Here is a 72,089-nt window from a genome sequence, read left to right on the forward strand (position 1 = left end):
CAATTTACAGAAGTACATTTTACATACAACACATTTTCATAATTATAAATCACAAATGCCACAAAAAATTGGAAATTAAAACAAATTGTAGCACACATATATTGTCAATTTTGTAGCATTATTAACATCATGACAAAAATAAAACTGAGTGTAGGGGCGCCTGGGTGGCTCAGTGGGTTAAAGCCTCTGCTTTCGGCTTGGGTCATGATCCAAGGGTCCTGGGATCGAGCCCCACATTGGGCAGGCTCAGCAGGGAGCCTGTTTCCTCCTCTCTCTCTACCTGCCTCTCTGCCTACATGTGATCTCTATCTGTCAAATAAATAAATAAAATCTTTAAAAAAAAAAATAAAACTGAGTGTAAAATATCCAAAGGGATATAAAGTGGGTTATCATTTAAATATTACCGTGATAAAAGTAATGAAAACAAAAACAAAACTTACTGATTTTGGCAATGTAGTCATTGAGTATTTACGGCTTTTAGAAATTTATAAACTGATTAGTAAGCAAAAATTTGAAAAGTAATGTACTAAGCTTCCAACTAAAAAAATAAGAAAGGAAACAAAATAATATTAACTAATAAACTGATAAAATTAAAAAAACAAACAATGCAGGGATATAACTTTAAAAAAAAACTAAAAGCTAGTTCTTGAAGACAAAAAAAAAACATTTGGGAAGTAAGGTCAAGGTAAAAAGACACAGTGTACAAATAAAAACTTCAGAAATTTTAAAAAAATCAAATTGTAAATGCAAAAGAAATCAAATTTATATTAAAATACATTATAGGGGTGCCTGTGTGGCTAAATTGCTTAAGCATCTGCCTTTGACTCAGGTCATGATTTCAGGGTCCTGGGATTGAGCCCTGCATTGAGCTCAGTGTGGAGTCTGCTTCTCCCTCTCCCTCTGCTTCCCCTCTTTGTGCTCTCTCTTACTCTATCTCTCTCAAATAAATAAATAAAATATTTTAAAAAATAAAATAAAATACATTATAAATAACCTTAAAACAGTAGAATTAAAAACCTATATGAAATTGATAATTATATGGGAAAAATAAGGAAGCATCAAAATTCTTGAAAGAAAAATATGAAACCCTCTTCATAAAAACCAATAAATTATCTCAACCCCAAAATATGCCACCAATATTAATCAGATTAAAATGAATGTTATACATGTATCCAGATCAAAGAAGAGTTTACCATGATCTGTGCAAAAATGTGTGTTTTACAACAAGAGGTTGTAAGTTTGTCATTATTTTCTTAGCCTTATCCTTTCATACTACCTCATGTTTGTACAAAATTGTAATAAAAACTTGTCTTTAGGCTTGTGAGGAAAGAAAATTCTCCTTAAACCTCTTAAGGCTCGTGGTTCTTTCCAAAGTTAAACTGACGAAGACAGATTGGCCAAAAAATTTTTGCAAATTTATTTAATAAAAGTTAATGTGGCATGGGAGACTTGATAAATGGAAACCTGAACAAACAGAGCTGAGTATTGTATCTTTATACTAGGTTTGATGAAGAATGGGTAGTCACGGAGAAATATGATAGAGAACATGAGATTGGGGTTGTAAACTGAAGGAGACATTGCAAGACCTTTTGTTAGGAGACAGGGATCCTCCTTTTCCCCAGGTATAGAGAGACCCCTCTCCCATGAAGGTTTCAGGAGAGAAAGATAAGGGAATGACCAAAATGGTCTTCCTGCTTCTGCTGTTTTGTCAGTTTTTTTTCTGATTAAAGTGTTTGGTGTGCCAAGGTGCCATAGTTTGGGGTAGTATGTTCTAAATCCCATCAGGCAGCTTTATAAAAATGTTTTATAGTGAGGCAACTGTAGATACATGGAGACCAGTTAGAAGGCCTCAGTGTAGTTTGTTACAGAGTTTTAAATCTATTTGCCCTTTCCTACAAACCTTTTTTTTTTTTTAAGTTTTTATTTAAATTCTGGTTAGTCAACATTCAATGTAATATTAGTTTCAGGTGTACAATACAGTGATTCAACACTTATATACATCACCAGGTGCTCATCACAACAATTGCACTTCTTAATCTCCATCACCTATTTAACCCATCTTCCCAAACATGTCACCTGTGGTAACTATCAGTTTATTCTCTATAGTTAAAAGTTTGTTTCTTAATTTGCCTCTCTTTACCTCTTTTTTTTTTTTTCTGTTTGCTCATTTGTTTTGTTTCTTAAATTCCGTGTATGAATGAAATTGCATAGTATTTACCTTTCTTTGACTTATTTCATGTAGCGTAATACTCTTTAGCTCCATTCAAGTCCTTAAAAATGGCAGAATTTCATTCTTTTTCATAGCTGAGTAATAGTCCACTCCCCCCCATAGCTGTTTCCATGATTTGGCTATTTTGGCTATTGTAGATAATGCTGCTATATACATCAGGATGCATGTATCCCTTTGAATTAGTATTTCTGTATTCTTTGGGTAAATATCTAGTAGTGCAATTCCTAGATTGTAGGGTAATTCTATTTTTAACTTTTAAGCAACCTCCATACTGTTTTCCATAGTAGCTGCACCAGTTTGCATTCTCACCAACAGTGCAAGAAATTTCCTTTTTCTCCACATCCTTACCAACACCTGTTTCTTGTGTTGATTTTAGCCCTTCCGACTGGTGTGAGGTGTAGTTTTGATTTAAATTTTCCTCAAGATCAGTGATGTTGAGCATCTCTTCTTGTGGCCATCTACAAGTCTTTGGAAAATTTTCTATTCATATCTTCTGCCCATTTTTTAACTGGATTACTTGTTTTGGGGGGTGTTGAGTTTTTTAAGTACTTTACATATTTTGGAAACTAACCCTTTATCAGATATGTCATTTGCAGATATCTTCTTCCCTTCAGTAGTTTGCCTTTAGTTCTGTTGTTTATAACATTTCCTGTGCAGAAGCTTTTTGTTTTGATGCCATTCCAATAGGTTATTTTCGCTTTTGTTTCCCTTTCCTCAGGAGACATATCTAGAAAGAAGTTGCTATGGCCAATGTCAAAGAAGTTCCTACCTATGTTCTCCTCTGGGATTTTTAGTTTCAAAATCCTCTGGGATTTTGTCTTTCATCTATTTTGTATTTATTTTTTTATATGGTGCAAGAGAGCAGTCCAATTTTGTTCTTCTGTGTTTTGCTGTCAAGTTTTCTCAATACCATTTGTTGAAGAGACTTTCTCATTGGATATTCTTTTCTGCTATGTTGAAGATTAATTGACCATATAGTTGTGAGTTCTATTCTGTTCTATTGATCTATGTGTCAGCTTTTGTGCCAGCACTCAACTATTTTGATTGCTACATCTTTGTAATATAAGTTGAAGCCTGGAGCTGTGATGTCTCCAGCTTTCCTTCTCTTTTTCAACATTGCTTTCGCGACTTGGGATCTTTTGTAGCTCCACACAAACTTTAAGATTTTTGCTTTAGCTCTGTGAAAAATGTTGTTGGTATAGAGATTGTGTTAAATGTGTAGATTGCTTTGGGTAGTATAGACATTTTAACAATATTTGTTCCTCCAACCCATGAACATGGAAAGAAATATTTCTATTTCTTTGTGTCATCTTCAATTTCTTTCATCATTGTTTTATATTTTTCAGAATACAAGTCTTTCACATCTTTGGTTAGGTTTATTCCCAGGTACCTTATTGTTTTGGTGCAACTATAAATGGGATTTGCTCCTTAAATTATCTTTCTGCTGCTTTATGGTTGGTATATAGAAATGCAACAGATTTCTGTATGTTGATTTTGTATCCTGCAACTTTGCTGAATTTGTTTATTTATCAGTTCTAGCAGTTTCTTGGTATAGGTTATCATGTCATCTTCAAATAGTGAAAGTTTTACTTGTTCCTTGACAATTTGGATACCTTTTATTTCTTTTTGTTGTCTGATTGTTGTGGCTTGGAATTTCATTATGATGTTGAATAACAGTGGTGAGAGTGGATATCCCTGTCTTGTTCCTGACTGTAGAGGAAAAGCTCTCAGTTCCTCATTGAGGATGATATATTGACCATATAAGGCCTTATGCTGATGAATCTTCCCTCTAATTGTACCTTGTTGAGGATTTTTTTTTTTAAATCATGAATGGATGTTGTATTTTGTCAAATGCTTTTTCTGCATCTATTGAAAGGGTGATATGGTTCTTATCCTTTCTTTTATTAATGGGATATATCATTTACATTGATTTGCTAACATTGAACCACCTTATAACCCAGGAATAAATCCCATTTGATCATGGTGAATGACTTTTTTAATGCATGTTGGGTTCAGTTTGCTAGTACTTTATTGTGAATTTTGGCATCTGTGTTCATTAGGGATATTGGCCTCTAGTTCTCTTTTTTAGTGGAGCCTTCTGGCAAACCTTTGAGAAAATGTTGTTTTCTTAATTTTATCCATCCTAACCACTAGATTTAATGCTGCAGACTGCAGGCCCCCACACACTATAATCAAACAACCCCTCCAGCTGAGTTACATGCCAAGATACTGTATCCTTCTAACATATCAATCACTTTCTGAATGTATGTATTTAAGAGACTCTGCTATCGTACCTCTTATTATAGTATAGTCTCTATAACACTAAGGATCATTTTCTTTTTATTAATAAAATAGGCATACTACAAATTCTTCTTGAGTAAAGTCAATATCAAACTCTGTAATATTCATAATTTATTTTCTAATTCTTCTTGTTTCCACCCTCACTGCCCTTTCATTATATATATCATACTTAAGGACTAAGCTGCGTATCAGTTTTGTGTGTTTTTTTTTTTTCCCCCATTTTCAGATAATTAAACGACATGTTGGAAAGAAAACAAAAAATGATCCAAATTTGAAATACATCTATTTGGTAATTTTAAAAATGTAAAATGAATGTGATGGGTGAAGGATAGTTAACCACAAGATAAAGTGAATGAACAACTGCTATCTTTCTGCAGATTGAAGAGATATAGTGATTTATTTATTTCTATCACATCTTTCATCATAGTCCAAATTATTGACATTTTAAGAAATAGTGTAATTAGAAATTGAATTTCTAAGGAGATAAGAGCTCAGAATGAAATTGGTCTTTCCTCTAAGACAAAGATTCTCTCCTTGATCAAGCTCTAGTCAGGCTCCTCTGAGCTCTTTTTCCAAGAAGCCCCATCCTTAGGTATGTCTTTAAGAGCTTATTTTTAGTAAGAATCCTGGTAAATCAGTTTAGCCAGAATACCCCATTCACAATATCTGATTTACCCTGGTATTCTAACCAAACTTCTCATCCCCAACTGGAATCACTCCAGCATTCAGTAAGAATCCTGTTAGATGGGTTTAACCAGAATGCTCCCCTTCACCCTGATGTCTCCTCTTAGTAATTCTCCATCCACTGGCCACGTCACAGCATAACCCTGCCCCCTGACTATAAAGTCTTAATCTTCCTTGTTGAGGAAGGAAATCAGAGTTGAGCCTAATCTTCTCTATTCAAAACTGTATTGTAGTAAGTCCCTTATCTAGTGCAGCAGCCTCCCCAAATAAAGTCAACCTTATTGTTTTTAACAAAGCAGCCTCCCCAAATAAAGTCAACCTTATTGTTTTTAACAAATGTCATGAGTAATATTTTCTTTAACATCTCCAAAGCTAGAAAAATACTGGTAAACCTCCAGATGCCTCATTAAGGCCAGATATATCCCAGGCTTAATTTAATGCCAGGCATATTCAGAACTGGCAGAGCCTGAGAGTACAAATTATGGACTCAGCACCTGCAGTAGCGATGGGACCAGGGGGGCAAGAGCAGCGATTAGTACCATGGCATTGATCGATACTTATCTTTGTGCCTTTGTCTAACTTTAAAAATGTTTCAGTGTGAAGAGTTGTCTGAACTAATTTATAAATCACTTTCAGTGCTTAAATAAAATTATGATTGGTAAACAAAACTAAATTAATATACTAACCTTGTCCTCTGTTCATAATAAAGAGACAGTGGTGTATATGTTTTCAAGAATTAAAATGTCTTTGAAATTGTTCCAATGCTTCTCATTTTATGGAGTTTAATATACATCAAGAGCCATATGTCTCTTCTCATTTGAAAGTCAGATAGAATGTGTTGAATTAAAAAAGGTTTTGGCATTTAGATGATTATCTGCATATAAATTAATGTGTTAATTACACATTCCTGAATCACAGATGAAGGGACTTGCCCATGAATCAGTGTTAATTTTGGACAGTGGACATTATTATTGAGTGTTAAAATCTCACCTGAGTATATTTGTGAGAATTGCTTGTGGATAGGCGATGCAAATAATAAAAATAGTTCAAATTTTCCTATCAAAGAATAGACTGATAAAAGAGAATAAAGAGCTCAGAGACAAATGCAAGAGTACTTGGAAAACCTATCTTACAAATGTGTTATATTCATAAAACAAAATTATTTAATCATAAATCTTACACTTCGATCAAGCTGGCTCTTAAGTTTAAACATTAGTCTCCAATTTGCCTCTTCCACCTTGTCAATGGCACAAAAGTAAGTCCATCTATTATATAAATATCATTTATGTTCAAGCTAATGCTCATTGCTCTTAATTCATTTGCTTTTTCCCTAAGCTTCATCTTACTTTGAAAAGACTCAGTAACAAAAGACATTTGTTTCATGAAATTTCTAGCTGTATTTGAATGGGAAGGATTTCAACACTATGTAATCTGCCATTCTGGCAGAAGCAGAAATCCTAGCTTCATTTCTTTAGTTCTCATCTCTTTACATACCCTATTCTGTTACCTGAGGAGAAACCAGATGAAATCCAGAAATGAGATTTACTAGTTTAATTTCAAGGATTAAATTTCCAACAAGATAGTGTTGGCTTCTTTTGATGTTAAATTACAAACAAGAATAGTGAGTATAGGCAGTGAACAAAGTTACAGTGTAAATAGCATGTTTATCAGAGTAAAATAGCATGTTTATGTCTTGTACTATATAAACATTTAAATATTATAAAAATATTTGATTTTTGTTATTTTTGAAAGAATTAACAACTTGTTAAAAACCAGAAGGTGTCTGGGCTATAAAATGCTGTTCTTTTCAAAAACCAGTACAGGAGGTAATAAATCTGAAATTTTCTATTGTTTTTCATGTAATAGATAACAAATGATCAAGATTTTATCAAAATGCTGCTCTCATTCTTTATGCATACTATTATTATATATCATTACACTAAGTATTAGAATCTGTTGGGGTTTTTTTGCTATTTTTGTTAAAAAGAAATGATTTACCTATATCATGTGGTTAAATTACTGTCCCCTATTTCTGATTCTAGCACATTCTTATTACTATTGCTTATCATTCAATAAGAGGTTGAATTTTGAAATATATTAGCTCTGTTGTGTCAAGTTAATGATTATTTTCCCAGAGGAATATTTTCATAGTAATTTATTTAATTTACCTATATATCTGTATTTAATTATTTACCTATTTATTTAAAATCTACTTATTTTTAAAATATAAGAATATTTCTTAAGGGGCAACTGGGTGGCTCAGTCTGTTAAGCAGCTGCCTTCAGCTCCGGTCATGATCTCAGGATCCTGGGATAAAGCCCCCTGTCAAGCTTGATGCTCAGTGGGGAGCCTGCTTTTCCCTCAGTCTGCCCTCCCCCCACTCATGCTCTCTATCTTGCTCTCTTAAATAAACAAATAAGATCTTAAAAAAAAATACTTCTTAAATTTAGATATACATTGAGATCTTTAAGCATTATACTGAATTTTATTTTAATTTGAATTTAGCTTCCCCCTTTAAATATAATTTTGTAGATTCTTTTAAATTGATATATTCCTAAAACCTTGCTTTAAAACTATTGAGCTTTTAATAGTTCATTTTTTTCTTTTAGCCATTTACTTTTTAGGACCTTATGTCCTCCTCATATCTTATAAATCAAAGATTAACTGGCACCTCTCTCCACCAACTTCAATAACACTATGTAGTATTTAAAACTTATTAACATATATGTGCCATCTGTTCCCAATTTAAATATCACACATTGAGGTTTCTAAATTTGTACATCTTACGATATTCTTTTTTTTTTAATTTTTCTAGAATTTTCTTCATGATCTTACAATTGCCTAAAGAGAAGACAACGATTTTATTTTTCAGATCTGAGCTGCAATTTAAGTGAAATTATGTTACGAGTGTGGGACAATGTGATTGCAGTGGTACAGTAAAAAGAGCAGAGATGGAGTCAGGCAGAATGTGAATTTGAATCTTGGCTCTGTCACTTACAGTTTTGTGATGGTATTTACATAAATGTGTATATATATGTGTGTGTGTGAGTATATATACATATAATATTCAAATGACACATATTCTTTGAATATAAGGTTATTTCTGCCACTCACGTTATTTATAAAGGAGAAAATAAATACCTAACTGGCAAAGTTGCTGTGAAGATTAATACTAATAAATAATAATAACAGTATTGTTATTGCAAGCAATCTAAATGTTTTAAATCCTTCCTCATAACAATGCAATGATGTAGATAACAGTTGTTATTTCCATTGTATAGAAGACAAAAGTGAAACAAGACAGAGAACTATCTGATGTGACTTAGTGAAAGAAAAATGGGATTTCAATCCCATTTGAAAGTGTAGATCCTGGGTCTCAATTATCTCATTGTTACAGAAGATAAAATATGCCTGTGCATTGCATGCTTTCCATTGGTAGCTAATATTATTAATCTTCATGAAGAAGAAAAATATTAAATTCACAATTATGAAAATGTAGGTTTTCTAATAATAAGAATTTTGTATTTTCATTCTAAAAGTGACTTTATGTGTATTGGAATTTGGGTTAGCTTTCCTGCCACCAGCTAATTCTTATGTTTCCAAGTCAATGGCAGAAAAAAGAAATGTATTTTGGATTTAAGATTCTAAAAGGAAGAAGTTTAGCAAATGCAAACCCAAATGTCATTTTAGGCAAAAATTCTGTCACAGAATCTCATTTTCCTCATTTTGTTTTCATTTCTACTAAACATTTTGATGGCATTTAACTTTCCTGAGAAACTAGAACAAATGCAAAATTAACTGTACAACAACAACAAAGGAACTTCATTTTTGTTGTATGTTTGTGTATTGGTGTCTGTATGCTTATGACATTAAATAGTTATGTCTTAGAACCACATTCATTCCCCATACTTAGCTGATTAATTAGATTAACTCAGTAATTGTAACAGAAGTATGTATACTAGAAGGCCATTGGTATATATATGAATGAATCATTTAAGGTACATATTAAAAATGTAAATTTTCATTCTTTATCTACAAAGAAATCCATGATTCATGAAATTAATACTACTATCTTTGATATCATTTATACAAAGCATGTATTCAATAACCTCATTATTTGAAAATTTTAGATGTCATATCTCAAAACTTATTTTTGTCATAATTCACATTTGTTTCAATACTGATGAGTCTATTAATATATGAACTCCTCTGTTCTTGATGTACTCTCATATAATAATCTCCTCTGCCCTGATTATCCACAACAGCATAATGTCAATTTCTCCATAATATTAATTTCTGGTATATCTCCTTTCAACCAGTATAATTTATTTTTCCAGATCACCCCTCTTTTTCTCTGATTTCAAAAATTTCAGTACACTGGGACCTTCAGTCCATGACTCGATCTTTAACTTTATTTCTTCCTCTCCCTGCACGCTTTCTCACTTCCTGCCTTTCTTTCTTTTTTCCTTCTCTCTAGAGAGAGAGTATGTGTGAAGGTAGGGAGGGGCTGAGGGAGGAGGGAGAACAGGCTCCATGCTCAGCACAGAACATAATGTGGGCTTCGATCTCATGATCCTGAAATCATGACCTGAGCTGAAATCAAGAGTCTGATGCATAACTGACTAAGCCACCCAGGTGTCCCATCTCTGCCTCCACTTGGAATCCGCTGTTTCTTATCTATTTTATCTCTCATGATGCATCAGTAGAATCCAGATATGTACCCTTTTACTATCAAACAGTTGCAAAATTATTATCATCAGTATATTCTTATCCCTGGAATTTACCTCAAAATCAACCTTTCTGCACTTTGTTTATCAAAATAATTTTTAAAGATCACCTGTAATCATAATATTGTTAAATTCAATGGTTAATTATTAGGACATATTTTACTGGACCTATAAGGATCATTTATCACAGTTGATCACTCCGTCTATCTTAAATTGTTTTCTTCATTAGTTTCCACTTTGTTTTGATTTTCCACTTAATTTATTGCCCATTTTTTATGTTATTTTTACAGATTTTTCCTCACCTCTCTGATATTAGAGCTCAGTTCTGACTCCTCTATATTCTTATCATATGTGTTACCATTCCTTTGGATGACTTTTAAATACCATCTTATGCTGATGAATCTCAAATACTACTTCTACTCCATACTTCTTCTGTGAGCTCTATATCAGAATAGGCAAATGTCCATGGGATGTCTCCACTCAGATCTAAAAAGGACATCCAAAACATGAAGTATCTAAAAAAGATCTCCTTATTTTCATCTAAAGCATGGTTTTCCTGAAGTCTTTTTCAACTCAGAAATTACGACTCTATTCTTTCAGGCCAAAACTTAATCCTCTTCAACACTTGTTTTCTTTTATACAATACAGTATCTCTGTGTCTTTAAATTGGTGCATGTGTTTGTGTGTGTGTGTGACATTGACCACTGATCACCATTTCTACCATTAACATTTTAGGCAAGATAACCAGTAACGCTCCCTGGATACTATTATAGACTTATAACATGTATCTATTTTATTTTTTACTTCTATTCTCTATGTTCAACAAAACAATCAGAGTTATCCTTACCAATAAATAAAGATCAAATTAATTATCTTTTCAAAGCTGTTTCATTGCTTTCCAATTCAGTGAAAGTAAAATATAGTCCTCATTGGGCCATACTTCTGTCCCTGGTACTTCACCTACATGTTTTATATCTACTTTCTCCTTTGCCTGCTCCAGACAAACTAGTGTCCTTGTTACATTGCAACATGTGGGGCATGCCGTGGAGCCAGGCCTTTTACACTAGTTCCATTTCACCAGAATGCGCTTAACCAATATTTGTGTGAACTGCTCCTTTATTTCCTTTAGGTTCTCTGCTTTTCCTCCCTCTCTGACATATATCCTGAATCATTTATTGCCTCTGGGTTCCAAATCAACATTTATTGCCTGAACTGTGCCAATGGATCTTGTCCCTTTAACTACTTTCCTTTGTCCAGCTAGAAATCTGTTGAACTTTGTCCGTAAGGAACACTGGAATGAAGTGCAAAGGAGATTGTCTCCCTAGTTCTGGTGTGCTCTGCTCTCTTCTTCAGGATGCTTGTGTGCTTCCTGGGTCTATTGTGCTATATGAGAAAGCACAGAGCTTCCATATCACATGCAGCATCTCCATTACACCAGCATGGGGGCCAGCACAACTCAATAGCAAGCAACTTCCTCCTGAACTCCCCTAAGGTGATTTTGTAGTAAAATATCTTCAGTGAGGCATGTCTTAATGAATAGCTTTCCCCAGAACTCTAGAGGACAGATTTCCAGGAAGTTCCACTGGTGTGGCGCCAGAGGGATCCATTCACCATCCAGTGAGCCATAGCCATTACCCGTCCAACATGGACTGGATCTGGGTCCTGAGTGATGTGGGAGAATCCACTTCCTTTTGTGCTCCATCTCAGTCCTAGAGATCAAGTGGTTGCTCCCAAAATCTACAATCCCTATATTCTTTAGTTTCCTTTACTTCCTAGCCACTAGTTCTCAGTTACTTTAACCTCTTCTTATAATTAATAATTCTTAAGGTTGAATTTTTCCCTTCTCAAATTACTATATGGTTTCTGTCTCCTAATCAGAGAGATTTTTCTTGAACACATTATGTAAAATATCAATCTCGATTCATATGGTTATTTTAAATCTAATTCCCTTGTTTTATTTGTCTTTAAGACAATTACCACCATGTGACATTCTAGATATCTGTATATTGTCTCCCTCCCCTCCCACATAGTAGAAGATCCATAGGGCATAGGCATTTTGTAGTTCTCATCGCTGTACCTAGAAGAGTACCTGAATTTACTAGGTATTCAAAGTAAATTTGGATAATGAGTGAATCAGTCACATCATAACCCTATTCTGGTGGACATTAGTGATAATGACACATGCAAAAATATTCTATATTTAAAAATCTATATAGTGAAAAATGTATTTTATGGAATACTAACATTTTTCTTAATGTGTACAAGATGATTACTTTGAAGTGGGAATAATTTTTCCCATTTTATAATGGAAAACCTCTTGGTAGAAACAAATTTAATTTGTAGCACATTTTAAGATGTCAACTTTTATTTTTCAAATTATAAATGCATTGAGCACTTACTATTTCTAGGATTTATGCTGATTTTCATTACTGAGAAGTGTTAACTGAGAAAAAGATGACTTAGTGGTCACTATAATTTCACATCCATTTGTTAATATAGAAAACATTTCTTAGAAAATTTGGTTTATGATTAGATCTTGTAATGTGATGATGAGCCAATGTCATTATGAGTTCCCAACTCTTAGTGGTTGGTACTGGTAAAAATGTTTCCTGATTCTTGATGCGAGTTTAACCACATCCACCATGGGTGAGGAAGATAACCCTTTCTTATCCCTCACATTTATCAGACTCTTTCTATACAATTATATAAAAGAGATCACTTAAATAAACAATTTCATATAGACAAAGTGCAGTCTTCTATGAATATAAATTAAAAATAAGTCAGCACATTTGTCTTATATTCGACAACCTACTTTTTAAAAAAAAAGACACGTTTCTTAATTGGTTATTTTGTTTATAATGTCAAAGTAACTGAGTTTTGGCACTCTCTAGATTACTAAAAGTTTTAGGTTCTTTTCTTTTTTCTGTTTGACTCTATGTAGAAGCAAATTGAGAAGTCAGTCACTTTTGAGGATTCATCGTACGTGTTTATGCACAGCATTGATGAGCTGAATCATCTCACAAGAATATATAAATGTATATTTATTTCTGACACTTCTGGTTCATGGAGTTTAAATCTCAAGTTTAAAAACAAATTAACTTTCAAAGCTTCAAAGGCAGAATGACATTCATTCTCACTCTACTGAAGCTACATCCGTAGTAATTGAAGAAGAAAATGGTAATGCAGATGTCAAGGCCCCCTGAGCAATAAGGATTCAGCAGGCTACTTAGTGGAAAAAGACTATTGGGTCATAACTTTAATAACTTACACATATCTAGTTTTAATTAGTCCTTGGCAGATTCGATGACCTCTATAAAGCAGTTAAGGAATATTTCTATGCTGTCAGGCCATTGAATAGTGCCCATGAGCGACACACCACTGCCTCTTTTCCTGGAAAAACACACCTTATTCCAGGATGTACAAGGAAAAGCCCAATTAATCTCTGGCCTTGGTATTTACAGGCTTTAGCCAATTTGCTCAAGTTCAGTTACTTCTAAGCAAATCATCTGTATATTCATTACCTCAATTAATATTTCAGTTTCTAAATAGCTTTTCCATCACATGTCACTTTGGTAATCTTCTCTTTATTATTTCTGTAACTATAAAAATAATAAAAATAAAGTTATTATTTCTTTTACCAAATCATATTTCCATCTTCATCATATAAATTTTGAAGGTTAAAATTATTGAATTTATATGAAATATAGCTAGGTTTTCATATGTGTAGAATTGATTCTCTGATTTTTTTTATCATAACAGTAATAGCAGTTTCATGCATTTTTTAAAAACAGCATTTGTAATAAATGCCCTTGCCAAGTTTAATATCTATCTCTTTACCATTCCTGAAAATAAAGGTTAATGCATAAGTAAAAGTAAACAAAAATAATACAAATAAGAAAGAACCATAGAAAAATATCTTGCTACAAATATCTTTACTAAAACTTTTCTCCATGTATTTTTTGATACTCTTTTCCAGTCTCTAAGGAACATTTCTGAAGTTACCCTAAATTCTGTAGGACAAATTTTAAAAAGAACACCTCTCCAAAGTCCTTTAAAATAAGTATGCACTTCTAGAACAGCTCTATATTTTCTGAATGGATACTTTAATTACGTGGCTATAAGACTCTTTAGTTTTATCTCCACATGCAGCTTGGATCCTCAACAGGGCTGCCTGCTGATTTTTTCTTTATAGTACATTTTGTTCACTTTAATTTATTTCTGTGGATATGAAGTACAAAAAGGAGAACATTTCATAAGGAAATAGTATTTTTGAGACTATTTGAGAAATGGCAAAGAAGGAAGAGCATAAGTGTCAACAAAACATTTCGGTTGAACATATTATTGTTAATATTGAATAGTCAGATAATATTCTCTAGTCAGCGATGTTTCTTACTCTATTTGCTATTTAATGACATTAATATCACACATCTCTGCCTGTCTCTTATAATTATGCCTATGAGTTAAAAACTAACATGGTCACTTCAATATAGAAAACTCCACACATCAAATATAATTTAACATGGATGATTATACATTGTAGGCACATTTCTACTAAAAATACATGCTAAATAACCATATATATGATATGTGAACTTTATGCCAATTAATGTATATAATATTAAACTTTCCATGAAAAACTTTGTATCAAGATGTATTGAGAGAGATTTTGTTTTGTTTTGATTTGTATTTAATATTACGTAGATATATCTGTAAATAATAAGTAAAACCATCTAGAAAAGAACCATGAAACAAGGCCAGAACAGCAGCCACAAAACTGTGATATATAGAATGTACATTTTTAATTCTTAGAGTTAACATACAGAAAGCCTCTGAAATTTTATGGAAAACAAAATTGGGTACGAAATATCAAGCTTATCATTAAAGTTCGCATTAAGGTTGTTTTATATGCATCTTTATCATTTTTGTTATAAGCTCATGTCATTGTGATTTGAATTACATAATAAATAATAATGAATAACAATTACAAAGCCCAGAAGAATATTTGATATTTTGGAAAAATGTAACCTTGTAGGTCTCAAGGCTAGTTGAGGATTTGGTCCTAGATTTTATGGAACTATAGGACAAATCAGTAAAAATAGAAGATAGTTCTTAACAAGGACATGAGTGATTTGTGTGACTTTCGTTTAAAGTGATAGGGGTTTAATGCCCAGGAGGATTTTAATTTAGCTGAATAGTCAGAGTGGATACTTTGGAGAAATAAAGGTAAGGACCAGAACTTGAAATAGATCAAAAAGAAGGAAAGACATCCTAGAAGAGCTGAACAAGAAGAATGCGAGAATCCATTCCTTCTAGGAATCTGGGAGCAACGTCAGTACAGCCACTTATGAAAGCATCCCCTCCCCAAACAAGGGGCTAAATACTCACTTTGGAAACTCTAGTATTAATTTCAGACAAAATGGTTACTTTTATGTCTCTAAAGAGACAAGAAAAGAAGGAATATATTTGAGGCTTCTTTTTAGACACTGGTAAATTTACACCTGATGCCTGCCTTCTTTTAAAATTTGAGATCAAGTAGAACACTTTGCTTTCTTTTGATAATTACTTATACATATTGCTGAATAAATGAAATCCCTGACTATCCTGAGGTATCCCTTATATTAATGATGATATTGGGAATAATGAAAATGATAAGGATAGTCAAGAGGAGGAGGAGGTCTTGGTAGAAGAGAAAGGAGAGAAGAGATCTGCAGGAAGAAGAGATGTGGAGAAAGAAATAATGAGAAGGATCACAATCACCATACATTGCACACCCTGCTGTGTCTCCACAATGATGATTTAATTCTCTGAAAAATCCTATGAAGAGAGTGCTACAGTTATCCTTATTTTACCAATGAATAAATCAAGATAGTATTTTAAAGTAAATCAGATGAGTTAAAATTGAGTTAAAAAACAGAACGTTAATCTGATTCTACAAACCTTACTTTTAACAATTATACTATACACTTTTTTTGTAGAATATGATCAATCATATTATTCAGTCATGTTCAGGAAAAATACATGACCTCAAGTACTTTCTTTTGGCCCTCAAATGTAAAACAAAATGAAACCACAAACATAAAATTACAAATGAATGCCTACCTTCTCCCATGTAAAAAAAAAAAAGAAAAGAAAAGAAAAAACTAAGCAAAATAAAATAACAGCAAACAATCTCACGGAAAAATGCTAAAAAATGTGTTTCGAGTCCATAAGGAGTACCAGAGAAAGTCAATTTTAATAGCAACTTTATAAAACAAAAGGCTAGATTATGGAAAACATATAATGATGAAGCATGATAATTTCCCTTATTCCTATCTTAGATACATTAAGTAATCTAATAAGTGGTATTTTTTTCACAACTTTTTAAAATTATTATCATGAGCATGTGAGAGAATTTAAAGATTGAGTCAATAAAAATAAATAGCATTACCAAATACACCTTTCTTATTTCAAAATATAACAGAAATATAAGGCAATAATTATAAACTAGCAGTAGGAAAATAATGATATAATACATACATACTTCCTGAAACAAATTGTTTGCTGAATCTGTCTTACCAATAAAGGGTTTAGATGTCTGGTTACAATGTGGTCTATAGTTTTACTCTAGGTGAGTAAAAGCATTATACATTCAAAAAATATATCACTCAGGGGCGCCTGGGTGGCTCAGTTGGTTAAGCATCTGCCTTCGGCTCAGGTCATATTCCCAAGTCTGGGGATCAAGTCCCACGTTGGGCTCCCCACTCAGCAAGGAGTCTGCTTCTCCCTCTGCCTGCTGCTCCCCCTGCTTGTGCTCTCTCTTTCTCTCTCTGACAAATAAATAAATAAATAAAATCTTTAAACTTCAGAGTTTTCTTTAACATAATGACATAAAAGCCTTAGATTAAAATAATTTTGAGTTGGAGAATTAGATCTGTTGATTAGGCTCATTTAAACCTGTCACTAATTCTGGGCATCTTTCTTCAAATACAGACAAAATTAAACATTGTGAAGGTAATTTAAATCTTGTAGCTTCTTTATATTCCTCACTGCAGCTGATGCTCCCTGTTCTGAAATTTCTGAAATCGACCCTGGTGTACTATATGCATTCAAAGATGAAGAAGCAGTCAACTCCCATCAGATAACACTACTTTTACCATAATTTGGATATATATTCCTCCTTAAATTTGCCAGTTGTCAATACAGAGTTATTGTGATTGTGTTTCTATTATAGAAAAAACTAAAATTGATCAAATTATATTTTAAAAACTCATTTATCCTGTCTTATTTTATTTTAGAACACTTAAAATTACTGAATATTATATGACATATTCTTATATATTGTTTATTTCTCTCTTCCTCATAATCTCATCTCTTTGAGATGAGATTCTGTTTTCTGTTTACTGTTGTAACCAAGAAGCTCAAATGTAGCTGAGATAAATAAGCTTTCAATAACTATTTGGTATTAAATTAAATTTGATATTTAGTTTGCTTCCAGTGTTTACTGTATAAATAATACTATAACAATATCCTACAGTAAGCATCCTTTTCTAAACTTCTTTATAACAATTCAGATCATTTTCTTTAAAAGTGTAAATATTGTATCAATGTATTTAAACAAAATATATTATATATACATATATATTTTATATAATCATTAAATGATCTAGGGTCTCTAAATTGAAGGACTCTATGTAAGATATAGTTATTTTTCTTACCCAGCGAAATATTAAATCTCAAGCTATACCTTGATAACTGACACAAAACAGAATGATACTATGAACTTTGATTATGTGTTAAGACTTTTTTATGACAAGATTTTACAATCTAAACAAATGATAAATAATAATTCTATCCTTATTTCCATCTTCGTAGAGTACAATATCAAGCAAATTGAGTTCAAGAAAGAAGTTACTGGTTTTTCCTTGTCTTTTGCATAATGTGCTCCTCTACTTGCAAGATGATAAATTACTAGTAATATAAAAATACTGAAAATAGCACAGTTAGAGGCTCTGATACAAATAAAAGCCAACGAAATATTGTTGACAGTGGAGAATAAAAATTCACACAGAAAAGACAAATTAGCTTTGAATCATTGAGCTTCAAATGGTATAACTAAACAAATTCTAGCAAGTCACAGTAGTGGAGTGTGACAACAGATGCAAACATAATTGTGCAGGTGACAGTGCAGGTACCAGCTTCACATTCATAATTCATATGGTACAGGGTGAATTTAAGTTTCATGGTGTTTCTCCACCCTCACAAAGCTATATAAGGTATCAACATATACCTAGTATAGAAAGTCCAGGAGTATGGATAATCTAAATATTTGACTTGACCATTTAAAAGTATTCTCTAATCTTCTCAGATTACAAATTCCCTCTTTTCTATTCTTGTAAATGATTATTTTAGGTAAAGAGAGAGGGAAGAAGCTCTCCTCAAAGCTAAGGAATAGATCCTTCCATCAATATGAATGATCCATTTAGGTCAAATGCTCATCCTTGGACTAATAATAGTCACCTGGGATTCCACAAACTGGCTGCTTTAGCCTAAACAGAATCTGGAACTGTGTGGGGGTGACTCCTATAGGAAGGAAAAAAATCAGAAATTGAAGTCAGATAAACAAACTATCCCAGGGCACTCTATTCACTCTGGGGTGGGAGAGGAGCTTGACACCCTTTTCTTTTTAATAATAAGAGAGGCTGACTACAGATTCTTAGCATAAATATCACTTTTTCAAAAATACCTTCCCTAAAAACTTTCTGGAAGATATTACTCTCTAGTTAGACCTCCTGATATTTCTTCTCCCCCCCCCCCTTTTTTTTTTTTGAGAGAGAGGGAGAGAGTACATGCTTATTTGCTTATTCAAGCAGGTGGGGAAGGGGCAGAGCCAGAGAGAGAATCTCAAGCAGGTTCCACACCCAGTGCTGAGTTGGAGATGGCGGTTTGGTCTTATGATCCTGAGATTGTGACCTCAGCCGAAATCAAGAGTCTGACTCTTAACCTACTGAGCATCCAAGGTGGATTTTTCTTCTTGAGGAGTAATTTAAACATTAACTTAATTTTACCATTTTTCAATTATTTAATGATTTTTCTCATTTACTCAAGTGTAATCTTCATGACAGCAGACACGTTAGTCCTTTTGGCCACTACTTCACTTCTCGTTTTAGTACCTGACTTTTGAAAAATATTTGTTGACTGAGTAAGCAGGTGAGAAAATACTTGAATAAATATATTCAATGGGTGGTAATGTATGTAGTTTGCAACTAAATATAATAAGAGCTATTTATTGCCATTAATAGTGCCTCTTAGGAAACCAACCTCAACTCAGTGGCTTGTTACTGAGTAACAACCGTTACTCAGTTTCATCAATCTGTGCATTAATTGGCCAATGGTAAACATATCTACTTTAAGCCATAGCTTCTGAAATGACTGTGCTTCTTGGGGCATCTGGGTGGCCCAGTCCATTAAGCGTCAGTCAGCTCTGGTTATGATCCCAGGGTCCTGTGATCCAGTCTGGCACTGGACTTCTTGCTCAGTGGGGAGCCTGCTTATCCTACAGCCTGCTGCTCTCCTTGCTTTTGTGCTCTTTCTTGCTCTCTCTCGCTCTCTCTGACAAATAAATAAATAAATAAATAAATAAATAAAATCTTTAAAAAAGGAAAAGAACCTCAATTACAGTTTCCTTAAGGAAGATAATTTTTCTATTACAGACCTTGTCTTCTTTGTCATGGTTGGTACCTCATGTTGCTCAGGCTGCAGTATGATCTCTTGTAGTACATTGAGTGATCCTGTTGCAAGAACAGAGATCAGATGGAGGAAATCTTGGAAATGTAGTTTTTAGTTTCCTATCCAGTAGGAAAACTTTAGAAAGTTATTTCACTGCCTATCGATGAGTCAATCAACATTGATCCACAGAGTCAACGTTCGATTTTCCCTTTTCCTGACCAGTCTATTTGTAAAAGTGGCCAGTTTTACCTACAAAATCAATCTTGAGAATGACAAACGTCTATACTTCTCACTGCTGCATTCTCATCCAATCATGATGATTTGAACTAAATTACTATAATATTTCTCAAAATCATCTACTGTCTTACTCTCTTGATCTTTTGTATACATTCTCCTTCATCAGCCAGAATGATTTCTTAAAATGTTAAATCATGGTACAGAACATGGTTGTGGTGGGAGTCACATCTGCCAAAACTCATTGATTAATAAATTTTAAATAGGTGAATGTTATTGTATACAAAATACACCTCAGTAAAAGTGATCGAAATACAAGGATTGCTAAGATTCTTCCATGCCAAGAACCCTCGAAGGGGCTTTCATTTTAGGTGGTTCAAATCCAAACTTACTGCCTTAACCTTCGGAGTAGTACATGGTCCTGTGGTCTCTTACTACTTGACGGACTTTTGCTCCTTGTACCTAGCTCCTACATATTTTTTGCTATTGTTGTGCAAACACAAATATCTGGCCTGCCCTTACATTTTTGCTATTCCTTTTATTTTTAACTGGCTCTGAATTTTCATACAGCATTCATATTTCAGATCTCCAATGAGGTCTTTCCTGTCCACCTCATTAACAGACTTTCTCTCCTTCCTCCAGGATTTCTCAATAATCAGGGCACTCATCACTATATTTATTCATTTGCAACATTATTTGTGTCTTCAATCATTATTTGTTTTTTCCTCAGAAAAAAGCAAGTTTCTTCAATGCTTTTTATTTTCTATCTGTATGATTTACAAGAGCTTATGGTACATAATAGGTACTAAATAAGAATTTTCTGGGAAAAATATAATCATAAAATAATGGCCCTTATTTTAGGGAAGGGGGAAGCTTTCTCCAGAAATGAAATCATCTGTTTCATACCCATCACCTTTAGGAGCCACAAACAGTCTTTTTGCTTTTGGAAAACATTTAAAAGGCCTTGCTCTAGTCCAAAAAGAAAGGGTGGTGGTATGAGATTTTCTTTAAATGTTGGTAATGGTTTCACGCATGGCTTTTACAAATTTCAAGTGCAGTTGAGCTTTTTTTCTTATTGCCCACAAAGGATTTTTATAAAGTCAACAAATGGAATAAGGGAGGTGTAGACAAGAATCTACAGGATTGAAATTTTACAGAAATTTCAGCAGCAAAAGAGAAGATAGCTTAATGTCAAGGACTTGAGACCACAGAAGTGCTCCCAGAAAGAACGTGGTTAGGGTCATGGTTTGAGTACTTAGGGACTGTGGTGAATCAGTCTCTTCTACAGCTGGAGCCAGTCTTTGGGGAATTTCATAATGTCAGTACCCACAGCCTATACCAGCCAGCAGCAGACTCTCTATGAAGGTGAGGATTGTTCTTTAGTCAGCAGCAACCACACTCAGCAGTCCAGTAGGGGAAACCCCACCGAGGACCTCCTTATGGTACTTTTTGCTGATATTCCAGAACTCTCGTATCTGCATTTAAGATCTCTACTGTGTATACATAGTTGGAAGACAGTGGATTTTAACATTACAAAATAATTTCTAGATGTCATAAAGGGGTATTTGGGGGGTTCTATAAAAATTCTCAAAGCTATTCACTCAATCTATAGTTTTTGAATTATTTATAATGCACAGACTTTCTAATTACATAATTGTGCTAATAAAAAAAATGTGTGGTTGATTTGAGAATATAGAAAAGGGTGCCACAAATTAAAAGGGGGAAAAGAAACAAGCAGAAAAATAGTAAACATATCTTTATTTGCTATAAAAGAGGTTATCCAGGAAGTCAAAAGTTTATTTTTAAAATACCTGTCATCCTCTGTGTATCTAGAATAAAAAGGATCTTTTACTGCTATCTCTCTTTTGTGCACATTGTAGATACCCAAGGTTTCTTGACTCCACCAAGTACTGAATCAAAACAAAAGTTCCAGGGGTGCCTGGGTGGCTCAGTCAGTTAAGTGTCTACCTTCAGCTCAGATCATGATCCTGGGATCCTGGAATCGAGTCTTGCATCAGGCTCCCTGCTCAGCAGGGAGCCTGCTTCTCCCTCTCCCTCTGCTGCTCCCCCTGCTTGTGCTCTCTTGCTCTCTCTGTTGAATAAATAAATAACTAAAATCTTTAAAAAAACAAAAGTTCCATTTTATTATGACCTGTCAGTATATAGAATTTTCAGAACTTATAAATTTACAAATTCTATGACTGAAACCTTTAGTTTATGTTTTCTGGCTTGTAGATTTAAGTTAAATTTACTTAATATTTCACAATCTGTTTACCAAAAAGTTAAAAAAAAAAAAAAGAGGCTACTGACTTTCCATTTGTGCCTGACCCCTTGAAACATTTTCTTTCTCCATAATACTGCTGACTGCTGTTATTTTTTAAAGGATTTTATTTATTTCATATAGACAGAGAGAAGGGTTGGGGAGAGAGAGGGAAAGAGATAATCTCAAACAGACCCCATACTGAGCATGAAGCCAGACACAGGGCTAGATTCTATGACCCCGGAATCATGACTGGACCTAAAGTCAAGAGTCACACACTTAACTGACTGAGCCAACCAGGTGCCCCTGACTGCTGCATTTTAAAAAATCTCTCCTTTTTATATAGTTCTCTCCACAGACCCACTATTACCTAGGTAATTTCCAGTTTTAATGGCTGCTTATTCTCAGGATGTCTTGTGTTTTGATCTTTCTTCTCTTAGATCCTAATTGGTGGTCTTCCCTGGTGGACCATCCTCCATTTTCCATACACTCCTCCATTTTTGATACATTTTCTAAAATTTCACCCATGTAAAGCATTTAATTCTCATCTATATTGTGACTCTATACTTAATCTTTATCAACAATCTATATTTCTGCCCCAGAATGCTCTTCGACCCTGAGACGTGTATATAATGCATTATATATAATGGTGTATATAATTATATAATGCATTATATATATGGTGTATATAATACAAAATAGTTGTTCCTGGACATTTTTAGTGATATGCCCTACCAGCATCACAAATATAGTGGTTTTGCAAATGATTTTTTTTTTTTTTTGTATTCTCAAACTTCGTGAATGGACTTTCTATGTTTTCATTTATCCTAGTTAAGAAACTGATTTGTTGAAGATATCTTCCCTCTCTTATTCACCAGAACCTATCACCAACCCTTATTATGGGTGCCTTATTTCGGGTCAGTGCTCTTCTCTTTATCTAAACCACTGTTGATATTATTCAAGCACATTTCTGTCTACCTCAATAGTCTCCAGGTCATTTCTCTCCCTTTACTCAAACCTTGTGATCCTACAATCCAACCCTTCCACTGCTTCTGAAGGTATCTATTTGTAATACAATTCTGAACATGTTGATCTGCACAGTATCCCCCTGGATTTCCATAAGATGGTTTCTAAATTCATTTCTACATAAAAACTCTTTTTCAGTCTGAGCTTTTATTTTCTCTTCCTTCCACATTTTACACCCATGTACCCATGTACACAGAGACAGACAGAAACACACATACACACACACACACACAGTTTTTGATCCAGGAACACTGAACTCCTTCAGTTACTCCACACCTTTGCCAGTGCTTTTCCGTCTGCTTTGTCAATCTGGCCATCAAGAGTGTGAAGAACTTCCCTGACTCTTCATCACATATTTAAGTACACCTTTATGCAATCACTGCCTACATGTAATTTCCTGTGCACGTAACAATTATAGCCTTTCAGCTCACTGTTTCTTATTTCCACAAATCTGTCTTGACACTCTAACATTTTGAATACAAGAACCACTTTTTTTTTTCCCTCTCTCTCTTTCTTAGAATCTAGTAAAATATCTGGAAGATATAAAAGCCTCAGGGCTACCTGGGTGGCTCAGCCAGTTAAGCGTCTGCCTTTGGCTCAGGTTATGATCTCAGGGTCCTGGGGTCCAGTGATGGTGAGGCTCCCAACTGCCTCTCCCTTTTCCTCTGTGCTTTCTCTCTCACTCTCTCTCTCTTTCTCTCTCCCTCAAATAAATAAATAAAATCTTAAAAATAAATAAAAAATAAGAGTCTCACTAATAAATTGTTGGTAAAACACTGAATATATCTTAGATGACATAAAATTATTATATTTTACATTTAATTCTATTAATATACTTTTATACAGCTTTAAAATATTTTGTACTATTTTATAATCAATGTTAACTTTTCTGTGTGTATGACTTCTTTTGTGTGTGTGTGTGTGTGTGTGTTCGTTAAATCTCATCATGCAGCATTTCCTATACTACTGAGTTTATGCATTCTCATAGAGTTCTCTGGCAAGGACACTTTTTCTTCTTCTATTCAGGTGAGTGTTCTTGATAAACTGAAAAGTAGTTTATTTTAATAATTCACTTAGCATATATTCTACCACATTATAAATTCATGAGACAGCAACATGAATGTCATAAGTTTTTTTTACATGATTTTTATTGTAATGTGGTGTATTTATGATACCATTGAACTAATAACCTGAGCTATGCACTACTGAAAGGTTAGAACTCCCTTGAAGTATGTCCTTGGTTGAGGTGTTTTTGAAACTAATGGATAAGAACAGCATAATATTTAAGTATTGTGAGTCATTTGTTCACTGGAAAAAAATATATTTCAAGGTTAAATTTTATACTGAAGAATTTTGTTTTTTAAATATGACTAAGACATTTGTTTTTTTTATTTTATAAATGAATAATTATATATGTGATAAAATGGAGAGATAAAGAAATTTAGATATAGATGTGTGTGTATGTGTGTCTATCAAATCTGTAAAATGATTGAAAGCCAATTGATGAATAAAGGTAAAGAAATATCTCAAACTTAATGTAATATTGTAGAGAACCTCTAATTTTATTAAAAATAATAGTATATAACAATATATTTATATATTGCATAAATTTCACTATATAATAAATATTTCAAACTCATTCTTAACTTTTTTCAATAAGAAATATACATATATACATAAACTAGAAACGATTAGAAATCAATTGATAAAACACTGATCTCAGGAAATCAATTTCTTCTTTTTTTAAATATTTTATTTATTATTTCTTTGAGCAAGAGAGAGCACGAGTGGTGGGAGTGGCAGAGCAAGAGGAAAAATCAGGTTCCTGGCAGAGAGCCAGCCCCAGGGCTAAATCCCAGGACTTTGGGATTATAACCTGAGCCTGAGCCAAAGGCAGATGCTTAACTGACTGAGCCACCTAGGTGCCCCCAGGGAAATCAATTTCTTCTAACAGTATCCCCTACCTCCAACCTCTCATTATGAAAATTAGGTAATTTTATATTTATGTTACCTTCTAAAATAAAATCTCCACCATAAGGACCCCTGCCTGGCTCAGTGGGTAGAACATGCAACTCTCAATCTTGGGGTTGTAAGTTTGAGCCCTATGTTGGATATAGAAATTACTTGAAAATAAAATATTTAAAATAAAACCTCTACCATTTAGATAGAGGATGTTCAATATTTTTAACAAACTTTCTCTCAGATGATTCCATACTAAAACCATTCTTTTATTCCAATCTCAGAGTCTATCAGTATATTTAACAAACTTTAAAATGTTTAAGTTTTCTTGTTTTTCAATAGTTTGTGTTGGAGTCACTCAAAGTAAATTTGTAGGCATTAAGGGACATTAAGGCCCTTGACCCAAAGCTTAGAAATTTCCAGAATTCTCTAGTGACAAGATTGAAAAATTATATAACATTTATGGAGAAGCACCATCCTGCAGCCTTATTCACACATTACAATAGCCCTAAAAAGCAAATGATTTTTTCTATTTTATAGATGAAAGGCAAGCTGCATTTTGGAGTTTGCATTTTTTTCTGATTGTTTAAAGTTGTTTTAGGTTAGTTGCAATATTCCTCAAAATAACTCTTCAGCAGAAATAAGAATGTCATTGCCATGTTAGCTGTCTTTCAGCAGCAATTATGTAAATTATCTAATTTACACATAATCTAACTCTTGCAAGTAAGTTTAATGAGAAGTATCTGATGGCTTTTCCATTCTATTTTTCTCTTTCATATAACTTAAAATGTAGATATTTTATTCTTGAAAGTGTTGACATATTTTAATAAATATCCTACTATTTTTATGGTAAGCTCTATACTTCTTATATCTTCCATGTATTCATTTAAATTTATGTTCTGGTATGCTTATGATCTGTTCTTATTCCAGCCTGCAGATATAAGCCATGATTCTTAAAGTAGTAATAGTTAAAAACGGGCCTCAAGTTACAATAAAATGGAAACTGCAAAACTATATGCCCTTGATCTTTAGGAAAAGTTAAAAAGCTTTGAGAATAAATCTGAATGCCAGTATCAAAGAGATGTCATTTTGATAAAAAATTTAGACCAGTGAGCTTAATCTAGTATTAAGGTAATTCTGATTACCTCTTTAAATATAATGTTTCTAATTATCAGTAATTGAAACTAATTTTGGTACACACCTCTTATTAAATAAGACAAATGCTGCATGAGAAATGGCATGACCTTCCCATTATTGCTTTGTCAGAACATTTCTCTAGAGATATTTATTCATTTCCAAAGCTTTCTATGTCTTCAAAGAGCTCGGTAAGGTCTAGCTTGTTCTTGGTGTGACTTCCAACTTGTACATTCAAAAGGAATACTTATAATTTACCACAGACAGCAAGACATTGTAGTGTGAGTTAAATATCAAAACAGAATTTTGATTGTAGAAAACCAAACCATACATTTTTGAGTAGGACATCCTTAAAGCTTTGATGCAGGCTGGTTGGGTCTGAGGACCCAGAGTGTGTGTGTGGGGATGTGGTCCCATGGAACCAGCCAAGAGGGCCCTTGGCTTCCCGCAGCATAGAAATCAAACACAAGCTGAGAGGAAGTGAGAGCAGAATTTATTAAAAACATACAGAGAGTGAGTGTGTATGGACAGAGTCTTCAGGATACTCAGAAAGGAAAGGAGAGTCAGTCTTAGGTTGCTTGGGGCCTAGAGTTTTACTGAAGATGGAGGTCTGGTTTTTATGTCTTCTGAGTAATCCAGGAACAAAGCCAAGGGCTTAGATATTCTCCCTAAGTCACTTACACCGGGGAGCCAGGGGTCTTGATGAGTTGGTCTTGGAAAACCTTCACAACACCCCATCCAGTCACTCCTTGGATGTTTTCTATTGTGCTGAAAGTCTCCCCCCACTGCTGCCTCTTGGCAGATAGTCTCTGCTTTGCTCTCCTGCCTGCTTGTGATGTATTCCATACACTTTTATCACCACCCACACCACCTGCTTCCACCCAGTCCAGTCACCCCCCATCTGGGAGCACCCCTCCAATTGGGAGAGAGACCACATAGAGAGGTATATATCTCTACATAGCTCTATATCTTAAAGGAGTTTCTTTTATTTAAGATGAGAATTGTATGATTAACTTCAAAATAGAGTTTGCTTCTTTTGATGATATATCTTCCATGCATAGAAATAAATAGTGTGGCTTTAATTAGAAAATTTTTGCACAGCTTCATTACTCAAAAAACTAAGTGACATGAGGAACCTATCCAATAATATAGCACTAAATAACAGACAACTGCAAGAAGGTGAATACCCTTAAAATCAGTATTTTTAACTGGACAACAATGACAAGAAAAAAGAGTGCCCAAAGCCCTTCTCTAAAGAAATAAAAATCTACCTAACAGTATCCCACCATTTTTCTGAGAAAGTTAATACTCACCAATAGTAAAATAAGTAATGTAGAGTGTGTGTGTGTGTGTGTGTGTGTGTGTGTGTGTGTGTTTGGTTAGAATTCAAAGAAAATAGATTCCACAAAATAGATTCAGGTCATTTTTATTTTTAATTCCTCTACCTATGAAGCCTTTATATCAGTATTCTGGTTGATTTTTCAAGTCCTTCTCATATTAGTTTTGTTTTTTGAGGTTAAAGAATTGTGAAGCCTGAAACAGATGCAGTTCATTAGCACTGAATTTGATTTGTTACCTACACTTATATCTGAGAGATAAGAGATCCAAAACACTGTATATCAATACTTTGGCTCTGGTTTCAGAGAGCACAGCTGAAGTACAGTCCTACCTAGACATGCAAATAGCCATGGTTTATTTTCAATGTTTCTGTGTCTACACCTAATTTTGATAATTAGATTTTTTAATTAACCTTATTTTTAAGGACTCAGTTTTACATAGCGTTTGTTTAATATACTTTTAATTGAAGACTATATGTGCTTTTGTAATTGAACTAACATGAGTTCATTCATTACTGAGCCACAGGTAGAAACTACACCAGGTGGAATTGTCACACAAAGAAGATTTTATTTGCAGCAAGTGAAGAGATCATGGGGAATAACTTCCAAAGCTGTGACTCTCCAAGCAAGGGTGAATGGGTTCCTTTTATTTGGGATTAGGATGAATATTTAGATAGGGGTACCATGTCATCATATGTAGAGGTGGGTGTAAAGTGGCACATGGACCTTAAGGAAACATGCCCATACATACATGGCAGGTTATGTAAATGAGGCTTATGCTCCTCCTTGGGTGGGGATTTTGGTATTATAATGAAGTAAAGGTAACTGTCAGTCATTGAAGAGGTCACGCCATCGTCTCCTTCCATAGGTGTGAATCCAGGGTTTACCTTAAATTGGTCTGAGTGGTCTGGGCCACTAGGGCTCTTCTTCCAGGCAGTCATTATTACTTGAGGGGTAGCTTTGGCTTCCATCACTGGAATATTATGCCCATGGGTCTTTGGCTTGAGTTATGAGATAAAGTGGAAAGAAGAGTTTAAGAAAAAATGTGGGATGAAAGTTGGTGAACACAAGAAAGGCAGTAAAGCTCAGGTCTAAGGTCTAACTTTTTTTTTTTTTTAAATTTAGAAAACAAATATTTAAAATAAAAAAAGATGAAATTTCATTTTATCCAATTAAATTTCACGTTCTTCCCAGAGATATGAGCTAGGTGTTATGTGTTCCTATAGATTTTTTCCTGTGTGTTTCCATGACCAACCAAAATGCTTATTTTCATAAATGTCATCATCTGTACAAACTACTGTTATGTTGCCCTTTTTTAAATGATAATAATAATAATTACACAGTGTTTTAACTTCATAGAAAAAGTGAAGGTACATGATATTGAAGTTAAGACATTCTGGTATTTTTATTTTTATTTTTATTTTTATTTATTTATTTATTTATTTTTTAAGATTTTATTTATTTATTCGACAGAGAGAGGTCACAAGTAGGCAGAGAGGCAGGCAGAGAGAGAGAGGAGGAAGCAGACTCCCCACCAAGGAGAGAGCCCAATGCGGGACTTGATCCCAGGACTCTGGGATCGTGACTTGAGCTGAAGACAGAGGCTTTAACCCTCTGAGCCACCCAGGCGCCCCTTATTTTATTTTATTTTAAGATTTATTTATTCATTCAAAAGAGAGAGAAAGCATATGGGAGGGGCACAGAGAATCTCAAACAGACTTCACACTGAGCATGAAGCCTGATGCCAGGCCCGAGATGACAGGCCCGAGATGACAACCCTGACTGAGATCATGACCAGAGCCTCAACCAATAGTCCCTCAACTGTGCTGCCCAGGTACCACACGGCTTTCTGATATTTTAAAATGCAATAAAAGTAAGGCCAATAGGAAAGGATTCTGGAGATTCAGAGCAGGGGCCCTGCCCTGGAGGCTGGGTTTGGATGATGTCCCCAGGCAGAAATGGATACTATCTATCCTTAGAAGAATAGTCGTTCTTATGATGGAGATCAGAGATCAGGGAAAGAAGATGAAACCCATACCTTTTTCTTGAATGTATTCAGTGAGGACTGTCTTTATATATGGCATATTGATTTGAAAGCCTTTTACAAGGTGGTAGGCACTGGATTCTTTGTTTTTGCTGGTTTTGCTTACTTTTCTGTTAATGCCAAAAAATGTCAGTGAAGCAGTCTCTATAAAAAAAAGCACAAGGTGACAAAATTGACTCTTGTTTCTTCTCAGTCCTCTTTTCTCCCATTTAAGAACACTGTTCCATAATTTCTACAGGTAAAGATTCACTTGACTTGATAGTCTTGGGTAAGAACACAAGTAGTCATTCATATAATTAAATGAAAAAAATTAACGCAGACCATTTAAATTCAAACCATTTCCGATTAAGTAATTTACTTTATTTTACACATAGTTTTTAAATTAAATTATCATCACAAATTAGGTTACAATGAAAGACAAGAAGTAGAAAGGATTAAATATGCTGAAGAAGACACTACCTCTACAGGTCTGAGGTGTAATCAAGAAGGCAAAAAATTAAGCAGTTGCTCCTGGGGGGCACTCCCATCAGATGGGGAACCACCAAAATGTGGGGCATCCCATTTGGGTGGGGGCTGGCAGTGTGGGTGGTGAAAGAATTCATCCAAGGAAGAACAAAAGAGATAGAATTATTGAATACATTGCAAGGGAGCATCAGGCAAGACAGCAAAGGAGAGACTGTGACAAAGTGGAGGAGAGGGACCACATAGTGAGGGTGAATGGGGATGTATGGTCTTTTCCCTTTTTCAGTAATCTTAGGAACTATGTTTGGTTGTAACTGATCAGTTAGGGCCTATGGCTATTTCCAGGTGGGTTGCTTAGTGAGCCTGTTTGCTTTCAGCTTGGTAGCCACTGTGGGATCTTTTGCCTTGATAAATTTCCATTGCTGAAGCCTGTTACCTAAAAGCAGCCTCTACACTATATATCTGAAGAAATAATATACACATTTGTCTCATTATTTCTACATCTACATCTAAATCTGTTTATTTCTTTACATGCCCTAAAGAGGAAAGACCATTGAAGGCATATGTTTGAAGTTATTTTTAGCTTTATATAATATCAGGAAGTTACTGAGTGTCTCATGTCTCTCAGAATACCTACTCTTATGTACTGGACAAAATCAGACTTTTTACCTTTAGGTCTATATTCAGTGAAATAATCTTGATATATATATATATCTGTACTATATTTAGATAGATAGATGATAGATTTTTTAATGCCAATTTTCATCACATATTCTTTAGTGTAAACAGTTGGAGACATTATCTTAAAGGTTAAAGCAGAAAGATGAATCCAATGTCCAAATTCAAACCGTATAAGAAGCAACATCAGGAAGGCATGAAAAGAAAAAAAAAAAAAAAAAAGATGAGGATATTGAGACCCCAAAGCACATCGTATAGTTTCAATGAGGATATATCTTATTACAAATTTTTAATTTTGCTCTAAATGTTTAAAATTATCCTTGTGAATGAAGAGAAATTCAACATCATTATGATGGTCTTTTACAATCTTTACACTGGGGAGTTCATATATATATATATACACACACACACACACACATACACACACACACACACATATTTTTTTTTCTTTCTCAGAAGAGTGACAAGGAATTTTTACAAGAGGCACTTCTATTTTAATCATAAAATGAAATATAAGTAATTTAACCCATGGTGAAGTGAGCAATGATTTAAGTTGCATATCTCCCTGATATTGATCTCTTTCTCTCTGAATGGTTTATCCTCTAAACTGTCTGTTTTCCTCCTACCTCTATCTTCAGCCTCAAATGTAAGTGTGAGTTCAGATATTATTATGTGGCATAGTGGAAGAAGCATTTATTTTGGTGTCTCAGAGTAAGTAAATCCCAGTATTATTATTTAATAGACATGTGAATGTTATGGGCTTGTGTTCTCCTAAATATTCTTTTATTGAAGTCCTAACCCCTAATCTGTTTGAATGTAACTATTTTGTAACAGGGCCTTTTGCAATCAAATAGCTAATTAAGGTTAAACGAGGTCACATACGTGGGCTCTGATCCAACATGGCTGCTAAGAGGAGGAAGAGACACCAGGGATGTTTGCACACAGAGAAAAATCCATAGGAGCACACATGAGAAAATAGCATCTCTAAGCCATGGAGGGAGGGCTTAGTAGAAACTAACCCTGCTGGCATCTTGATCTTGGACTTTCAGCCTCCAAACTGACAAATTTGTTGCTTACCCTACACAGGATGTGACATTTTTATTATGGCAGACTTAGCAAACTAAGACAATAACCTTAAAAGAGTTTATATAAGTTTTTGAATCTTAATTTCCTTTTCTATTTATAATGGACTAAATTGAGGAATAAATAAAATAATCTAAAAGGTGCAATGATGTACATTACATATTCATCAATCTTATTTTCTCCTTATGTGATTTTGTTCTGACTTCTAACTCTAGTTACTGCTCATTAAACCCATGCCCACCAGTAGTTCATGGTATGAATCTAAGGGCAGAGAAAAAGGAAGAAGTTAATAGGCAAAAGCATTTAAAGTAAGTTCATTTGCATAAAATTCACAAAATTTTATTCAAATAATATTTTATTTTATTTCTAAGGGCAGAGAAAATGGAAGAAGTTAATAGGCAACAGGATTTAAGTAAGTTCATTTGCATAAAGTACAAAAAATATTATTTAACTATAATTTTATTTTATTTCTTCAGGTTCCAGGTAATCTTATCCTTTTTTATTTTTTAATTTTTTAAAAGATAGTACTTATTTATTTGAGAGAGAGCAGGAGCTGGGGGAGGGGCAGAGGGAGAGGGAGAAGCCAACTCTCTGCCTCTCTGGGGCACGATCCCAGGACTCTGAGATCATGACATGAGCCAAAGGCAGACTCTTAACCAACTGAGCCACCCGGTTGTGCATTTTTTTTTATTTATTTAATTTTTTTTTTACTTTAGAGAGAGAGAGTGAGAAAGCAAGCAAGCTTGGGGGAGGGAACAGAGGGAGGGAATATCCAAGCAGACTCCTGCTGAGCACAGAGCCCAACTTGGGGTTCAATCCCATGGCCCATGAGATCTGGACCAGAGCTGAAACCAAGAGTTGGACACTTAAGCAACTGAGCCACCCAGACCGCCCTCCCCATAACCTTATTCTTGACAAATACATCTGTTAGCACTTTCTTTTCTCTTAAGATCATAATCCCAAAATTAATAACACCCTTAGAATTCTTAAATTTACCCTGAGTCTAATATAAAATGAGGATTTCATCTTATTGTATAAGCAATTAATGCAATTTTTTTTTTTTTTTTTGCTTTAGAGCTTTAAATACCAATTTATTTGGGTTCCTGAATGTATATCTTCTCCAAATTTTTGAATCATATTCAACTGTCTGCTCAACAGAAGGGCTCTTTCCCTTCCCTAATCTGCTCCATTACCTTGGGGCTATTAGCTCCTGCCTTGGCAAAGATGACACTGTTCTGGCAGTGGAGAAAGTCCTACAGTTGCCTGTCAAAGATCATTTTGCCCCTCAACACCAGCACCCTTGTTACCTAGCAAGATGCTCTGGCAACATGGGACTTTTATTTCTGCACTGGCTACTGTACGGCAGCTCTGAATCGTGAAACGGTCTCTCCCGAGTAGCAACTCCCAAAAAGGTACACTCACCTAAATTTGAACTTCATTCATTTCCTCTTGCCTGGAACAATAGTACAATGAATCTAACATTGGTATGGAGTATATTATTTTGAAACCTCTTAAAAGCATAAAGTTGAACAAAAATCAAAATGGCTGCACTAATGCTTCAGCAAAGATCAATTTTAAGGTAACCTTTTTCCTCTCTTCTGCAAAACTCCCCTCCTCCCTTCTTAGCCTTCTGCTTTAGGAATCCAGTGCCACCCTGACAACAAGGCTGGAAGAACAAACACAATTCCTGTCAAAACTGGCTGGATCCTGTATTTCCCCATAAACCCTGCCAGCCCCTTCCTCTAGGCAGGTTCACAAGATTTTTTGAGGTCCATAGCCTGCTGCAGCCTCCTTTGCCCAGAAAGACAATAAAGCTGTTGCTCCTCTTTATCCAACACTTTTTGTGTTATATTTTAGCTCTGAAGCACAGGGGTTGGTTTTCGACAACAATTTCTTTTTTAGTTAATCAGAGACATTATCCTGTATAATTTTGGTTTGTGAAATTACCACCATACATCTGTGTTTAAATAAACTGTGGAAAAGACAAACTCAGTCTCTGAGCAGAATTTGCATCCCAAATAATACACCTATGAAGTAAAAAATACCCTCTCTTTAGTAAAACATTTTTTTTTTAGAAAGAAGAATTTATAAGGGATTATCTTCTGAGTGCAGAAGAAAATTTTTCCTCACATAACCACAACCAAAATGAGCATTATTGAAGGCAAAAACCATTACTCAGTGTAATGAATATAAGGCTGACAACTCACAGGACAAATTGTATGAAAAAGTTAAATCATTTATGGCATTTTCTATTGCAGCTGAAGAGCTCCGATATATATAACACCATCCAATTAGTGCTATCATTTGGTGGTGTCAATGAAAATTTTGATGTGAAAGAAAAGCTCTTAAACATGGTGCCCATGACAATCACAACTTAGTTCTGTGTTGAATCATGCCTTCATGATTTTAATATAAACTGGTCAAAATTAGCACATAAGACTACTGAGAGTGTACCCAAAATGGTCAAAGCTAATGTTATCATATTTAAACTGCAGTGGCAACATTTTTCAAGGGCATGAACTGAGTTCGTTTGCCAGAGCTACTCTGCTAGAAAATTAAAATAGAGCACATACTGACTGTAATAATTACGTCTATGAACTTTGTGTCCTTCTATGGCCAGACCCACAGCAGTTCAGTCCTTTGGTTGATGAGCTGGATGAACAACAGTGCTCTGTTCTATACATTGACATTAAGATGCGAGCTGTGGTATTTCTGGAAAGAACTGAAATTTTAAGAAAATCTGTTCATTTAAACAGTTAACAATGAATACTGGATCAAGATGAACTTTGTGACTGACACTACAACCCAATACAACTAACCAAAATTCTATTTTTCTCTCCGTTCAAGCATAATCACAAAAATAAACTTTTTAATATTTTCTTTTCTAAAGTTTCATCATTATGTGATTACATTTCTTGTATTGAAATCACTCTCATCAAATAAAAATACCATGATCAAACTAATTACAAAATAAGATTAAAACTTCCCTCGCTTTGTCCACCCGCCCCCAAAACCTTAAAACTAAAATTCTTCAGGCTGCCTTTCTCAATATTAAAAGTTTACATAAAATGTTACAGATGTAAAGTTACTCAATTGCTATTCAAATACCATACTGAAAGCTAAATATAATAATGACGGAGCAGTAACAGAATTTTATCAGTATGTGCATGGGTTTTTCTAAAACTAATTTAAGAATAAAAATAATTACAATGATTTATCTGTATTTGGAATTATCCTATTTCTAAAATACTGCCTCTTTAAAAAGAGTAAATGAAACTATTTTGTCGTTTAAAGGATTAAAGAGTGTTACTATAGGCCAGATGTTCTTATTGTTATTTATATGTGCCGTGATAATCTTACTTAATTTTCACAGCCCTGTAAAGCACATGGTCTTATTCCCATTGTATCTATAAGGGTACAAAGCACAGAGTAAGTAAGCCTGTACCTCACAAGGAATAAGACCTGCTGGTGGAATCTGAATCTAGACAATCTGCTTCTATGACAAAAGCTCTTAGCTACTAGGCTATATATAGCTACTTTACCAAAAATATCAATTACGAATGCATCCAAATGAAAGTAAACATGAATTAAAAAAAAATTGTTTCTGTCAAAACAAGATACTACCATGTATCTATCAGAATGGTTAAATGATGTCAAAGCAGGGAAAACGTCAAATATCATACTGGTGAGGGTATGGGGCAACAGGAACTTTCATTCATAGCTGTGGGAATGAAAAATGTTACAATTCCCGTGTAAGACACTTTGGCAGTTTCTTACAAAGCCAAACATAGGCTTATGATACAATCCAGCAACTCCATCCTCACTTTTTACCCAAATGCATTCAAAACACAAAAACCTACACGTGCGTATTTGTAGCAATTTATTCATAATTGTCAAAAATTGGAAGTAGTAAGATGCCCTTCACTAGGTGAATGGATAGACTGTGATCCATCCATTCGGTGGGCTATTATTAGGCATTAAAAAGAAATGAATTACCCAGTCATGAAAACATGGAGAAATTTGAAATACATACTGCTATGTAAAAGAATCCAATCTCAAAAGCTTATGTAAATGTATGCTTTCAATATGAAGCTCTGAAAAAGACAAAACTACGGAGACAGTAAAAGGGTCAGTAGTTGTTTCTGGTTTGGTGGGAGGGGGGAAAGAAGGATGAATAGGTAGAGACAAGGGATTTTTAGGATGTGAAACTATCTGCTTAATATTGTAACGGTAGGACGCCTGGGTGGCTCAGTTGGTTGGACGACTGCTTTCAGCTCAGGTCATGATCTCGGAGTCACGGGATCGAGTCCCGCATCAGGCTCCCAGCTCCACGGGGAGTCTGCTTCTCCCTCTGACCTTCCCCTTGCTCATGCTCTTTTTCACTGCCTCTCTTTCAAATAAATAAATACAATCTTTAAAAAAAATATATTGTAACGGTAGATGCATGGCACTACGCATTTTTCAAATCCTATAGAACTATATGCCGTAGAATGAACCATTAGAGAAACTGTGGAACATATTTAACAATGTAAAGATGATGGTTTAGCCATTATAACAAACCTACTACACTAACGTAAGATGTTAACAAAAGGAGAAAGTGGGTGTGTGTAGCAGAGGTGTGAGAAGGATCCTAGGGGAATATGGGCACTCTCTGTACTTTCTGTTCATTTGTTTTGGTAAAACTACAACTGCAGTAAAAAAAAAAATAAAATCTATTAATAAAAAATGTATTTCTGTGGTGACTGTCAGAGATAATCTTTAATATCCCACATTACTTTTTTGCACCAAAATTCAATAAAAATATACTTTGATTATATTGCTGACAGCTGATTGTTCTTATACTTGGATAAAATGTGCTCATTTGGTAGATTGCTATAAACATTTGAGCTTGTGTTTATTCTAAAACCTGATGCCCCTTTTTTATATAAAATTATAGCTCTCCCAATTGTCCCTGCACATTTATGTACTGTATACTTCCTAAGAAATGATAATTACCCTCCAACCCTAGAGCCGATTTGCTCTAAACCTCCCCTTGGCCAACACTTCCTACATCCAAGCTTGTTGGATTATGAAATGCTCACTTTCATAAATATGTAAAAGAGATAAAAATTGCTCTCACATGAGAAAGCTTGTTATTTGGATTTTATGCATCTATACTTGAAAAGAAAATGCAACATTAGTTGAAAGGACACTGGAAACAAAAGTTTCAGAGGCAGATGTGTATGTGTTCTCATTGATATATCAAAATTGCATTTAGTATAATTAAATGTTCACTTATTTTCAAATGTACTTTTGAGTATACATAATATATTGAGTGATAAAAATACATATAAATGTATAATTAGTTAATAATATAGTAAATTTTATTATTGTTAATTTAGGCATTGTTTTCTGATTTCATTTCTGAATAAATATACACATATATATATATTTATCCTAGTTTTATTTCATAAAATACAAATTTTAATTTTTGTAACCTAAAGGATATGAATTTTAATCTACCTATGACCAGGTTTAATTATACTGCAAATTTTCTTTATCTTATATTTTTAAATAATTTATTATAAAAATCAATACTATCTTTTAATTTTCCCTCATGTTTTATATAGTTATTCAAATTTTATTCCCCCATCCCAGAAATTTCCTGACCTTTATTATAATTGTAATCAGTTATACTTGTTTCCCATGGCAAAGAGTGGGTGAGGGTTACCTATTACATTTCTAATTGACATTATTTTCTGTGTTTGAAAGTATCCTCTTCAATTGCTGGTAACAATTTAGTTATAAAAGGTAGCTTTTGAGGTTAATGTAATTTTATCCTTTCTTTCACCCATACTACAATTTAGGGGGACATATAGTATATCAGGCACCTCTAGTCAGATATCAATGGATATGTATCTTCATATATATTTGGGTGTATATGCGTGTGTGTATATTTTGAATGCAAGAAAGTCATAATAGACAAAAATGTCATTTAGAAACAAGGAAAGTAAAAGTACAAAATCATGTGTTTGTCATTATAATTTCCTAAAAAGATCAATTCTTTTTTTTTAAGATTTTATTTATTTATTTGAGGGAAATTGAAAGCAAGAGAGATCACAAAGGGAGAGGGAGAAGTAGATTTCCCGCTGAGCAAGGACCCTGATGCTGGGCTTGGTCCCAGAACCCTCAGATCATGACCTGAGCCAAAGTCAGACACTTAACTGACAGCCACCCAGGTGCCCCAGGAAACTGTTTTCTAACAAGATTTCAGAAACAATAAAAAAGTTTATTTAAACAATGGTCTAAAATTGTTACACTTTCAATTTGTTTGAGCTTTATATATGTGAAAATTTCAACTTGCTTTCTATCTCTGTTATGGTTTATGGACACAGTATATGAGGATCATGTTGTAACATCATCAGCCATACATTAAATCAACTAAGCCCACATATTTGTGAGTTATTATTCTATGGTAGTGCTGTATATGTGGAATGATATGAAAATGTATTTCTGGTCTTCATTCTTGAAGTGTGAATAAGAGATCCAGGCATGTGAAGCGATGACTATGTGCTAAACGAGAGGTTAAAAGCATTGTCACATAGCTTCATAGTCAATTTCATCAAAACAAATCCTAACAAGTAATTCATTATCTGTTTTCCTATGATAATTACAGCCACAAAGTCCCTTCACAGCAGATCCTAGATTAGTGTGTGATTGAATAATTGGGAGGAGCATGTACTCTGCAAAATAGTTTTGAGTCTCCTGGAATTCTCATGATAGTATATTTCATGTAGCCAACCCTATGTATAAACATAATAGAAAAGGAATTCTGGAAGATGTAGTTTAGCCAAGTCAAGTTGTTTCATCAAAAAAATCCGATATTCCACACTTTGGCCATTTGGCATTCATATACATATCCTCATATATTTAATCTCCAAACAAAGATAATCAAGTCATAATTCTGGATAACATCGTACAACTATTCCATGCACAATTTAAAACATCACAACATTTTCCCCATAAAGATACAAAAACCTCTTTTAATGTACTGTAACTTTAATACAGAGATATAAAGTTAACTATTATTAATAACACTTCTTATATAAGGTGATAAGGGATTACCAGAGAGATACAGGAAAAATTATAAACATAGGAAACAGGAATATAGGAAAAATACTAATGCATAGATAGATAGATAGAGAGATAGATAAATATATCTAGAGTGATGTAGATCTAAATCAAGATAAATACAGATAGATATACAAATACATTCATATCAAAATAAGAAAGAACAAATTATAAATATTATAGTCCTCATTCTACAACTGTTCCCTTGGGCACAAATGTTATTTATACCTATCTTCTTCAATTACTCATTTCATATATCCTTTGTTTTCAGCAAGTACTTTAGTTGTCTATGGTTCTCTGTCTGATGAAGTAACCCAAACCTTGATTTTTGAACTACGTGTACCATTAGCAATCATGCGTGAATTACATTTTTATAATTTCCCTCACTTTAAGCACAGGACAAAGTAGTAGAGATGTTTTAAGGGATTTCCTGTATTCCAGACTAATTTTACTTATCTCAAATGTGTAGTGGGAACCCTATTTTCTCTTGGTAATAATTGTCAACCACACTAACCACTACAATAAGCACTTTCTTTGCCTGCCTAGTCAGAGGCATGAAGAAACTAAAATGACCAGGTGGCAGTCACAATTTTCAGTTCAGCTGAATTGTTTTTTCAACTAAGTTCTCTAACTAGTAGAGGCTAAAGTCACATGAACAAGAAGCAAAATTTTGCTAGCAGAGCACCAGGAGTAATATTAAGAGGACCCATTCCCACTCCCAGCTCTTGCTTCTTAACCTATGAAACCTGGTGATGGGAGAAACAATATCATATATCAGATCTCATTTAGAGAATTCACTACATTCTGGAGGATATTACTTCAGGCATTCAGGGTCTTGCCTTTCCCATTCCAGCAAGCCAGATGCTTGAGGGTGGTAGGGAACATGGTAAGACTAATAAATTCCATGAAAAAAAGCCCACTGTCACTTTCCATTTTCTATGAAATGAATTCTTGGTCAGAAACAATACTGCCTGAGCTACCAGGAAAGTGGGTATGACAAGTCATGGTACTTTGGGTGGAAGCATTGTGGGCAAGGAAGGCAAGTACATTTCTTTTCTTTTTTTTTTTAATTTATTTTTTTCATTTAAATTCAATTAGCCATGGGATAGTACATCACTAGTTTTTGATATAATGTTCAATGATTCATTAGTTGAATATAATACCCCCAGCGTAAGTTATAGTCCAGTAAAAACAAGATCTTATCCATCCCATATAGAAAGTGTTCTAACATAGTTAACCTTCCACAGGTAGCTGGCTAATCACCCTAGCAAATGGTGCCACATGACAACTCTGGGTCAGTCTCCATTCCTGGAATATTGGACATTTAACAATGGCTGTTGCCAGAGCAGCCTTGTGACTGGAAGTCAAAGTTGCTAAACCCATGCCAAACTTCCATCCTTGCCATTATTGGCACAAAGTTCATGAGTCACTGGACAAGACAAAAATGGTTAGGGAAGATACTGACAGGTGTCTACAAAACAGACCATTGTATTCACTTGATTATTAAAATACCCCTCTATAAACTCTTTTTTTTTTCTTTTTTGGCAATTCACATAGAACACAGATACCTTTATATCTTGTACCCAACAGGATTTATTCACATTCTTTCCCCAAGACTCTTTACATGAATTTTTAAATTGTGTACTTTTTAAGTCCCTGTCCATTCAGCCAAACCACTGACCACATCTCATTAACTGATACTGACTTGCCATTTGGCATTTCTCTTTCTAGGTAAAAATGAACACAGTTTCATTGACTGAAATTGTAGGATTTCTCTTCCCAACTGTCTTTTAGAGATGTCTCCCAAAAGTGACTGCGGTGTTACTGCTATCAACTTTTGAGAGTCTTTTCATATTGTGCAGTAGTATCTATACTGGGCTCAAGAAGGTAAAATATCAGTAATAGGAGCCGTGAGCATTGAGCTACTTCTTCATGAAACTTACTTTTTCCTTCTGTACCTCCTTAAATCCCACCACATGTATAGAACTTCCATTTGATAACAGAGTCCTGTCATGTATGCCCAACTTTATTTCTCAGTAGGTCAGAAAATTCTGCTTTGTGATTGACAGCTCAGGTGTCATGGTAGCTTGGTGGCCCATATTAAGCATTTATTCTCTACTAAGGCCCTGTAACAAGCCAAAAGCCATTGCTCAAAAGGAGACTAGTTATCCTCATATGATCTCTGGGCTTTATTCCAAAACTTTAAAGGTTTAAGAGGTTATTCGCCTACAGGGACCTGCCAGTGGCTCAAAACAATGTCTCCATATGCCAATAAGACTTCAAATACCATTAGATTTGCTGGCTCATATGGCTTAAGTGGCAGAGCAGTTTCAGCCAGTGCCCAAGGGGCTTCAGTCTGCCCTTTCTGACTGCCTGACAATGGATGTTAAGCTTCAGCCCAATGACAAATATTCCTTCAATGTCAAAGAATATTGCCATAATATGTGAGTAGAACCAAGATATTTCAATGTTTCTGCATTTTTATTATTATTACATATTTATCTGTTGCTCTCCTCAAGCAAACAGGTGCTCCTAGGATGAAAAGGATCTCTCTTTTTTTTTACACGTAGTTGACCACCATCACACATTTAATACTTGGTGTATAGTAGACCCTCAAATGTATTGCATTCATCTGGATTTAATACATATTTCTGATAATTATAATTATCCACACATACACAGATTGCTCAGATGCAGTCATGCACGCACATGGGAACAGTCATTCGCATACAAAGAATCCGGAAAGAAGAAATTGCCTATTTATTGTCTTTCCACATGAAGCTGTATTCAATACTCTTTCTTCTGGCTAAGCGCTAAGTAACTGAAGATTTTTGAGATCTTGTTATTTAACTAATTTCATATCTACTTATCCATACATCTGCTTTAAAATTCCTAGTCTGACTATTTATCATAAACCACGCTTAGTGAATCATATATGGATAACATTTCCTAGTTGAACTAAGGTCATTGCAAAATCACAAGGTTATACATTAGCTGTTTCTCATGAACATATTTTAGATGATTAATATAATTAGTCTGAGTAATTATGGGATTGATACATTCACAGATTGGTCTAATTAGCCTTTGAACGGACTGATGGCTCAATTGAAGAGCTAATAAATTATCTGGCTGAACTCCACACACCTTTTATACTTGGCTTGATTAATAACCAATCTTTTGGCAAAGTAACTGGGCAACAGGCTAAAACTTACCCTATCAGTTTTCAATAATCACATTGCCTTAATGAATATTTATGCCTCCTAAATACTTGATTTTTTTTTGTTTTAATACATATTTTGATGCTTATGACAATGCTCATTTTCACTTATCTGTGCATAGATTAGTACTATTAGAGTACTTCTGTGAGACTTATAATATCACAAATGAGTAATTCTAGAAAACTTAGAAATACTCTATACAAATACATGCAATTAAACAATAATTTTTGTTCTCTGTCATTTGGCATTTCTCATAGAATTTATTAGCAAACTTCTTTTGCTTTTAACAAATAATGTTGTTTCCCTCTAATTTTTATTTTTACCTAATTCTAATTATGGGTAGCATTGTAAACAAAAGTTTGTCTCAAACTTATTTGCATATCTTTGTAAAGAAATATAATAATAACTCATAGTAATATATGTGTAATTCTGATATTGTTTCTTTCTTAATGAGTAAACCTATGCTGTATACACATTTATTTAATTAAATTTTCAAAATTTTAGCTATCATATATATGAAAATCACCATGACACTAAGTTAAGACCATTTTCAGTGATAAATCCACCAATGCATAGCACTCAGCTTAGGCAGTAAATGAAAACTATTTAAGTGTAACCCTCTAATATAATGCAAAAACTGGTGATCTGGTGTATGATCAGAGCTCATTCACCATGCTGAGTAATACAGATTTTTATTCATTCCTATATTGCCTTAAACCTAACTAAATTTGTACCTATGCTTAAAATACACTCTTATAACAACTTATGTAAACTCTTCAAACTATGCATTTAATTTAGAAGCTATTGATCAACTATAAATCATAAACTGTCTGTTTATCAGAAAGATATTTTAAAAATTTAATGCTATAATATTGTCTCTTCAATTACAACAGTAACTGGTGGTCGTCCAATAGTATATTGAATAGAATTCTTATTGACAACACAGCAACTTATCTTTCTGATATACATATTATTATTACTGAATGCCTTAATTATGCCTATTACACACAATTTATTTACCATATGCCTACCAATTGATAGATCAATTGATCTGTCATCTATCTATTATACCCTGCTCAAATTTTGAGATTCTTTCCTCCTCCTTCCCCACCCCCTGCTCCTATGTCCACTTGCATGCTCTCTTTCTCTGAAATAAATAAATAAATAAAAGTCTTAAAAAAGAAAAGAACATCTTTTATTAAGGTGAGGAAGTTTCCTTCTGTATTCGTTTTGTAGAGCTGCTGTTACAAAGTAGAACAAACTGGGTGGCTTAAAACAACAGAAATTTATTCTCTGTCAGTTCTGAAGCCTTAAAGTAAAAAACCAAGGAGTCTGTATGACTGGCTCTGAGTGAAAAACCACCTCTCCTATTTTCTCGGGTTATTAGCAATTATTGATGTTTCTTGGTTTGTTCATGCATCTCTATAATCTCTGCTTTTGTCTTTACATTATGTTGTCCTCTGTGTGTGTGCTGTCTCTGTATGTCCTCTGTGTGCTGTCTCTGTATGTCCTCTCCTCTTCTTTAAAGACACTGCTCTTTGGATTTAGGACTCTCCCAAATCACCTATGACTTCATCTTACCTAATTACATCAACAGAGACCCTGTTTCCACATATAGCCACATTCTGATATTGCAACCACTAATCTACTTTTTATCACCATAATACGTATATGCTTATTGTGGACATTTTATATAAAGAAAATCATATAATATATGGCCTTTTTTAACTGGCTACTTTTATCTAGCATAATATTATCAACATGCATCTATGCTGTAGAAGATAACTGTGCCTCATTTTACTTTTGACTGAATAATATTCCACTATATGGATATGGTACATTTTACGATTGATGGGAATTTGTCTTGTTTCTACTTTTTGGCTAATTATGAATGCTGCTCCTTGGGCATTTGTTACAAACTTTGGGTGGAGGTGTTTTGGATTACCTGAAGGATATGTCTAGAGGTAAGATTGCTGAGTTATGTAACTCCCTGCTTAATTTTTTTTTTTTTTTTTCCCTGCTTAATTTTTGATGGTCTGCAAAACAATGTAGATGTACCATCTTCTCCAGCAGTGTGTAAGTACTTCAATCCATTCCAATAGTTTGTATTTTTAATATTATCATCTATTTTTTTGATTGAAGCAATCCTCAATAGTGTGTAAAGTGTCATATGATAGTATTGATCAGCATTTCCTTAATCACTAATTTTGAGCATATTTTCCTGTGGTTATTGGCCATTTGTATATATTTTTGAAGAAAGTAGTTTTCAAATCGTTTACCCAATATTTAATTAGGTTGTCTTTTTGTTATCAAATTATAAAAATCTTTATATATCTTAGGTACCATACTATTACCTGACACATAATTTACATATATTTTCTCCCACTCTCTGGGTAGTCTGTCACTTTCTTGATAGTGTTCTTTAACAAATATATTTTTTTTAATCTGAAGTAATCAAATTTATGTTTTTGTTTTTTTTTTTTTTGGTTTTGTGCCATGCTTAAGAATCCATTGCCTAATCATTGATTATGACAATGTATGCTATATTTTCTTTTAAGAGTTTAGAATATTTTACTCTTACATTTATTATACCTACGCTACATTTTGAGTTACAATGTAGATGGTGTAAGATAGGAGTCCAATTTCACTTTTTCATGAGAATATCTCATCATTCTAGCACCATTTGTTGAAAATATGTCTCTGTAATCCATGGGAGCTCTGGGAGTTATCCAGTTCATATCATCACCTCATGAAGTTTCATCATATTCATATGCCACTTAACATTCTGTGAAGGCTCAGTGCAATTGATCTATAGAATGCTCATGATCTTTTCATATGTAGAACTAGGTTAACTCTACCTTGCAAATTGAACCTCGGAATTCCTCAACTTTAATCTCTACTTTCTTAGCTCAGTGATATTACTGTGGTTTATTTGGGATCCCTATCTCTGCACTGTGGTCCATAATATATCTCTAGGCAGTTTCATTTCTCACATCACTGATTTTCCTACTTTCTGGGAACACAATCCTGTGTTTTCAGTTACCCAATGTTTACATTTTTTTTGTTTCCTTTTGTTTGAGTTTTTTCCTCTGTTCTCTAATTGTTTGTTTGTTTATTTATTTTAAAAGATATTATTTATTTATTTGACACAGAGAGAGTGTGTATGCACACACAAGCAGGGGGAGCAGCAGAGGGAAAGCGAAAAGAAAGCCCTTCGCTGAGCAAGAAGCCCGATGCAGGGCTCGATTCCAGGACCCTGGGATCATGACCTGAGCCAAAGGAGCTGCTTAACCAACTGAGCCCCCCAGGCACCCCTCTTCTTTAATTGTTTATGTTGAAAGTTCAGTCTGGAAATTTTACTCTATCATGGTCTGAAGCAGACATCTATTTTATGAATATTTAGTTAGTATATTAATTCAGAAAACAGTTCCCTCACACTTTCTCTCTTTACACATACTTATAATTAATACATAGCTTAGTAGTTCAGTTGGTATTATATTTCTTATTGTTGACAGTGAGATTTATTGATAAATTCTTAAAACCATGTATTTTATTTTTCTAAATACATTTGTAAAAAGTAGTTATTATGTGTACAATGATATATAGTTAGTAAATTACAAAGCAAAACACTTTCTATGAATTCTTTCATATTTAATACCCTTTTCTGACTTACTTTGTTGTGAGAATCATTTAACTTTGACTTTTTTTGGCTATTCAGTTTTATCTATTTCCACACAAATTCTAGGATTATTTTTTTTCAGTTCTGTGAAAAAAGTTGATGATATTTTGATAGGGATTAAATTAAATGTATAGATTGCTCTAGGTAGCATAGACATTTTAGCAATATTTATTCTTCTAATTCATGAATATGGAATGTTTTTCCATTTCTTTGTGTCTTCCTCAATGTCTTCCATGAGTGTTCTATAGTTTTCTGAGTACAAATCCTTTGCCTCTTATGTTTATTCCTGGATGTCATATGGTTTGGGATGCAACTGTTAATGCAATCAACTCATTAATTTCTCTTTGTTCTGTCTAATTGTTAATGTATAGAAATGCAGCTGATTTCCATGAACTGATTTTATATCCTGCTACTTTGCTGAATTCCTGTATGAGTTCAAGCAATTTTGGGGAGGAGTCTTTTGGGCGCTCTACATAAAATATCATGTCATCTGCAAAAACTGAGAGTTTGACTTCTTTGCTGATTTGGATGCATTTTATTTCTTTTTGTTGTCTGATTGCCGAGGCTAGGACTTCTAGTACTTTATTGAGCAGCAGTAGGGACAGCAGACATCCCTGATGTGTTCCTCAACTTAGGGGAAAACTCTGTTTTTCCCCATTGAGAATGTTATCTGCTGCGGGCTTTTTGTATATGGGTCTTATGATATCGAGGTATGTTTCCCCCATTTCTACTCTGAGAAGAGTTTTAATCAATAAAGGGTGCTGTACTTTGTAAAATTTCTTTTCTGCATCTATTGAGAGGATCATAAAGTTCTTCTTCTTTCTTTTATTTATGCAGTGTATCACATTGATTGATTTGCAGCTGTTGAACCACCTTTGCAGCCCAGGAATAAATCCCACTTGGTCGTGGTGAATCATTTTTTAATGTACTGTTGGACGCTGTTAGCTAGCATTTTAGTGAGAATTTTTGCATCCAAGTTCTACGGGGATATTGGTCTGGAATTTTCTTTTTCTGGTGGGGCCTTTGGTTTTGTGATCAAGGTAAGTCTGACCTCAGAAAGACTTTGGAAGTTCTCCTTCCATTTCAATTTTTTGAAATAGCTTCTGAAGAATAGGTATTAATTCTTCTTCTTTTAAAGTTTGGGGGGCGCCTGGGTGGCTCAGTTGGTTAAGCAACTGCCTTCGGCTCGGGTCATGATCCTGGAGTCCTGGGATCGAGTCCCACGTCGGACTCCCTGCTCAGTGGGGAGTCTGCTTCTCCCGCTGATCTCTCTCTCCTCTCATGCTCTCTCTCTCTCTCTCTCTCTCTCTCTCTCAAATAAATAAATAAAATCATTAAAGTTTGGTAGAATTCCCCTGGGAAGCCATCCAGCCATGGTCTCTTGTTTGTTGGGAGATTTTTGATTACTGCTTCAATTTCCTTGCTGGTTATGGGTCTGTTCAGGTTTTCTGTTTCTTCCTATTTCAGTTTTGGTAGTTTGTATGTCTCTATAAATGCATCCATTTTTTCTAGATTGTCCAATTTTTTGTCATATAGGTGCTCATAAGTTTTATTATAATTGTATTTCTTCTGTGTTAGTTGCAATCTTTCCTCTTTCATTCATAATTTTATTTGGCTCCTTTCTCTTTTCTTTTTAAGAAGTCTTGCCAGGGGTTTATCAATCTTATTAATTCTTTCAAAGGACCAGCTCCTACTTTCATTGATCTGTTTCACTGAAACCTTTTGGTTTCTATTTCATTGATTTCTGCTCTAATTTTTATTATTTCTCTTTGCCTACTGGGGTTAGGCTTTATTTGTTGTTCTTCCTCCAGCTCTTTTAGGTGTAGGGTTAGGTTGTGTACTTGAGACCTTTCTTATTTCTTGAGAAATGTTTGTATTGCTATGCACTTCCCTCTTATGACCATATTTCCTGTATCCCAAAGATTTTGAACAGCTTTGTTTTCATTTTTGTTTCCATGAATTTTTTAAACTCTTCCTTAATTTTCTGGTTTACCCAGTCATTCTTTAGTAGGATGTTCTTTAGCCTCTATGTATTTGAGTTCTTTCTAAATTTCTTCTTGTGATTGAGTTCCAAGTTCAAACCATTGTGGTCTGAAAATATGCAAGGAATGATTGCAATCTTTTGGTACCAGTTGAGACCTGATTTGTGACCCAGGATGTGATCTATTCTAGAGAATGTTCCATGCACACTAGAGAAGAATGTGTATTTTGTTGCTTTAGGATGGAATGTTCTGAATATATCTGTGAAATCCATCTGGTCCAGTGTGTCATTCAAAACCCTTGTTTCTTTGTTGATCTTCTGCTTAGATGATCTGTCTATTGCAGTCGGGGAGTGTTAAAGTCCCCTACTATTACTGTATTATTATTGATGTGTTTCTTTCATTTTATTATTAATTGGCTTATATAATTGGCTGATCCCATGTTAGGACCATACATATTTACAATATTTGTTATAATATTGTTAGATCTTCTTATGGTATATACCCTTTAATTATGATATAGTATCCTTGTTTATCTCTTATTATCATCTTTGATTTAAAATCTAATTTGTCTTATATAAAGATTAATACCCCAGCTTTCATTTGATGTCCATTAGCATGATAAATATTTTTCCACCCTCTCACTTTAAATCTGGAGGTGTCTTTGGATCTAAAATGAGTGTCTTACATACAGCATAACAATGGGTCTTATTTTTTTAATCTATCAGACACCCTGTGTCTCTTGATTGGGGCATTTAGCCCATTTACATTCAGGGTAGCTATTGAAAGATATTAATTTAGTGCCATTATATTACCTGTAAAGTCCTTGTTTCTGTATATTGTTTCTCTTTCTTTCTGGTCCATGTTGCTTTTGGGCTCTCCCTTTGCTTACAGGATCCTTTTTAATATTTCTTGTAGGACAGGTTTGGTGATCACAAATTCTTTCAGTTTCTGTTTGTTCTGGAAGATTTTTATCTCTCCTTCTATTTTGAATCACATCCTTGCTGGATAAAATATTCTTGGTTGCGTATTTTTCTCATTTAGCACCCTAAATATACCATGCCAGTCCTTTCTGGCCTGTCAGATTTCTGTGGATAGGTCTTCTGTCCGTCTAATGTTTCTACCCTTGTAGGTTATGAATCTCTTGTCTGGAGCTGCTTTTAGGAATTTCTCTTTGTGTCTGAGATTTGCTTTTAGGAATTTCTCTTTGTGTCTGAGATTTACAAATTTCACTATTGTTGGGGTGTTGACCTGTTTTTATTGATTTTAAGGGGGATTCTCTGTGCCTTCTGGACTTGGATGCCTATTTCTTTCTCCAGATTCGGGAAGTTCTTTGCTATAATTTGTTCCCATATACCTTCTGCCTCTCTCTTTCTCTGTCCTCTTCTTCTGGGATCCCAATTATTCTAATATTGTTTTGTTTTATGGTATTGCTTATCTCCCAATTTCTCCCTTCATGATCCAGTAGTGGTTTGTCTCTCTTCATCTCAGCTTCTTTATTTTCCACCATTTTGTCTTCTAGATCACTAATTCTCTCTTCTGCTCATTTATCCTAGCAATTAGAGCCTCCAATTTTTATTGCATCTCACTAATAGCCTTTATATTTTCGAACTGATTAGATTGTAGTTCTTTTGTTTCTCCAGGAGGAGATTCTCTAGTGTGTTCTAGGGCTTTTGTTGTTGTTGTTGTTGTTGTTGTTGTTGTTGTTTTTGTTTTGTTTTGTTTTGTTTTGTTTTTTTCAGGTCTATTTAGTATCTTTATAATTGCTATTCTGAATTCTAGTTCTGACATCTTACTTATATTCATACAGTTTAGGTCCCGGAAGTCGGTACTTTTTTGAGGTAAGTTTTTCCATCTTATCATTCTTGCAAAAAGTGGTCACTTTTCTATTTGTAGAGTTGCAGCTATTCTTTTTAGATCTCCAGTTGAGTTCACAGGTGTTCAGAATGATCTGACACCCAACTAGCTGAATTCCTGGGGCCAGATGAAACTAAGGTCTCCCACTCCTTGGCCATCTTCTTATTTAACTTTGACTCTTGGTTAATAATAAATATGTCAAAAAAAAAATAATAAATATGTCATCAGAAGTTCAAAAAATCCACACTTCATTTTATTTTGAGTTGTATATAATTTTAATGAAGAAATTGGTTAAAAACTATGTGAGATATAGAAGAAATGTTAGAATCAGACTGCCTGAGTGTGAAACCCTACTCTACCATTTACTATTTCTGTGACCTAAGAAAATTTAATCACATTTTTGTAATTTATCTGCATAATGTAGGATATAATATCTATTTTATATGGTTGTTGTAAGGTGTAAAGTGTGTATGTGTGTGTGTGTGTGTGTGTGTGTGTGTGTGTTAAGAGTTGGTATAATCTAATAGCTATAAAAATACTTACTATTCCAGTACACAGAGAAAACATGAAAGGGAGAAAATACAGAATCAAAGTTTCAATATAGGAAACATGAGAAAGTAACTTTTGAAGTATAATTGAATCTATTTTTATGATAAAAAATAAGGTCATTGATGCAACCCAATAAGTAACAATTCTGTTCATCCCTCGATGAAATCTGAACCCATTGAAATAAGACAAAAATATCACTAAGTAGAAGAACAAAATATCACTTTATCACTCTATAAAGCTGGTTATTTATTTATTTGAGGGGGGAGGTGCATGTGGGGGGAGGACCAGAGAAGAGGAAGAGAATCTCAAGCAGACTTCCTGCCAAGTGCAGAGCCTTACATGGGGACTAGGTCTTATGATCCTGACATCATGATCTGAGCTGAAATCAAAAGTCATACACTTAAGTAACTGACCCACCCAGATGCCCCTAGAATATATTTTGATGTGAGAGTGCAAACAGGCTAGAGGAATCATGTACCTGTGTAGATCTTATAAAAGATAGAGAGAGAAAGAGGGAGACAGAGAACACAGAGACAGAACACAGAGACACAGAACACAGAGCCCTGTGTTCAGTAATATTGGTAAGTTAGTTCCTCTCACTTGAGAAATATATAAGCCATTCTAATTCACTGAGAGAGAGTAAGGAATGGGACAAAGCACAGTATATTTTGACCCATCTCATTTTCATAGAAAAAATAATAATAAATAAGAATATAAAAAATATTTTTAAAACAAATAATGTGTTAGTAATTTTCACCAGTACTGCTTCCCATCTAGGATCATTTTTGCTGTTTTGTTTTTGTTATTTTTACCCTTCCATCCTTTTTGTCCTTATGGGCTTATGCATTTAAAAAATTTCATTATGGGGATGCCTGGATGGCTCAGTTGGTTAAGCCGCTGCCTTCAGCTCAGGTCATGATCCCAGGATCCTGGGATCGAGTCCCATGTGGGTTTCCTTGCTCAGCAGGGAACCAGCTTCTCACTCTGCCTCTGCCTGCTTGTGCTTTCTCTCTCTCTCTCTCTCTCTTTGACAAATAAATAAATAAATACATAAAATCTTTAAAAAAAAAATTCATTATGTTCTGAACACATTTAGGTTTGAGGATAAGTAGTACTGAATTCATGTATTTAATCTGCCATTTTTAAGTGGAAATCCTACTTAACATTTCTTAATGTGATATGTATAAAAGTTGTGACTAAACCTTTAATTGAGAGCATTTTTATAATGTAGAAAATAACCATTCTATGGTTAAATCTTTTCTTTTTAAAATCATATGGCCCAACTAAAAGAAAACAGATTATTATATACTGTTTGCTAAATTGGTTATATATCACTATCCTACCTAATTTACCTAACAAAGTTATAAGTTGTTATTCAGGAGACTTTATGGCTGACATTAGTTTATGGTGGTGAGGTAGCAGAATATATAATTTGTTTTGCATAAACTAAGAATTGTTGTAAGTAATGAAGAATTATGTTAATAGCAAAGTCAGCATAACTGACACTGTAGTCAAAGAATAAAGGAATTTATGTGCCATCAAGTTATCATTTTGATAAAGTGAATTATCCTCCCAGAGACATTTAAATGCCTTAGTAAAATAGTGCATAGAAGCAGCTATTATATACTCTGATTTTTATCAAATTATGTTTTCTCAAAGCAGGTATCTGATGGGTGTATCCATTGCAGGGTATAACATATGAAGAAACAATTAGGTTAAAAAATTTTATAACAAAGTTATTTAAATTTGAATGTAATTTTTAACTGCTAATGTAGGAATTTTACACTTATTTATAATTTTAATTAAAAATTATATCAATTTACTTACAAATTTTTTAATAAGTCTCAACCATGAAATCCAATTTGCTGACACAATTTGTTACAAATTTGTGTTACAATTTGTAAACACAAACAAATGTCTTCTTGTTTGTCTTCACTGTAAGATAAGTTACTTGGGCTGAATGGTACTTAATCAATATTAAGCAAATAGATAAAAATTCATGAACAACTAAATGAAATTGTCAAATGAACACTAAAGATTGCTAAATGTTTACATAGTGTCTTTCCAAAAAATATTTGTTTCCCATATTATTTGAATCTCCAGTGGTTTCTTTATAGGTTAAAGTAAGAGAGTCAACAGTCATATGGTTCTTTTTTGGACATTATGTATAAGTAAATTTATTTTTATATTACTAACTTACTGTAACTACACCCAATAAGAAAAAAGAAGCAAAATGTATAACAGAAGTAGTTCAAAGTAGAGGATAAAAATGATACAGTATACATATTAGTATACATGATTATATTAACAATATTGTTGATGAAGTTATCATATACAAACCTAAAAAATACAAACTCTCTAATTAAAATTATCAAATTAGCATGGATAAAAACATTATTACTCCTACATAAAAATTCTTAGTGGTTCCTGAAAATTATAAAGATGAAGTTAATATGACATAAAATGGTCCTTGTGATAGTCTTTGGTTACCTATTGTTTTTTAATAACTATCCTGTTCTCACTGGATTCTCAAGAAACATTGAACTTCCTTCCAATAATTGAAAAGTGCATGCTCTTTCTCACCTTCAAGCAATGTTGACACTCAGCCCAAATAACTAGGGCAATACGACAGTTATTTTCAGCTTTGATGTTGCCCTTTGCTCTAAACCCAGAAAGTATGAAAGACATGTTGTGTTTGTGTATGAGATAAACCTGGAGACAGAAAATTCATCTTTCATATGGAGTTTTTTCCTGCTTAGTAAGTACTCTAATTTACTGTACAAATTTAGGGACCTGAGATTAGCTCTGCTTGCAGCCAGTATTTCCACTTTTATCAGTGAACAAAAGGAGAAAAAAACTTTTAAACATTACTAAACACATCATAAGGCCATAGTTCCTCATGAGGCACATGATTTTAAAATGCTCAACAGAGAGAAAAGGAAGCAAAATCTCTTACTGAAAATGAACTCTTAATAAAAATTTTTAAAAATGGAATGCTAAAATTGTCAATGACATTAACAGACAAACATTTAATGTGCACCTGATAAAATCAGTCCTTAAGAAAAATATTTTAAAGACTTGATATATGTGGGGAAAAGATGTTCAAAATTATAACTAAAAGTATAACTGATAGTTAAAAGAGCAACAAAGTATGAGGAAAATAAGGTGAAGTTGAATACTGATAGAGATTCAAACAAAAATAAAGTCTTATGTAGAAATTTGGAAGTGAATAACATACTCATTGAAGGAAAATAAACACCGACCTAAAAAACAGGAAATGAATTAATGAAAGAGATGATATTACAATAGTTACAAATCCACTGGTATGAAAATAAAACATCAAGAATATGATACACACAATATTATCATGAGTGAACCTCTCTGGAAAGTAAAATTTTATATTATGCTAGAGCAAAGATCTAGATACAATGCTAGTGGTTGTTTTGTAAGTTCTTAAAATTATTGGTAGATGTTCATTTTCTGACTACTCTTCATAATTCATTTATATAAATGTACTATCTTAAAATTAACAAAAAACAATGAAAAGAAAGAAATCCTAGATAAAATGTACTATCTTAAAGTTAACAACAACAACAAAAAACAATGAAAAGAAAGAAATCCTAGGGAAGTTTTGTTAACCAATTATTTATTTTATAGCAATTATTAACCATAGATGAAGCTTACTAAAAATATGTCAGGTTTGTTCTCCATAACTTCAAATTGCAAAACCTGGGAAAAAGAGATTGGGGATTGAAAAAACATAAGACATAAAAATATTAATTTTAAAAAGCTAAGAAGCTATACTAATGTAAGGAAAAAATATGAGCAAAAAACAATAGTCAGTGGAACAATGAAAGTATCATCATAGTGTCAATTTTCTCCATAATAATCACTGTAAGAATATAATCCCAATCAATACAAGAGAAGAAAAAGTATAAGGGACAAATGATTTGTTTTGCAAGATATAAAGACATTTTAGTAGTATGATAATCAAGAGATTATAGCACTGACATAGAATATTATGAAGAAAATATTAAAGGCAAATAAAAAGAACAGAAAGCAACTAATGAAAGCATGAGAACATAACTTATGATAGATAACATGCATTAATCAAGAGAAACATAGTATTAGTATAAGCTTCTAGAAAAAATAGACTTCTAATGAATGTACAACACAACAAAACTTTTAAGGGAAAAATTATAAAAAATATAATTATTTTTTAAAATTCATTTTAAAACTTTTGGAAGATAACTGATAATATACTTATGATCTGTATGTAAGGAAGAATTTATTAGAAAAGACAGAACTGAAAGATATAAAATAAAATTAGTCAATGAATATGGTTATATAAAAAATAAAATATTGTTACAAAAAGAAAATTATAGAAAAATATACCTTCACTTAGAAAACCTCCCAAAGATATTTCAGTGTATATCATCAACAGATATTAGTTCCAATAAATATTTATACATAAATAAAAAAAGACCAATGATATATTTGACAAAATCTTTGGGTTGGCAGAAATTCACAGAGGAATACTTAAATAACCAGAAAACAAACTAAAGGATAATTAATCTCATTGACAGTAGGAAAATTCAAATTAAAAGCACTATATGGTACCACTGTACACCTATAAAATTGATTTAAAATTATAAGTCTGACAGTCCTAATTTTCTATGAAAACAGAAAGTAGAGGGAACTCGAACACACTGCAGGCATATAAATAGAAAAAAATTATACTACTTTGGATTACATTTTGTCAATATCTGGTAAAGTTGAGAATGACTTTATTCATGACTCTAAAATTCAATTTCTAGGTATACAGCCTAGAATTACTCTACCCTAAAGACATAAGTACAAGAATGCTCAGAAAACAACTTTTAGGGGGGGAAAAAAAGTAATTTGAAAATGCATATCAACATTTCATCATTACACTAAATAATAATTAACTAAATATGCATTAAATGGAACATACAGAGTGCTTGTTTCTCTCTGGTTCTCTGTCACCTTTCTTTTTCTTCCAAAATGGCATTGACACTTGGCTTATGTATCCACAGGAAAATATCCGAAGAAATGAATATTGGTGTAGAGTAACTAGATGTTCCTGGGCACTCGGTTCTCTTCATTTTTTCTCTCTAAATCACAATGAATTAAATGCATCTCCAGTTGTTATTTGAGTTGCTCTGTAAGGTGGCAGAACATGTAAGTAATTAAAAATGGTCTTATGGCAGTTCTAAGAAGCAATGTAACATAGCAGCAGAACTGTTTTCAAGGTTAACCAAAATACACAGTTGTTTAAATGAGAACTTCGGAGTGCCGGAACCTTCATTCTGTTCAATGACCACCACTCTATATTCAGTGCAGACCATTCAGTCTCAGGATAGGATAGAGAAACATGCATGAATTCCAAATGACAACAATTAAATCAAATAACATGGAAATTTTTCCATCAACATGTTTGTTTATAGACACAGATGGCCAATCTAAGGGAATCCAAATTTATTTTAAATCTTAAAACATTTCACATCTTCCTACAGGACTATTCTGATTCCTGGAACTCCTGTATCATATGAGGTATTCATTTTATACTTACAAAGTGGAACACAAGGGCAAAAAGCAAAAGAATGTGAACTTCCAATTTAAAACGAACTCACAAACAAACAAAAATCCACCTTAGCTGTGAAGTTAAAGTGTGTGCAGTAAAGTTCAACCACAACCAGATGAATCACACTAGGTATTCTCCACTTAATGCCACCAAATATAGGCCCAAAATGAAACTTCTGACTATGCACAAGCTTTTAGATTGTATTATTTGCACCGACAACTTTCAACACTTTTACATTCATTTTCCAATTTATATTCAACATAACTGTTAAGAATATATATAGAAATATCTATATACCATAGAAGGTATTCAGGTCATTGTCAATATCAACTATAATATAAAAACTTTAACTGAATAAAGTCTTTCTATATGGCCAGATTATCTAATTTTACCCTGAACAGTGTAATTTTGAGAATTAAGATCTTAATCCTACACTACTTGAAAGAAAAAGTAATATGAGAAGAGATGTAACTTCGTGCTATTTATTCTCCAATAAAATGTCACTTTCAAAGTTTTAGCAAGCAAACAAACAAAAAGTCTTTTGGGTTCTACTAAATAATAGGGATGTGTTTTAAACTAGCCACTTGTTTTATACAAACTAGAAGTGAGACAAGTTAGAACTTTGCCTGTTAACTGTTTCCTCTCCCACAATTTCAGACAACAGCACTGATATGTCCAGGAATGGCATGACACCTGAGATTCTATCTAAAAATAAAAATAATAAAATGTTATCTAAAACAGAATCATAAAATGGTCTAATTTATTAAAGCACATATTTACTTAAGAAGATAAATATATTAGTGATATCAAACAGGTATAAAAACAAATACCTAATCAAAAGGAAAATTAAAATAATTTAAATAATTTAAATAAAAATAGAAGATTGGATACAGATAAAAAATACATTTTTAACTTGAAAAGTAGAAAAATTACACCAAAGTAAATAGAGATAGATATAAAATAGAAATGATAAAAGAAAACATTATAGATAAAGAATATAGTGGTCGAAGTTTCAAAATTAGGGCTGTAGGAACTCTAGTAGAAGAGTTAAGATAGAGAAATTGGAATATTTACTTAGAATTATAAAAAGATGAAAAACTACACATTAAAAAGTCACATTAGGGGCGCCTGGGTGGCAGAGGGGGTTGGGGCCTCTGCCTTCGGCTCAGGTCACGGTCTCGGGGTCCTGGTCCCCGCATCGGGCTCTCTGTCCAGCAGGGGGCCTGCTTCCTCCTCTGTCTGCCTCTCTGCCTGCTTGTGATCTCTCTCTCTGTCAGGTAGTTAAATGGAATCCTTAAAAAAAAAAAAAAAAGTCACATAGAGTTGTAATGAGCATTGGGTGTTACATGCAAATAATGAATCAGGGAGCACTACATCAAAAACTAAAGATGTACTGTATGGTGACATAACATAATAAAATAATAAATCAATCAATTAAACAATCAATCCTAGAGTTCCAAAATGGAGACAAAGTGGGAAAATAGAAAAACTTAAAAAAGAAAAGAAAAATAAAAGGAAAATACAGAATAAAATTTAAGCAAATAAAAATTTGTAGTAAATGTTAAAACTTCAAGAAAAAGATCATCAATAAAGTAATGAGAATTGGGTAGCTATTTAGCTTCTCAATAGCTATATTGGACATGGGAACATAATATTTTTAATGGACATAAAGAAAATAACCTTGGACTTAGAATTTTATCAATTGGGTTGTCTTTAAATATAAGGGGATATTTCACATTTTTTTCTCAGATATGTCCTTACTCAGAAGAGTTAACACATAAATATCCACATTTAAATATGTATTTGAAGGAATAATGAAAATAAAATTATACAACTATGAATGGTGCGGTATACATGAGAAGTAACATGATCACGTATTTAACATTTTGTTTTCTAGAAAAATTAATCAAGGAGGAAAAAGAGAATATGAAAATAGAAAATATGTGGTACACAAGTTTCCAGGAAACTTTTACAGATGGAAATTTGGAATTGCTTATTTGAATTGGTTAGATTCAATGAGTTTAATAATTTTAATTTAATGGAACTAGGATACTGGAAGTCGATGGGTTGCAGTGGCAAATAGCTACTTAAATTACTACATGGAGTCTTCTCAAATGAAGTTATCTATTGATCATAGAGCTTTAGGAGAACAATAACTATTGCAAAAGACTTTGATGAAACTGTAGACAAGAAGGATTGTTGGGTCAGATGACTCCTCACTAACTTACAGAGAATACAGTAAAGAAAATGAAAAATTCAGCACAGGGCAGAAAAACCACAAGACTTCCATGAATGTTCTAAAAGAATCTTACATCTTGGAAATGCAGAAAATATTATCTGAAATCAAGACTTTGAATTTTATCATACAAGTTGCAAAACTAAATGTAATTTGAAATTTCCTTTTGTATGAAATTTATAATATCAATTGGGAAAGAGTAGCATCCTAAGAATTAGAGTAGTAACTCAAACTGGTAGATTGCAATTAATATTACTATACGAGTATATTCACTCTTGCATTCTTTCTCTCACCTTTGGGGAGATTAGATGACTTTCCAAGAGTGTCTAATGCATTCACCTGAGGCAGGTTTTTGCAAGAGGATGCTGATTCTTTTGGAAACATTAACTCTCATTGCCCCCAGACTTATGGCTACAACACAGTTCCAATGGAACCCAAAGTATTGAATAAAAAACCTGACCCAGGAAGAGATATTATACATACTGAAAGAATTTTGATATTTTGTCAAGGCTGAGTTTATGAACTAGATACACTACATGGAATCCATGGGTTGATGTGGCCTCCTTCCAAAGGTAGGACAGCCCTCAGCAGTCAGTATTTCTAATTTTGAAGGACTGGGTAGATATAAAAGGAGAAGCTGAGTCAGCAGGGAAAGAGGGTTGTAGGCTCTGAACAATTTATTGAACCATCATAATTTTTTTGACACTATTTTTCTTCGAATATTTTGGAAAATGATAGGGCATCTCCAGTGCAGTGAAAACCATGCTTTTTATTGTTTTGAAGAATGTGGAGCATTTTTTAGTCTGATAAAATTGCAATTACTGTCCAGAAATAGCATCTATCCTCATCAGCTCCCTGTGTATCGCAGTGTCCAAGCGACAAGGTCTCCTTTCTTACCTCTCCTCTGTTACTTATTTATTTTGATCACAGAATAAAGGGGAGGAGGTTGTATGTGTGTATGGTTTGTGTGCATGTGTGTAAGAGCTGAAAGGCACCTTGGAATTTTAACAGTATCTGTTTTTTTTATTCATGCCAACTCCTTTAGACCTAATGGATCCTTCAAATTCTAGGAATGCCATCTTCCAGAACTCACTCATATATTGCTCCCTTCCATGACTTTATTTTGAAAGGTTTCCTCATGTTTCAAGATAAAAGCATTCTTATTTTCTACATGATGTTTTCTCTTCTTCCTTTAATTTGGGTAACATTTGTTTTTAGGTCTCAATGACACTCTATCATTAAATTTATCATCATTCCACTCAAGTTTTATACATGTAATCCTGCCCTCTATCTACATCTGTTCTGGCTCCTTCTTTTATATTTTGAGTTTTCTTTGGGCAAAGAATGGTTGTCTCTTTTCAGGACAGCTATGGGATCTAACACAATTGGTATCAAATATAGTCACTATAATTTTTCTATTTGTTTTCCATTTTGTAAATATCTGAATAAAAACATGATTAAAATAATGAATAAATTATCTACAATCTAAATAGAAAATAAACATTAAGGACTATGACTTCTCTTTAATTTTTCCTTAATCTCCCATTATTTAGGAGAAAAAAAATTATTACATAATTTTATCATGAAATTAATCCTCAAAGAGAATAAAATATTAAGCCTCCATATTTTAGAATCATATTATGTACAGCTATTGAGAAAGTTTTAATGTTCAAAATGTATTCTATCTGCCATTGGAAAGTTGATATACAGTGATATAACTATTTTTATTGACTATAAGAAATATATAACTGTTAATATGTGGTAACTTGAAAATTTGAAATGTTTACATGGTACCCAAAATTATTTTATTTTTTTTTAGACAGTGAGAAGTGTATCCAATATTTATTGAAGAGGTTTTTTTCCTACATATTTAGTTAACCTAGTTTTATTCTTTTAACTATACAGTGTTTTTTATCATGGTGATTAAACACTATATCAACTGATTTTTTTCTGGGGTATAGAGCCAAGTAAAGATATAGATCACATTAAAGATTTTTTTTTTTTAATTAAAAGGAAACATAAAAAGCACATCTGGTAGGCAATGGTAGCCAAAGGGAAGAAACTAGAGAATAATATGATAAAACAGTAAAAATACCACCTGCTTATGTTTTCTGCTTCTTTTTCTAGGAGTAGTTTCACAGTATATTAAAGAACTTGGCACAACAATCTATTTTATGTATATTAGGCAGCTGTGCTGCCCTGGATATCTTCAAATGTGTTAGTCAAATATAGTCATTAAAATTTCTATTTATATAATTTCCTTGGTACATAAAAGTCTAGCTAATGAGATATAAGCAGTAATATGCAAATACCTTCAATCTGTTTGAAAATTTTGAATCTATATATTATTAAGATACCTAAATAGATATATGCCTTTTACAATTATCAAATGTTTATGACTACTTATTATGGCATTATTAAAATGTATTCCTTATAATATCACAGGTGAGTATAGCCATTTGGGTGAGGTTAGATTTCAGAAAACATTTCCTCAAAGTCTTAAAAGCTGCTAATGTGAAGCATTAACAATTTTTCTTACTGAGAAAAAATAATTTGTCTAGTTTCATATGGAGTTTATGTCTGTAACAACTATCTCTGGACTCATGAATCATGAAAGGTAAAAACAGGAGAACATATGGTGACTTTGCATATTTTCTCCAGAGAGCTCATTCTGAAGTTTTTCAGAATTTGTCTTAAATTTGACAGAATTATTCTACCAGTTTTCATAAACGGGTTTCTTTCTAGATATTAGAGAGGAAAACTGAAATGGTAAAGTTTGGTTATATTAATGTACGTATATCAACAAATACTTGTTTAGCACTTCGTAGTTTGCCAAGAAATCAACATATATCATCTCAGTCCTTAATACAACCATCTGATTAAGTAAAAATCTATTTATTTTAAAGATTAGTAAACATAATTTTAGCACTGGGCATTGATTTAGGATTAGATTATATGAAAACTATTTGTCCTTAATAAGACATGGACAAGTCACATTCTTTTTTTAAGGAGCTCACAATACCTCAGAAAGGCAAGATGAGAGAATCAACGTGTTGCAATAAACAATACAATTGACACTATTATGTCACTATTAGCAATAGTCATTGGGCTCTTCCTCTCATGTTCCTGGTACTAATCCAAGCATATTGTCACCACTATCTCATTCAGACATCATAATGCATTTATGAAGTAGGTTCTATTATCACTTCCATGACACAGTTGGAAATTGAAAACTTATTTTCCCATTAATAATAATAGAAGCTAAGGATACAATCCAATCCCACAGTATGACAACAGAGCCCACAAATCCATGAAAAGGCACACTGGGTTTATTGACATTACTATTTGTGCCAGGGAAGACAATGCAGAGGGTAGATGCGGTAATAATAAAAGTGAAGCTGATTCTTGAAGTGTAACCATGAATTCCAGTGGATGAGGTGAGAAAGATACTGCAAACAAAAAAAATCAACTCATATAAAGAAAAGGTCTTATGTAAATGTGATGTGTTTGCAATTTAATTATTTGGTGTGTTTGGTATACACAAAGGACTTCAGTGTATAATACGTACAAAAATGTGGTGAAATTGAGGATAGAAAGTTAGAGTGAGCCAAGTTAGGTGAATGGAAAAGTGAGGCAATACATGTATATTTACATGCAAAATTAGCAGAACTTGGTGACTAATATGAGAAAGGGGAGACATCTTGAAGACATCTTGAAATTATTGATATATTTCTTATTGTCTATGCTTATCTAATTATTAAAGTGATATAGAAACATTCACCTGTTTAATCTTAGTGTGCTTTCTTCTTGACTTATAATAATGTTGATATTTTAATATTCAATAAACTGTGCATATATAGTAGTTCTGACATATTAAACAGGTCTTCAATATAAATTTTAAAAATTTCCATTGTGACTAGGACCTCTAGTGCCCTATGTAGCTGTAAGTAAGGAAACAGCCTAGAGCTTCCTTTCACCTTGTTCCCAAGTCTAAGAACAATTTCTCAAATATGGGAATCTAAAAAGCACATTAATACCTTTGTTACTAAGTAGTATAACAATGGAATTGAGATCTTCTCATGCAGATCTTAGATAATGCAGAAATCTCATAGGCACTGTTTTGAAGATAACATAAAAAAATGATGTAAATAAACAGGTTGGGATAATTGGTCACTACCCCTGGATTTGATAAGGTTACATTTTATGATCCATGGTACTATATTTTTAGTTAAGTATTTCCACTGAAAATAACTTCTTCACCTTATTTTCCATTACTTCTTAGTATCAGATTGGGAAAAAAATCAGATACTGCAAAATAACTATAGCAAAAAGTAGTATGAGTGAGATAGAGCGCCACTATATAATCAAAAAATATTCAGAAGGAAAATAAAGCAATTCTTCCACTTGATAACTTAAAGAAAAATTACATTAAACAACAACAACAACAACAAAAGTTTGGTACCACAATTATTAGTATCATCAGCATCTAATACCAGCTGTCAAGATTCTTATACAGCATTGGTATGTCAGAGAGTGAGACTTTTATACAAGAATTCAAAAAAATGACCAATGAAATAGAAAAAAGAGAGACCAGACAAACACACATTGTATGATTTCTTGATGTGTGACAAATCTCCATCTGCAGTGAAAAGAGAGGGAAAAGTGACATTTTAAGAGATACTACTAGTTTGCTTAAAGAACCACAAATTTTTTTTAAATGTTGTGACCCCCTACCTCACACCAAACATAAAAAATATATTCAAACCATTTACAAATCTAAGTCGGAATAGAAAAAGAATTATCTCCTAGAAAATAACACATGGGAAACATCTTAAAAATCTCAGAGTAGGAATTATTTCTCCATCAGGATTTAACAGCAATAATCATATAAGTAAGCATGATAAATTGGACTATATTAAAAATAAAAAATTCTATTCATCAAAGACATTTTGTAAGAGCAAATATACACATCAAAATCTGGATAAAAGTACTTAAAATATAGTTTTTTTTTTCCCCCAAGAAAAGACTCATATCCCCAACTACAAAGAATTCCAATATATTAATAATAAAAGGCAAATAATCCACCAAAAAACTGACAAAAGAATGACCAAAAATTTCTGTGCACAACATTATTAGTCACCAGGAAAAATGTATATTAAAACAAAATTGAGGGGCACCTGGGTGGCTCAGTGGGTTAAGCTGCTGCCTTTAGCTCAGGTCATGATCTCAGGGGTCCTGGGATCGAGTCCCGCATCGGGCTCTCTGCTCAGCAGGGAGCCTGCTTCCCTCTCACTCTCTCTGCCTGCCTCTCTGTCTACTTGTGATCTTTGTCAAATAAATAAATAAAATCTTAAAAAAAAATTGAGATTCATTCCCTACTCAGCAGGATGGCTGAAATTTATAAAACAAAAAATACCAAGAGATAATAAATGTGTTGAGCACTGGAATACATACACATTATGAACACCTTTCGAAAAGTGTTTGGCATTGTATGCCAGATTGAACGTACGCATATCTATAATATAATTACCAAAAATAAAATGTTCATATGTCTACAGGAATATTATCAGTAGTAGTTAATGACTGGAAACTATCCAAATGCTTCTCATGAGTGAAATAGATAAACCAGTTATGTTTCATTCAAATAACAGAACAGTAATGAGATTTTACACACTAAAAAGTATCCAGCAGTATAGATAAAAATCAAAAACAACCTCAGTGAAAGAAGCTAAACCCCAAAAAAGTATATCCTTTATGGTTCAATTTATATAAAACTCCAGTAGATGTAAAACATATGGTAGAATTCAGGATAGCAATTGTCCTTAGAAGATTTTCACAGGTAGGCGACATTAAGGTAATTTTGGGGCGTAGCAATGTTTGTTTTTTCATCTGAAGTTGCTAGACACAAGAATGGGTTCATTTTATGAAACTTCAGCATGTTGTAATCTGGATTATGCACTTTTTGGATTAAATGAGTCTCATCAAATATTGATAATGGTTATTTCATTATCAAGTTCTCAGAATTTCTTTCTTCTACTTATTTATGGCTTGAATTTTACAATTGAGCATGCATTATCTTCTCAGAAATATTATTCTTTTCATAATTTGTGTCATTGTTTTTCTTCAAGCTTATTTATAAAATCAAGATGTCATCTGTTTGCTTGAGTAAAGATCCTTCAACATTATCAGTTAATCAAGAATGGGATTTCTAGTATATCACCCTATCGGAGAGGCCACCGAGACGTTAGTTGGCAAATTCATCAGTAATAATGCATAGTTTATGCTTATACCCAATATATTTTTTGATTTCAGTTAATAGAAAATAAATGACAAAAACAATTATAAGAGCATAAATGAAAACTTGTTAATGATGCTTTAGTCTAATGACAATTTTTTAGTAGCATATCTGCTAGTAGAAAGTGCTGCCTGTGGGTTGTTGATATTTTATGTCTTTACTGAACAATGTTAAAAAGGCTTTACAAATATTTTTAAAAATATGGGGTGCCTGGGTGGCTCAGTTGGTTAAGCAACTGCCTTTGGCTCAGGTCATGATCCTACAGTCCTGGGATCGAGTCCTGAATCAGGCTCCCTGCTCAGCTGGGAGTCTGCTTCTCCCTCTGACCCTCCCCCTTCTCATGCTCTTTCTCTCTCTTTCAAATAAATAAATAAATAAATAAAATCTTTAAAAAATATATGCCTTAAAATTTTTAGTTTTAAGGTTTTTCTCTTCCATGAGCCACTTTTTGGTACTAGAAATTATTTTTAAAGTAAAATACAGTGAATGACAAACATTTTATGGATTAAGGATGTAGTTTTACTTATCCTATATACTTACTTTCATAAAAAGATGTTGATATGTAACTAACAATATCTTTCCATGGCATAATACTTACAATGGGCTCTGTAATAAAAAAATTTCAAAGAAGTATAGTTTCAACCCTTATATGCAATATAGTTATAAGGAAATAGAGGAAAAGTAAGCAGCAAATGGTATGGATATGTCTTTCATTGTAACAGCAATTCATAGATGCAAAAACCAGGAAGGCAGACAAAATTGCAGAGAAAACAAAATAAAACTTAGAAGACATTGTATCCAAGTTGAAGTAGGATGATATTAAGTCAACAAACTTTTTCTTTATAGGGTCCTACAGTAAGTTGTTTTGGCTTTGTGGACCATACAGACTGTAACACATTACTAACCTAGGCATTTGTAGCACAAAGGCAGCCTTAGATGTTATGTAAATATATTTAAACAAATGTACAAGTGTGTGTTACAGTAAAACTTTATTTCAAAAAGAAACAGGTGGCAGGCCAGATTCAGTCTTCAGGCTATCGTTTTCAAACTCCCAAGATAGAGTATTATGAGACCTAGATTCTAAGCTTTTATATTCATTAAAGGTTTCCTTTTATTGAATTTTCTGCTTAAAAAAACCCCAAACTCTTTGAATCTATGAACCTCTTAAATTGAAGAAAAGTATTTTCATTCCAACAACTATCTCGCAATTTAGAATGATTTTTTTTCCGTACAATAAACTGATGATATCTCGAGATTTGAGAGTAAACTTAACATTTCTACCACATTTCCTCTTCAAGCAAGCCAGAAAAATAAATGAAAGAAAATTCAGTTTTTGTTCTGTTTTGTGTAAGTCATTGATGTTTACTAAATGGGTGGTAACTGCATACACAAATCTGTTGGCAGAAAATCAAAGATGAATTTTTAAATGAATACTCTTGTATGTTTTGCCAACAGGAAGTTTCCCCTTAAACTCAAATATGGGTTTTTTTTTTCCACTATACTGGTAAATATTAATACACGTTTTTGTCCCTTTACATTTCCTTTTCCTTCCCTTTTCCTTTGTCTTTCCTTGCTTTGACTTTCTTTTCTTTCTTTTCTTCTTCTCTCTTTACCTTTTCTTCTTCTGGCATTCTTGAAATTAATTAATTAATATGTGATCTATAACAGAGCTTTTCACCAGAAAAAGCTACAGAATATCTTTCTTCCATGTAACTTGATAGGAATCAACAAATTGAAACTCTTCTATCACAAAATCAGCTGCAGGTATAAGTACAAATGAACACTGAAGATAAGTGGATGTTTTTATAAGAATCTATGCCAAATTTAAAGCACTGTTAAGGAAAGACTTAAAGGGTGGCTTTCCACCCTTTAAGTGAGCCACTGGGTGGCTCAGTGGGTTAAAGCCTCTGCCTTCAGCTCAGGTCATGATTTCAGGGTCCTGGGATTGAGCCCCGCATGGAACCCCACATCTTGCCGGGCGTCGAGCCTGGCATCCGGCTCTCTGCTCAGTGGGAAGCCTGCTTCCCCCTCTTTCTCTGCCTGCCTCTGCCTACTTGTAATCTCTCTCTTTATCAAATTAGTAAATAAAAAATCTTTTTTAAAAAAGAAGAGACTTAAAGTATATTTCTTTTTACTTAATAGTCTCATGTTTTTGACTTCTAATCACACTCTTTCAGTGATATATCACAAACCTCCTCAAACCCTATAATAGATTTAGATGCGGGTTTCTATTTGAAAATGGCCATACGCCTAGCTGTATAAATGTTTCAGTTTATCAAGAAACTCATACAAAAAATTTAGTTTTCTGCTTAGAATTGTTAATTATAAAAAGGCATAATGTTACTGGAGACAAACATATTGGTAACAAAAGTATGTATTTATTCAATACCAAGCCTTTGAAAAGACAACAGAAATAATCTTCAAACCAAACAAAAGCAAATTACATTTTGAAAATTAATTTGCAAATCAGGATCTCTTGGCATCAATAAATTCATGTAAAGGATAACTACTTTGGAGAAGTCTTCTCTGTAGTTACTAGAATTTTATTTTCCTTCATGTATAAGTTACATAAAAATAATTTGAATATTTAAATACTTATTAAATTATACATAAATTAAACATTGAAAATGTGCTAAACTATAAGGAATATTACTTGCAAAAAATTTATTTAGTTATAGTTAAGATTTGATAAATGAATTCAATAGTAACTATAAAAATAAATATTTTATTTTAATTTTTAACCTTGAGAAACAAATGCTTTATTTTATTTACTCGATAGGTATCAACTTAATATTTCCCATTACTTGCAAGATCCACAACACAAATGTGACTTATAGTATTTTTTACAGTATTTATTAGGAGTCAAGAGAAAACCCTAAGGGCCAAGTCCCTCCCCATTACCATCTCCCAACATATTTTTTTCAGAACAGGAGTTAAGGCTGGGTCATAAGGACAAAAGTGCCATTACTGAAGAAGGTTACAACTACAGAATTCACAGGTCAAAGTGAAATACAACACACCACGAGAGGAAAAACGAGCTTTTGAGCAATTGATGAGAGCAAGTACCAGACCAAGCTGATTGTTCGATGCCTGAAGCCCACTAAGAAGTGGAAAATTGCCTAACAAGTTGTCAAACAACGAGTAAAACATAAATAAATGAAAATAATGACTTTTAACTTTTTTCAAAATATAACTTTAGCAAACAGGGATTAGATTACAGACAAAACAAGAAAACAAAAATTTTCAAAGAATATTTCTGCATTAATTAATACAACCCTTCCCCAGGTATTGCTTCTTTATACTCATGCACACAAATCCTGCCAAAAACATAACCCATTGCAACCTTACATTAAGGAGCTAGTCATTTTGGTTAGTACTGAAATCATCACAAATTCAAGTTTCATTATAGTTTTAGTCAATAACTGACAATATAATATTGAGACTTGACTAGAGAGAATCCAATAATTATTAGCAAATTTTTCAACTACAAAAATATTTTTGTGTAATTTAATTTCTTCTTTGAAACATATTTATTGCCTATATCAGCTATGGTAAAAAGGTGACATACAATTAACTTCAAAGAAATTTGCAAATCACTTTGTTATATCTGAACCAACAAGTTTCTGGACATCAACCATGCAAGTTAAGTATTAATATTTATTTTTTGAAGCAGAAAAACAAAGTCAGAGAGAGAGCACAAATAGTTTATTATGCTTGGGATTTGATCTTAGATTTTTTAATAGGAAAAAATATTCTTTTCACCAAAATCTACATTTTATTTTCCTTCTATGGACAAGTAGATGTTTCTCTTTATGCCTTTGCATAAATCTGCCCTTTTGTGCAATTTTGTATTTTTTCAGTCTCTTTTCTCCATAATTCTGCATTTTAGCCTTTACCCTCCAATGAATCCTCTAATACAGAAATAAACTTACATTGTAATTAAAATGATTTTTATTGCAATTGTTTTTATAGTTTTTATATGTGTTCTATTTATTGTCACTCTAAATAGTTCACAGTTACAGAAAATATCAACTCTAAGTATATGAACTGGAAAGAATCATCAAAACTTAAGAATAAAGACTTTATTTATTGTTGTATTGATTTGAGAGACAGACAATGTGTGCAAGGAGGGAAAGGAGCAGAGGGAGAGGGAGAAGCAGAATCCTTGCTGAGCACCGAGGCCACAGCACAGGGCTCAATCTTAGGACCCTGAGATCACTACCTAAGCAGAAATTCCGACACTTAACTCACTGAGCTACATAGGTACCCCTCTCATCTCTAGAAGAAACAACTTCTTTAGAGACCTTAATTGGCTCTACAAAAATCTTAATTAAAAAATTAAAATTAAAATATTAAAAAATTTTCAAAAAATTTTTTAAAGATTTTTTTATTTGATAGAGCGAGAGCACTGAGGAGAGGAGGGGAGGGAAGAGAAGGGGAGGGGAAGAGAGGGGCTGAGGGAGAGGAAGAAGTAGACTGCCTGCTGAACAGGGAACCTGATGTGGGGCTCAATCCCAGGACCCCAGGATCATGACCTGAGCAGAAGGCAGACACACCCAACTGAGCCACCCGGGTGCCCCTCAAATTGGTTTTTATGAAGAAAATGTACATATCTTTGTGTATATACAACCCCCCATTAAAACAAAACTGCCTCTATAACCAGGTTTCATTAAATCCTGCCATAATAATGAGAAGCCCCTGCATCTAAAGGCATAATGGAGTTTACTGATGCAGTTTCAAAGATGACAAAGAGCCCGAGATTAAAAGAAAAAACTCAATGTTTACATGGAAAGTCCTAGTCACTGCTCAAAGAAGTGAGTCTGTGTTTAAGCAATTCACTGTTATTTTACATTCTAAAGTGCTTAATATAAACATAAAGGTAAAAAGAATGATTTCATTGTCTATGATATGTTCTTCATTTTTCTCCATTTTAATCATCGCTTTTAGACTTCGGTATTTTGTTCATGCAGAAGTTTTTATTTTCCTAAAGGAGTTGTGTCCTTTCTCTTCTACATTTTTCTGTACTTTAAAACCTACTTAGATCACATTTAAATTGGCTTCTTCAGTCTAAAGTAATGCATGAATTCACCCATATTTTGTTCTAATATTTATATGGCATTGTACATAGTTCTGATTACCTGGAATTTTTTTTTTTTTCTGGTTTATGTAGTGAGATATGGATGCCATTTCCCTTCTTCCTTCCTTCCTTTCCTTTCTTTCTTTTTTTTTCTTTTCCTTTTTTTTTCTAATGGCCACTCAGATTTCTCATTGTGATTTTTTAAATGCTAACATTTATCCCACTGAAAGGAGATGCTGCTTTTGTCCTACACATTCCCATTTGTATCTGGGTGTACTTCTGGACATTCTCATCTGCTCATGTTGTCTGCCTACTCATGTGCTAGGGATCTTACATCATTTGCCTCGAGACTCCTCAGAGACAGGAAAACTACTCACTTTGGATGATGCCTACAGGATTCCTTTCTCAGGCTGGGCCTCAGTAAACCCACACATATTCGTGAACCTCTTCACCTTCTCAGAGCCTTTCCACCTCTTTCAAAGACAGCTCAACACTGCGCATCTTGCAGAACTCATAAGCACTAGGATTTTCTGTCTCCTGATGTCACTGAAAATGTGCTTCTGGGAGTTTGTTTCTTTTTCTATTTTTTCCCTCAATGGTCTTTAGGAAATTGTGAAGGTTTCCCAAGCTTGAATATTTGAAAGGACTCACCAGATTCTGTATCAACACAGAAGGCTTTTTATTAAAGGCAAAGTATCCAGTGCAGCCAGAGAGGGTACAGGCAAGAACTTCAAGATCCAGGTGCAAGCCAGCCTGGGTGCTTATCTACTTACTGCCAGCCCTTGTCTCAAATAGGACCGTGAAGGTCTTCACAAGGGATATCGGCTTGAGAGATCATAAGATAGATATTTTCAGGATTTTTATTTTCTTATTGTTGTTAATGCCTTTCTGGTGATATACCCATGCAAGGCTATCTAACTGGTTAGGCCAGTGGAAACAGTGAGCCAACCGACCCTGGATTGCAGAGTTTCGGACTTTAAGCAGCGCATCAAAATCCCTCTGTTCTTATCTTGATCAAGAGTCAGACAAGGCTTCTCCAGATATAAAGACAGAGTTTGCTGGGTTTGGAGTATATCAACTGTATTCTCCAGAGAAGGAGGAAAACTCAGAATGAGACTATTATGGTATTCCTAGTGAAACCCAAACCTAATTTTCAATTTTGATATAGTTAACTTATCTTCCAAAGCAGCTGTGCTAATTACACTTCCAGCAGCAGAGGGACAAGTGCCTCTTTCTCCACTTCTAAGACATCACTGTTTGTTATTCACCTTTAATTTCTTTTGCCCATATAGTAGGTTAAAAATTATAGCTCATGTGACTTTAATTTACATACATTTTATTATAAATGAGAATAGTTTTTTTTTCCATGTTCAACTTCCACTAGGCTCTCTTACTTAGTGTCTTATAAATTCAGTTTTCTTCCTCATAAAAATTAATGTTTTTGAAGTGTACTGAAAGTATTTTTCTAATTTGTCATTGTCTTTATTTTATTACAGTGACTTTTACTTATATAATGCAAACATTTAATTTTATTTTTAAATATTCATTAATTCATACTTTTATATATATATATATATACATATATAGAGAGAGAGAGCGCAATTGGTTCTCTCTTTATCTCTATCACTCATCTAAAGATGTATGTCAAGAGGGGTTAATGAATATTTTAAGATAATGATACAACTTCTTTCCCAGAAACAATATGAGTCAGAACTATCCTGCTGCATTCGTAAAAAGAGCTAACTGTTTTATGAAGCACATGTTGTAATTTATATATCAAACAAAAGACTCAGAACATTGTGGAAGTGATAATGATGGTGTATCAATGATTTATACATTTGAAAAGTTTAGATTTATGATGTATCTATTCATCTGATAATGAACTTGTAGACGTTTGCTGAGAAAAAGGGGTTATACTCAATAAATGTTGGAGAACATTGAACAAATCTGTGATTAAAATAAATTTGTAAACGTCTTATTATTTATTTCAAGAGTGGAAAATTAACTGAGTTTTAATATATTCAATTTGTCAAGTAGGTTGGCATTTTCTTCCACCAAATAACATTGGTTTTCTAAAAGTCTTCCTATAGTTAATTCAACAAAAGTTTTAAAAAGTTCATGAATCTTAAAAATAATTAATTTGGGGAAATTTAAAAAAATAATAAAATAAAGTCAATTAGAGAATATTACTCTTTAAATGCATAGTGCCAGGGTGGCTGGGTGGCTCAGTGAGTTAGGCATCAGCCTTGGGCTCGGGCCATGATCCCAGGGTACAGGGCTCCAGCCCCACATATGGCTGTCTGCTCAGTGGAGAGTTTTTTCTCCCTCTCCCTCTTCCTCTACCCACTACTCCCCTTGTTTGTGCTCGCTCTCTGCTTCTTTCTCTCTGTCAAATAAATAAGTAAAAAAAGTCTTTAAGAATAAATAAATAATAAATAAATAAAACTAAATAAATGCATAGTGCCTTAAACATTCCAAGTAAATCTTGCTGAATAATGCCAGCTATTGTTATGGGTTATATCTTTGTGTTTCTCCAAAATTCATATGCTAAAACCCTAATCTCTAGAGGGATGGTATTAGGAGCTGGAGCTTTTGGGAGGCAACTAGGTCATGGGGTGGA

The sequence above is a fragment of the Lontra canadensis genome, unplaced genomic scaffold, assembly GCF_010015895.1.
Source record: "Lontra canadensis isolate GAN:19392208 unplaced genomic scaffold, GSC_riverotter_1.0 scaffold46, whole genome shotgun sequence".
NCBI classification, from domain to species: domain Eukaryota; kingdom Metazoa; phylum Chordata; class Mammalia; order Carnivora; family Mustelidae; genus Lontra; species Lontra canadensis.